This window comes from Coregonus lavaretus, assembly GCF_964263955.1.
Source record: "Coregonus lavaretus genome assembly, chromosome: 4".
Lineage (NCBI taxonomy): Eukaryota > Metazoa > Chordata > Actinopteri > Salmoniformes > Salmonidae > Coregonus > Coregonus lavaretus.
The window spans coordinates 65519270-65581877 of NC_139991.1; the positions used below are offsets into that span (position 1 = coordinate 65519270).

The following is a 62608-nucleotide window of genomic DNA, read 5'->3' on the forward strand; positions in this document are numbered from 1 at the left end:
TTGCACACAGAGTGAGTCCATGCAACTTATTATGTGACTTGTTAAGCAACTTATTACTCCTGAACTTATTTAGGCTTGCCATAACAAAGGGGTTTTGTTATGGGGTTTTGTATTGACTCCAGACATTTCAGCTTTACATTTTTTATTAATTTGAAAACATTTCTAAAAACATAATTCCACTTTGACATTATGGGGTATTGTGTGTAGGCCAGTAACACACAATCTCAATTTAATCAATTTTAAATTCAGGCTGTAACACAACAAAAGTTGGAAAAAGTCAAGGGGTGTGAATACTTTCTGAAAGCACTCAGATCTTTACAGCTCAGCAGGCTTCAATATAATCCAAACATAACTCACAGGGAATAGTTATCATAAATAAACAAATTCCTTCATGTCACCAGCATTTATGATGTGATGACATCTTACTTCATGCTAAAATTACAACTGGGACTCACTTAGTGTTTATGGGTAGAGTGTGTGTTCACCATGCAGGCAATGAAAAGGGATTATGGCATTGGATCACTGAAGTTACAGTATTTAAATGGTCAATGGTTTAGCTTACACTTCACACAACTTGTCATTCACTCTTTAAATGTTTCACTAAGCTCTCCTTGAGTACACATACTGCGACGGTTGAATTCTGGCCATAGTGTTACGTGCTTTCTGTCATTGAGTAGCTAAACCGTCATGGACTGTCATCGAGTATATGATCGTATGCAGTATTTTGGCAGTGGCATTATGGCAGAGAGGGACTTGATCGAGTAAGAATGATTTATGTTGCAAAGTAGTTTTACCACAACTGTCATCATGAGTGTGCCCAATGGACCTAATGTAATGGCTTTCATTTGTGTTTGGTGGTGGCATGATTCAAACTATTAACATGAACGTTTTATTTGGAATGTGAGATGTCATAGATTGACAGTGAATTTTGAATTTTAACTTTAAAAATAAATTCATATATTTGATTTACAAGTAAAACACATTACTTTAAATCAAAGTGCAGTGGATAACATGTAACATTGCTTGAATCAATGTAAAGTGCTCCTGTAGGTCCATGAATTAGACTAGTTATTAAGCAGCAGGGTTGGGCACTTAGTTTGGAAGCTGCTGTATTGGCTTGATCACTGGGGAGCAGCTGGTGCCTCTGTGGGACACTGTGGATACCAAGGCTTTCACTAAAGGAGTGAAGGTAACAGCCTCTAACAGGCTATTTAGATCTGCAATTCATCACAACAACAGACCCATAGAACTAAACCCTGAGGGACTGTAACATCTATCATAATAACACTGAGATCAGTAACGTTGTCACAGGCTGTGAAATTGTGCAGTTGCCGTTATCTAATAAGGTTGCCCTGCATTGCATTGGCCTGGTTCCTCTGCCTTGTAGTAGCTAGAATAATGTAGGACTGTTGTAAGAATGTAAGAATTGTTCAGTGCAAGTTCTCAATTCAAATTCTTATTTTTTCAGATCCTTCAACTGTCTTCCCATTTAGATTCCTGACACTTTGACAGCTGAATCAGAAGCTATGAAAATGTCAATGCTGAAGGATAAATCTTTTCAGGTTTTAGGATCCATTGAGTCCCCTACGTTTCCATGGAGTCCCCATGTGCCATGTTGTTTTGACTGTTACTAAATCTTTAGCCCTTTTTGCTCAGGATTCTGTTTATAGATGCCCCAATATGACTGAGGTCTTTACTATGTGTGTAGCATTGTGGAAATACTAGCAATATGTGGCAATATGTCTGCGTAATTATTTATTATGTGCTAACAAGTTCTATAACGTTTCAACTTCAAGCAACTGGTAAATGTGTGTAAGCATAACATTACTCAATAAAAAAATAAAAATAAATGTATTCTGAACCGTAAGCAAATTAATGATGTTGAACCTGTTGAATGTGTTTGACAAATTTCACATAACTGCAGCTGATTCGGTTACAGAAAAACTAAATCACACTTAATGACAAAAAATAGGATATACTGCAACACCCATGCCAATATATCCTCCAAACACCAGCTTCTCAGGCATTATCACTTAAATATTACAATTATAATGTGCCTTCAGAACAGTGTGGAGTCAGTGCTTGAATCTAATCTAACTGTTACATCACAGCTTTGGGATAGTACTGAATGTCTTTATAGGCCTACATTTCTAAGATGTTTCCTAGTTGTGTAATATGTTAATTGAACACTTTTTGTAAAGCCTACCTCGTGTATGGAGCTTTTCCCGGCATGTAATAGTAATGTTTTATGTGTACAGCATTGAATTCACAAAGTCACCAAGACTAATGTACAGATGTTTCTACGTTTCAATATGTTTTATTAAGGAGTATGCAACAGTGTAAACAAGTGCACAAAACAATTTGTGGGCTCCCCCTTTTACACACAAGACAACAACAACAACAACATGCATCAAAACAAAATGGACAACAAAACAACACAAAAAGCAAATGACAAGGGGGAAAAAAGCAGGAAAAAGCAGTGCCTTCACTGACCACCCAGCCCCTGGCCTGGTTTCTCTGCCTTGCAATAGCTAGAATAATGTAAGACTGTTGTAAGAATTGTTCAGTCCAAGTTCTCAATTTAAAATAAAAAAGTTTATTCTTCTTTAGCCTGTAAGAGAAAGTAAAAGATATTAATGAGTATATCCAGTTCTGGGGTCTAGATCGCCAAGAACTAAAGTTGTGGTTATATTAAAATGTACTTGGGATGAAATGCCTCTGATCTTTTAAAATGAAGATTAAAGGAACAACATTAAACATTAACCTTAAAATCGATTTATTCATGTTTTTTTTTTTAAAGAACATTGCTTAGAAACGCCTAGAATGGCTTAGTACCGCTTCTCCATGATCATAATCCAAAAAACATCAGTTGCAGGGACGTTAAGAAGTTTTGTACTGCTAATGTTTTAGCTGTTGTTGTCAACGTCTCAAATGATAACCAATCGTAATTCGGTAAATTGTACACAACAAAAGCCGGACCAGCTAGTCATAGTAAAAATGCTAATTAGCTGTAAAAGTGCTACGTGGCATTCTAAAAAGTATGTTTTGTGCTTGTGGATTTCTATTGTAATTGACAGGTGGAATTGTTATATGTAGTTCCTTTAACTGGGTCCAATAATAATTTTGGCCATGTTTATGCAGCCAAATTATTATTTGTTTTGAATTAGGTTTAATCTGAGTCTGTGAAAGCCTTTATTGATGATGATGACGAAGTCTTACTTGAACATAATTCAGGTGTAGGTTTAAAAGCCGATCTTTACCTTTCCGGAGTCACGGCTCTTGACTCTGAGCTTGTTGACCTGGGACTCTGCAATGTCAGCGCGTTCCTCAGCCTCCTCCAGCTCATGCTGAACCTTACGGAACTTAGACATGTGCTGATTGGCTTGTTCCTCCTGGGAGAAGGGACACAGATCAACATCAGTGGTTTATTCAGGATGGCATATTTGTTTCATGCATTGCTTGCTATGGGCAAGTTCACTACACAACTTAATACAGGCTAAGACCATTATACTTGCTACTAATTTTAGACCTAACTCACCGCTTCCTCAGCCTGCCTCTTGTATGCCTTCACTTTCAGCTGCAGCTTTTCTACCAGATCCTGAAGTCTGGTAACATTCTTATTATCCTCCTCAGTCTGTGGGAGAAAGTAGATGTATCAGTGTTCATCTGTTCATACACATACATCTGTCTGTATTACTGTGTGTTAAGGTGCTTTTCTTACCTGGTAAGTGAGCTCCTTGACTCTGCGCTCGTACTTGCGGACTCCCTTAACTGCGTCTACACCTCTTCTCTGCTCGTACTCCACCTCAGCCTCCAGCTCACGTACCTTCACGGATGAAATTGTCATGTTTTTTATGAGGTGGAATCAGTTTTAAATCATTGCAAATAAATAGAGGTAGATTCCTCCAGGCTAATGTAAAGAAATGGTGTTCACGAAAGTTAATACAGACTATCACATAGTCTTCTTCTCTTCCTTTGTCCTTTTTGTAAATTTCATAGGAGAGTTTATAATGATAATGACATCATCATTATCCACGTGGGTTATTGAAAGCAAATTGTTTACCCCATCTTCTAAATGCCTGAACAACACACCCTTGTCTCCAGTTTCTGGAGCTGCTTCTTGCCACCCTTCATGGCCAGATTCTCTGCCTCATCCAGACGGTGCTGCAGGTCCTTGATTGTGACCTCCAGGTTCTTCTTCATCCTCTCCAGGTGAGCGCTGGTGTCCTGCTCCTTCTTCAGCTCCTCAGCCATCATGGCCGCCTGAAATATCATTAAATAGGTTTAATGAAGGTGAGACCTTATGGCAACACAGACAGGCTTTCCTGTAATGATCTGATAACCACATTTCTTGACTTAGTTATTCTGTTGTTATTAACTGTTATACTCATAAAATCTTATGACAAAACTGATATAGCTAGGATTTGGTACAGATCAAACACTTTCATGTGGTTAGCCTGGAGGCCTTGTACTGTGTTTTGGCCAAACATACGGACTCACATCAGTGATAGCCTTCTTGGCCTTCTCTTCTGCGTTTCTGGCCTCCTGGACAATGTCGTCCACCTCACCCTGCACCTGCACCAGGTCAGCCTCCAGCTTCTTCTTAGTGTTCAGAAGGTTGGTGTTCTGGAGGAGGAAGTATAGATCAATCAAAGATTGGCTGAATTGCCTTATCGCAAGACAATATACCAGTCACACCATGGAAATTATAGAAATCAATCGCCACAACCTTCAATGTTAATATTGTTAAAAAATATGAAAAACTGGCTTTTAATCAAGTATTTAGGTAATTTATTTCCTTTTATGTACTTTATAAAGTATGCTATAGCATCTGAGATGGCATGAATGTATGTCTAGAATGAGCTAAAGTAGGATAAGACAAAGTAATAAAGGGGAGTATATATATTTTTAAAAAACATGGGGGATTGGAAGTGATGCAGACAATTACATTGATAGAAGATACAATCTATCTGCAATATTAAGCTGATCCATTCCCCCCCCCCCCCCCCCCAAAAAATAAAATAAATAAATACAAAGTTGGATAAGACAAAGATTTTGACATGAAAGGCACGTGGGAGACAACTTTTTTCTTTGGTTCCATTAAGTGGAAGTTCCATTTGGCTCCCCCAGTGCAGATATACTCCCTGAAAAAGCGTGAGATTAATGAAATCACTGTCTAGTCCCTCTTTACCTTATTAATGTTGTCACATACACTGGATAAGTGCTGTGAAATGTGTTGTTTTAAAGAGTCAGCCATAGTAGCACAGCTTTCTAGGCATACTCATCTCATATCATATCATCAGTATGAAAAATGAATGCACTCACTAACTGTAAGTCGCTCTGGATAAGAGCGTCTGCTAAATGACTAAAATGTAAATGAAAAAATGTAAAATCAAATCAAATCAAATTGTATTGGTCATATACACATGTTTAGCAGATGTTATTGCGGGTGTAGTGAAATGCTTGTGTTTCTAGCTCCAACAGTGCAGTAATATCAACAATTCACAACAATACACTGTGGCAGATCAGGGGGTTGGGTCAAGACGTGTACACAGATCAGAACGGACAGAGTATGATTAGCTCAGTTTCAAGGGTGTTTATTAATAGAATAATCAAAAGAAAAGGGTAGGTCTCCCCCATGAGACCCTCTCTAGTATACCATCTCCAACTACACAAAAGTTACCTTACTTCCCCAAGTCCTCTCCCATGTGCTGCCCTTCTGGCAGCTTTATGGGCCTTGCACAGCTGGTGAGCAATCCGCCCTTAATTACTCATCAGCTCCCAATCAGCCCCAATTAGTCCTGTCCGGGGAGCCCGTCGAGACCTGGCACGTCCAGCAGATGGAGCCACCGCCTCGTGCTGTATACTCCATCTGTTACCAGGCCTCGACGAGTCTCCCCCTGGTGTCTGACCTGCTGTACGCCACAACACATAATACCCACAATCTAAAAGTTGTCTGGTCAGTGACCAGACCCGTACCTGAGAGTGGAGCAGTCCCACACGCTCACTGGCGTCCACCAGCTCTTGCTCAGCAACTTTGCGGCCTCTCTCAGTCTGCTCCAGAGCAGCCCTCAGCTCCTCAATCTCTGCCATCATCAGACCGTTCCTGCGTTCCACCATGGCGGCCTGCTCCTTCATGTCTTCTGACGCACGGACAGCGTCATCAAGGTGCAATTGGGCATCCTGGAATTCAAAACAACAGAGTATTAGGATGTGTGAGTGTTGTCTTTATGAAGAATGGGACTGATGTACCTGCTTTTCTGCTTTATTACATCACTTGATTAGTCTTTGACCAAAACAAAATCAGTCACATTTTTTGGTGTTTAACTGGAAGTTTTGGCATCTTTTACCTTGAGTTGTCCCTGGATATTCCGCAGCTGTTTCGTGGCCTCAGCGGCCTGCCTATTGGCGTGGCTCAGCTGGATCTCCATCTCGTTCAGGTCTCCGTCCATCTTCTTCTTCACCCTCAGGGCGTCGTTCCTGCTGCGGACCTCAGAGTCCAGTGTGTTCTGCATAGATTCTATAATCCTCTGGCTGTTCCTCTTGATCTGCTCCATCTCCTCGTCCTTCTCTGCCAGCTTCCTGTCCACCTCACCCTTGATCTGGTTCAGCTCCAGCTGCACACGCAGAATCTTGGATTCCTCGTGCTCCAGTGTTCCCTGGAAGAATAAAAGTGATTTGTCACAGAATGCTTAACATAGGAGATCATCCCAGCAATTAGAACATTATAAGACTTGGAGACAGCTAAAAGTAACAATTGGCTCTCTCACTATTGTGTTTATAAGACCTAAGGCAGTTGTATAAATCGAAAAGTTCCCACTCTTCGCAATGGCGAATGTGCATAAAGATGGCAGAACACAGATATGACTTCATTGTTTTAACACTACAATCCTAGTTTTTAAACTATGGCACACAACATGGTTCAATGCGCCAATAAATCAACACATTCTACTTTTTTTAAATTTGTATATATGGCGGTGTCTGGGAGCTAGAATCGGGATCATGTATACTGTGCTAATGTTTCAAGTTTCAATGTCACATGCACAAGTACAGTGAAATTCCTTTCTTGCTAACTCAAAACCCAACAATGCAATAATCAATAACAATGTATTACTAGAAAAAACACGCGAGAAATAAGAATAGGAAATCTGAAATACACAATAAAGTAAATAAGTAAGTAAGCATACTAAATTATATACAGGAAATATTTAAAAAGTCAGTTTCATTACCATATTTACATGTGCAGGGATACTGGTGTGATGGAGGTAGATATGTATAGGGGTAAGGTGACTAGGCAACAAGATAAACAGAGTAGCAGCAGCTTGTATGTGAGTGGGTGTGCGGGTGTGTAGAGTCAGTATAAATGTATGTGCATATTATGTGTGAGTGAGCAGATGATGGAGTGAGTGTTTGTGTGTGTGTTGGAATGACAGTGTGTGAGAGTGTGTAGGGCCCTGTGAGTGTGCATAGAGACAGTGCAAAGATTGAAATAAAAGGTCAGTAAAGATACAAGGTTAACTCAGATAGTCCGTGTAGCTAAATTTGTTAGCTATTTATCAGTCGTATTGCTAATTTGGCATTTGTGGTAACTACATGGAGACCACCATCTTTATACACGTCCGCTATTCCAAGGAGTGCACCACCTAGTGAAGAACTGTAAGCTATATTACTGCAATAAGTACCAATACAGGAGTACTGAACAGCACTGTAGCTCTCATTCTGTTAAATGTATTCTACTACATAAGGATGTATTATATCTGCTCACTTCAGCCTCCTCCAGAGCGGTCTGGATCTCAGAATTCTCAGTCTCCACAGTCTTCTTGGACTTTTCCAGCTCATGGATACTCTTGCTAGTCTCTCCGATCTGTTCAGTCAGGTCAGAGATCTCTTCTGCACACACACAGAGAAATGGTTTAGAACAGGGAGATTTTCAGTGAATATTACCAAATATCATACAGCTTTGCATAAAAGCCTTTTACGACCATAGATGTTTCAAAAGAATACAGCTATAACTGATAACAATACAAAAAGTGATATTGAAAACTGTACACTCCAAATGTGCCAAATAAACAACTCCTGCTGTTTACTCACGTTGGAGGTTCTTGTTCTCTCTCTTCAGAGTCTCCAGCTGATCCAGAGCCTCCTCGTAGGAGTTCTTCATCTTGAAGAGCTCTGTGCTCATAGAGCGAGCCTCCTTCTGAGCTCCTTCCAGTTCAGCCTGACCCTCCTCATACTTCTGCTTCCACTCAGCCAGAACCTATGGGATTGTATGTGATTTAATGGTTTATTCTTGATGTGGCTTTTACTTCTAATCAGAAATAAGCCATAATACATTATGATCACTGGAGACACATACTGATAATGCCTATCAGAAAGAAAATAAAACGTGTTGTTGCTATTAATTTTGCCAGTCCATTTAATAGCACATTTCAAAAGTCAGTATAGTGTGTGAAGTGTTCTTTTTCACCTTGTCGAAGTTCCTCTGCTTCTTGTCAAGGTTGCCAGCCATAGCGTTGGCCCTCTCTACATCAATCATGATATCCTCCACCTCTCCCAGCAGCCTTTGCTTGGTCTTCTCCAGCGAAGCACACTTTGAGTTGGTTGCCTCAATCATTTCCTCAGCGTCCTGCAGACGCTGCGCCAGCTTCTTCCTGTTAGACAGGAAATAGTTAATCTTTTAATGCTTCCACTGGTACTGTATTCAGACAAACGTATCATATAAACATGGTGCCTCATAATGAAGTGAAATTAGGAAGGTGTGAAGATGCGCACATTTAGGATCATAGTTATAATGAGAGGTTTATTTTCAAGTGTAACTGCTTACTTGGCCTCCTCAAGCTCCTCTGTGCGCTGGATGGCATCCGTCTCATACTTGGTCCTCCACTGAGCCACCTCACTGTTGGCCTTAGACATGCAGCGTTGCAGTTCTGCCTTGGCCTCTTGCTCCAACTCAAACTGCTCCCTCAGAAGGTCACAGTCATGGCGGGCAGACTGGACACCATGGGCCAAGGCATTCTTAGCCTGAGTGAGAGATAGCAAAACCGGTTACAGTAATACATTTCTGAGGATGGTTTAGTTATGATAAACATGACAAGAGGCATTTGACTCTATACTCTGTGCTTGGTAGAGCATTTTGACTCCCTTACCTTGACCTCCTCCTCAATCTGCCTCTTTAGCTCCTCCACCTGTTGGGTGAAGGCCTGCTTGCCTCTGGTCAGCTGAAACACCAGAGCTTCCTTCTCTTCCAGCTGGCGTCCAAACTCACCTGCAAGGGATGAGAGTACACATTGTAAATTCTTCTGTAGCCTTGTACAATAGCCCCTAACACATGTTGTTGGGTACTGATTTAGATTATGTATGGTAAATGTGTTGGTCATTGTTGTGGGTACCGTTCTCAGTCAAGAGTCTGGCCCTCTGTCCATTGATGTCGTTGATCTGGCGAAGATTCTCGTCGTTCCCAGTCTTGAGCTCACTCAGCTGATCCTCAATAGTACGGCACATCTTCTCCAGATTGCCCTGTTAGTGAAATATAGATAGGTCATCTTTATTTAACATTCTTATGGTGTACAGCTTGTATACAGTCGTGGTCAAAAGTTTTGAGAATGACACAAATATTAATTTTCACAATATCTGCTGCCTCAGTTTTTATGATGGCAATTTGCATATACTCCAAAATGTTATGGAGAGTGATCAGATGAATTGCAATTAATTGCAAAGTCCCTCTTTGCCATAAAAATTAACTTAATCCCAAAATAACATTTTTACTGCATTTCAGCCCTGCCAGAAAAGGACCAGCTGACATCATGTCAGTGATTCTCTCGTTTACACAGGTGAGAGTGTTGACGAGGACAAGGCTGGATATCACTCTGTCATGCTGATTGAGTTAGAATAACAGACTGGAAGCTTTAAAAGGAGGGTGGTGCTTGAAATCATTGTTCTTCCTCTGTTAACCATGGTTACCTGCAAGGAAACACATGCCGTCATCATTGCTTTGCACAAAAAGTGCTTCACAGGCAACGATATTGCTGCTAGTAAGATTGCACCTAAATCAACCATTTATCGGATTATCAAGAACATCAAGGAGAGAGGTTCAATTGTTGTGAAGAAGGCTTCAGGGCACCCAAGAAGGTCCAGCAAGCACCAGGACCATCTCCTAAAGTTGATTCAGCTGCAGGATTGGGGCACCACCAGGGCAGAGCTTGCTCAGGAATGGCAGCAGGCAGGTGGGAGTGCATCTGCATGCACAGTGAGGCAAAGACTTTTGGAGGATGGCCTGGTGTCAAGAAGGGCAGCGAGGAAGCCACTTCTCTCCAGGAAAAACATCAGGGACAGATTGATATTCTGCAAAAGGTACAGGGATTGGACTGCTGAGGACTGGGGTAAAGTCATTTTCCCTGATGAATCCCCTTTCCGATTGTTTGGGGCATCCGGAAAAAAGCTTGTCCGGAGAAGACAAGGTGAGCGCTACCATCAGTCCTGTGTCATGCCAACAGTAAAGCATCCTGAGACCATTCATGTGTGGGGTTGCTTCTCAGCCAAGGGAGTGGGCTCACTCACAATTTTGCCGAAGAACACAGCCATGAATAAAGAATTGTACCAACACATCCTCCGAGAGCAACTTCTCCCAACCATCCAAGAACAGTTTGGTGACGACCAATGCCTTTTCCAGCATGATGGAGCACCTTGCCATAAGGCAAAAGTGATAACTAAGTGGCTCGGGGAACAAAACATCGACATTTAATCCCATTGAGAACTTGTGGTCAATCCTCAAGAGGCGGGTGGATAAACAAAAACCCACAAATTCTGACAAACTCCAAGCATTGATTATGCAAGAATGGGCTGCCATCAGTCAGGATGTGGCCCAGAAGTTAATTGACAGCATGCCAGGGCGGATTGTAGAGGTCTTGAAAAAGAAGGGTCAACACTGCAAATATTGCCTCTTTGCATAAACTTAATGTAATTGTCAATAAAAGCCTTTGACACTTATGGAATGCTTGTAATTATACTTCAGTATACCATAGTAACATCTGACTAAAATATCTAAAAACACTGAAGCAGCAAACTTTGTGAAGACCAATACTTGTGTCATTCTCAAAACCTTTGACCACGACTGTACATTGCTGTCTTGCAGTAGGGTTTTGTAGATAGTAATTTGACAGTGATGCTACTCCAGCCCTTCACCTTTGAGGTAATTGCATTACCCTCTATGTCTATAGGATTAACCCACTAAATTGAAGCTGTAGTACGCTTACAAATGTGTCCAACTTTAGAGCTGGACGCCATGCTGCTGTCTCGCAGCATTCCATTCATCCATTAATGTTGAGTATTTAGGGTTTGATTCAAATGCCCACCTTAGTCTTGGCGACAGCCTCCATGTTGCTGGAGAGGTCGTCAATCTCCATCTTGTACTCGCTCTTCTCCTTCTCCAGCTTCTGCTTGACACGCTGCAGGTTGTCAATCTGCTCTCCGAGCTCCGCCACACTGTCAGCCTGCTTCTTCCTCAGGACTGCGGCTGTGGCCTCGTGCTGCAGGGTCGACTCCTCAAGGTCGCGTCTCAGTTTCTGGAACTCAGCCTCGCGCTTCTTGTTCATCTCGATCTGAGTGGCAGTGGCACCTCCAGCTTCCTCCAGCCTATCACTGATCTCCTCAAGTTCCCTGGAGAGATCGGCCCTCTGCTTCTCAACCTTTGCCCTGGCAGAATGCTCAGCCTCAATATCCTCCTCCAGCTCCTCAATACGAGCCTAAAGCAAGGGAGGGGGGTTAGGATGGGGAAATTTAAACTGACCTTGCAAAAATAAATAGCCTGGATAGTTGTGTATTTATACTATGTTTTATAGTTCCTTTATTACAACTACAGAATGTTGCTAAATGAGTAAGACTGACATCTAGTATCTAGAACATGTAGTATCTAGAACATCTAGTATCTAGAACATCTAGTATTATATGGAATACTATACTGAAGCCGGGGTTAGATACTGTACTGTACCTGGAGTTCCTTGATTTTCTTCTGCAGCTGACCGCCCAGAGACTGCTCATCCTCAATCATGCTGAGGAGCTGGCTGGTCTCAAAATCCTTCCTATGGGAACATAAATGCATCAGTACTCAGCAGTCACTTTGTATTTAAAAGAGTCTTTCAAAGTCCTAACTACACAAAACTATTTTTTTAAATGTACTTTTTGATCTTTTCTTCAGACTGCTGCTTGTCATTCTCCAGGTCCATTATGGATTCCTGGGCCAGTCTCAGGTCTCCCTCCAGCTTTCTCTTGGCTCTCTCAAAGTCCATACGGAGCCTCTTCTCTTGCTCCAGAGAACCCTCAAGCTACATGTTAAGATACTTGTGTCAGTTAATTTTAAACAATCAATGATTATGCCATGGCCTAGCTAAATGTTTAATCTAACAATATATAAATCCATGACTCGATAAAGTCTGACTCCACTCACGTCATCAACTTGCTGTTCCAGCTTGGTCTTGGCCTTGGTCAGAGTGTTGACTTTGTCCTCCTCTGCCTGCAAGTCGTCCAGTGTCTGCTGGTGGGCCTCTTGGAGGGCTTTCTTCTCCTTGGTCAGCTTGGCAACGCTCTCATCTTGAGAGGCCATCTCCTCAGTCAGATTTTTGACCTGAACACAGCCACAACAACATTTGTATGTAAGTTGTGTGGTTAGTTTCAATCATTGTTTAGCTTTGGGTTGATTCTACTATTGTTCAGCTATGTCAACATTTTAGACCTTGTTTTCAGTGGCGTGTTTCTCCTTTTCCACTTTGGCCAGGGTGAGCTCCAGGTCATCAATGTCCTTCTTCAACTCCGAACACTCATCCTCCAGCTTCCTCTTCTTGGAGGTCAGCTCAGCATTCATTTCCTCCTCGTCCTCCAGCCTTTCGGTCGTCTCTTTGAGTTTGGCCTCCAGCTGGATCTTGCTCTTGATCAGCCCCTCGCACCTCTCCTCAGCATCGGTCAGATTCTCTGATTCCTGGTTTCACAATGATAGAAAAATAGGCAGACATTAATTTAGTCAGTGCACACCTCCTGTCCATCGTTTTCAATATAATATGGGTAATCAAGCCAGGCACTTGACAGATGCTCACAGATGCAACTTGGAGCGTCAGGTCATTCTTCTCCTGCAGAACAGTCACCATCTTCTCCTCAAGCTCCGTCTTGCGGGCCTCAGCCTTGGTCAGGGCGATTTTGCACTTCTCATTGTCCTCCTTCATGTTGGCTAGCTCCTTCTCAGTTTCAGCACTCTTCAGCAGTGGCTTGATCTTGTAATACACCTTCATCCATGGCCAGTGTTTAACATTCATGAATGAGCGAATGTTGTATTTGATGGTGAAGACGGCCTCTCTGAACAACAGGAAACAGGGATATTGGTGAGTGTTATGGCTAAATAATAGTAATATGTTATTTACAGGACAAAGTTACAGCTCCTCAGAAAAAATAAAGTGATATTCAATTAATGAATCAAAAAAAGTATAACATTTGTAAATTTAAGGTGAATATAACATGTTCAGTTTGATCCCTGGAGTCGTTGGAGATTAAATGGAAACCACTGCAACCCTGTTAGATGAATGTGGGTGAGCCTTGATCCTTGAGATATCTTCTATCCCTCACCTCCGCTCCATCATCTTCACAAACTCCTTCCTCATGACGAACCCACGACACAGAGACTGTATCATGCAGACCAGAGAGGCCAGCCTCTCATCTCGCATCTCTTCCAGGACACCCAGCAGGCCAGCTTTGAAGAACACCTGAGCGCATGTAACAGGAAGGTAAATGCCTGAGACACCGGTAAGAACTAAGAACACCTGAGAATAGGTCAACATTATCAATGGATGTCATCAGAAGTCAGAACGCATAGAACAGGGTTGAATTTAAATGAGGGATCAACACGACAATATTTATTGTAAAAAGGCTGTGAGTGGTTAGCATTTACATTGTTGTTTTACTTATGTTTTGTGTTTGCTTTTCCTGAGTGTATTTGACCCTGACCTTGGTGTGTCCAAATTTGTACTGCTCGTGCTCCACATCGATTGACCCAAGCAGCTTCTCAGAAGCCTTCTTGTTGTCCATGAATGTGCCTTCTGGGATAACACTGGGATTCAGTACTTTGTACCTGGATTAGGAGAGACAGGCAACTGTCAGTTTTTAAATTGTGAGCAAACAAGGATATTCTGTTGCTGTGTCATAGTTTATGAAATCTGCTGAACGATTTTAGCCATTCTTCTTCTTTTAAATTTTTCTAGCATAGGCCACTCGATGCCAAACGTTGTTTCGTCTGTATTTATAAGATCTCAGAATGTAATCTTTTAAGATTTCAGAATGTAATCTTTTAAGATTTCAGAATTTCATCTTTTAAGATCTCAGAATGTAAGAATTTCGGAGTTTCTTATTATTTGGTCAAATTCAGTTCTATTCTAAAGTAAACATGGAGCCATGTTAGATAGGTCACATCTCTAAAGGGTACCTCTGCTTGAAGTCACCGTAGGGGATTCTGCTGGGGAACCCCTTTCTACAGATCCTGATACCCTCCAGTACACCGTTACACCTTAGCTGGTGGATAACCAGGAAGTTCTCCATCAGACCTGGAAAAACACAATGTATCATTAAAGCCAATAAACACAAACATTTGAAGGGCTACAATTACATTGTGGTGATGTATGTGCCATTATTTCTCGGTAAATATATGGGAATAACTTATAATCAGCTATCTTGTACCACATGTAAGTAAAGGTAGTTACTTAGTGCTTATTTTGTTTTAGGATACTGAATGTCACTAGCTGATAACCATAGGGTTACAATTTAGTATTTCACTGGATGTTTCTTGTACCTGGAGTCTTTGACTCATTGGGGATCAGACAGCGCACAAAGTGAGGGTGAGTGCTCCTCAAGTTGGTCATCAGCTTGCCCAAGTTCTCCTGCAGGGCGGGGACACATCAAACAGCCGTCTCAGAAATTATTAATACAAATGAACGCACCTTAGGTTTTCACCTAAGGTACATTAAAAATGTTGACCAGATAGGTTTTAACCAGATAACTTTGAATACAAGTTTGAGAAGCTCACCCTGAACTGGGAGGACACCGTCTGCATGGAGCCTCCCTTCTTCTTGCCTCCCTTCTTGGACGCTCTGTCTGTAAAAATAGCTAAAATCATGAGTGATTGACATCTATGGTGAACACCCTATTTTATTTATGAGATAATATATTTGCAACTGCTACCAAATAGTTTGTGTAATGTTGATATCGGGAATATTGGCAAAAAATATTAAATAATGTTAAATGACCTTCAGCTGGAGCATCAACGTAGATAAGAACCAGCAGTTTCACTGAGGACTTCTGGTATAGCTGCACCACTGAGTCGTTCAGGGGGTCCTTGTTCTTGTCCAGCCAGCCACAGATGTTGTAATCCACAATACCAGCGTAGTGCACCAGGGAGAAGTGGGCCTCGGCCTTTCCCTTGACAGGCTTGGGCTTCTGGAAAGTGTTTTTCTTGCCCATATGCTGGTCATACAGCTTGTTCTTGAAGGAAGTGTCTGAAGCCTTGGGGAACATGCACTCCTCTTCAAGGATGGAGAAGATGCCCATTGGCTGATGAAAAATGTAACAGCAGGATTAGTAGCAGCCATCTTGTACCAAAATGGTAATAATTCACTCTCAACTCCAACATCTGTCCCTGTCAACTCTGCTGTTGTCGCCCATTCCACAGTACATTATTCTTAAGTAAAATGATTACAGTCTGCTTACCTTCTCAATAAGCTCAATGCAGGCTGCCAAGTCCATGCCGAAATCAATAAACTCCCAGATGATTCCCTCCTTCTTGTACTCCTCTTGCTCCAGGACAAACATGTGATGGTTGAAGAACTGTTGCAGTTTCTCATTTGTGAAGTTGATACACAGCTGCTCCATGGTGTTGAACTGTTAATGACGTTCAAAGAAGATTAGTTCAATCACCTTTTGTCATAAGGCCTCAAAGCCATAAACTGTTTATTCTGTAATGATCACATACTTACATCAAAGATCTCAAACCCAGCAATGTCGAGCACACCGATGTAGAAGTTCCTTTGTTGCTTGGTGTCCAACATCTGGTTGATACGGATGACCATCCACAAGAACATCCTCTCATAGATGGACTTGGCCAGAGCGCTCACAGAGTTATACACCTGTGCAAAAACAATACCTCCAGTTAATATGTGAGACATTGATCATGTCTTGCTGGTATTGAGCTTCAAAAAAATTAATCAAAACATAAAATCAATAGTGGTGTTGTAGCAATTATTGAATCTTGGATGTCTCACCTGAGGCACGGTCTGTCCCTTGGTAACAAACTCATTGCCAACCTTCACTCTGGGGTAGCACAGAACTTTCAGCATGTCAGCTGAGTTCAGACCCAGGAGGTAACCGATTTTATCAGCTACTGTAGATAGAAAGAACAGCAGACTCATATACAGGGACACAGGATGGCAAATGTAGTGTTACTGACAGAGAAACCAGTTTCATTCGGTCTATTCCTGTGTTTGGAGCGAGGACTCACCCTCTGTGCCGTCTGGCTCGGCCTGCTCTTCACGCTGCTTCTGCTTGAAGCGTAAATTGCCGTGGTGCATGACAGCGCCGGTCAGTTTGTAGATGCCCATCTTCTCATCATTAGTGAAGCCCAGGATGTCAATGGCGGCCTGAGTGACAGGAATTTCATAGTTAAACTTAGTGTACGCACACACAGCAGATATCACAAGTTCAGGGAGTTTCAAACTGGACAAAACTGTCATGGGGCTGCACCGCTTGGAGTTAAGTTATAACATGTACAGTAATTGTGCATTGCATTCAGTGGGGGATGGAGGTGTGACTCATCCTTGTATATAGTTTGTGAGACTCACGTCTGTGGCATCCAGCTCCTCTTTGTCATCGATAGAGGCCACTTTGATCTGCCCCTGGCTGATCATGGGGAAGTCGTAGGGGTTGGTGGTGATGAGCGTCATTTCTGTGGGAAAGGAGAACAGGACAGAGAGTCAGTTAAACCAGATGGAATTTGCTCTCCCCTACCTTTTCCTCTCTTGCATGAGATTAAGATTAAGATTAGAAAGTGCGGACATAAAGGATGTGCTGTATCTGCATTGGGAGCCAAATGCAACTCAAAATACACATGTAATGCAGTGAAAAATAGAGCAGTCAAATGAAACTATATGGATTTTTTAATTTCCCCTCCCTATTTCTCCTAGGAGACTATACCCCAGGAATACGAAGCAGACTTTATGACTCACAGGTACAACAAACTACAGGAAGAACCTTTATTGGTTCACGGGACACCAACCCACTGAGGCTGGAAGTGTCATCTTTCACAGTACCATTTAACTTGTCATCAAATGAGGGCAGCATTTGAGTGGTGAACTGTCACTTTGTCTTGGATTGCTTGATTGATATTACCCCTTAATTTCCACTGGAGTGCACTAGTTCTCCATGCAAGTAGCCTAGCAGTTAAACACATTGGGCCAACAACCGAAAGGTTGCTGGTTCGAATCCCTGAGCCAGCAAGGTGGAAGAATCTGCCGTTTTGTCCTTGAGCAAAGCAGTTAACCACCAACAACAACTGCTCCCCGGGCGCTGATGACGTCGATTAAGGTATCCCCCCACATCTCTCTGATTCAGAGGGGTTGGCTTAAATGTGGAAGACACATTTCTGATGAATGCATTTGGTTTTGCAACTGACTAGGTTTTCCCTTTCCCTGTTTATGGAACTCTAACTCAATTAGGCAATTATCTGATATTGAAATATTACAGTAGTCATGAGTAATACAACCCTGAGCTTTATAACTCACTGTAGCACTTCAACATTGAAATGAGAACACTGATATGTTGATTCAGGTGCAATGTCCCTGTCAACTAAATGAGAAGAATAGTCAAACCGCTTTCTACTTTGTCGTACCAATCAGCTCAGGCTTGTGGTTGGTCATCATCTGGTAGAATATGTGGTAGCTTCTCTCATCGGGCAGCTGGAAGGTCACTCTGGACTTCTCCAGCAGGTCTGAAAGAGAACAGGAGATAAAGTTCAGTGCTTGGTCTCCTTAAAACATAATCTCTGTGAATTTTGGACATTGTGCATTCATGACTAATAGTCCGACAAACAATCCAACCAACTTACAGGTCTCAATGTCAGCACTAGATAGTTTGCCATTACTGTGGAAGTGAATCCTGATGAATTTACCCTAAAGTAGAGCATGGGGGTTAGAAATGAGGGAATGAGTCAACAAAAGGAAACTGCCAAGGTGTCCATCTCAATACTCTGAAAATAAAGCTTTCCTTTCTTTCTAACCCTTCGTTTCCCATTAACATTTGGAAAGACTGGATAGGTCTCAATCTCTGTCCTTCTAGATCAATAAGGAATATTTAAGTACGGCAAGTGTGTCCCTCATACTTACAAAACGAGAAGAGTTGTCATTCCTCACTGTCTTGGCATTACCGTAAGCCTCCAGCAGAGGGTTGGCAGCAATAATCTGATCTTCAAGAGACCCCTGAGGGAGACAAACACAAGTAGGTCAGAAACAGCATGGCATACAGTACTGTAGAACACCCTTCTTCAACAGTGGTGGAACTGTCTTAAAATAAGCAGTTATATACGGTTGGCCTACAGATGTAGGATCATAATTTGAGCAAGTTTGCTACAGCAGCAAAATAATGCTGCAGGAAATGTGTATTCTGTGGATTATACACTGAACAAAAATATAAACGCAACATGTAAAGTGTTGGTCCCATGTTTCATGAGCTAAAATAAAAATTCCCAAAATTGTTCCATATACACAAAAAATGTGGCAGTACGTCCAAGAACTTGGCAGTACGTCCAACCAGTCTCACAAGCGCAGACCACGTTTATGGCATCGTGTGGGCGAGCGGTTTTTTGATGTCAACGTTGTGAACAGAGTGCCCCATGGTGGCGGTGGGGTTATGGTATTGGTAGGCATAAGCTACGGACAACCAACACAATTGAATTTAATCGATGGCAATTTGAATGCACAGAGAAACTGTGACGAGATCCTGAGGCCCATTGTCGTGCCATGTTTAGGATGCTCTGGATTGACGTGTACGACAGCTTGTTCCAGTTCCCGCCAATATCCAGCAACTTCGCACAACCATTGAAGAGGTGTGGGACAACATTCCACAGGCCACAATAAACAGCCTGATAGACTCTATGCAAAGGAGATGTGTCTTGCTGCATGAGGCAAATGGTGGTTACACCAGATACTGATTGGTTTTCTGATCCACGCCCCTACCTTTTTTTTAAGGTACAGTATCTGTAACCAACAGATGCATATCTGTATTCCCAGTCATGTGAAATCCATAGATTAGGGACTAATGAATTTATTTCAATTGACTGATTTCCTTATATGAACTGTAACTCAGTAAAATCTTTGAAATTGTTGCATGTTGCATTTATATTTTTGTTCAGTATAATTAATGGACGTTTTTGTAGGGGTTGATACATTTTCCCTAAGGGGAAATCAAGTCTGAAATGTGAAAGTGGAAATTACAAACTTCAGAAGCCTTTTTAAACCTAAAATACACTACAAGTTTTACATTTCCTGCATTGCATTGAAAGTTGTCCTGCAACAGGGTTATCAAATTAAGATCCTACACCTGTACCTGCATTTTGCCGGGTTCTGCCGCCCTCTTCCTTTCTCCTCCAGACACAGCGATAGTGGCAAAGTATTGGATGACACGCTTGGTGTTGACAGTCTTTCCTGCACCAGATTCTCCACTGGTTTATGTGACAGAGAATAAGAGGTTTTGGTGACATGTTTCAGTGTCAGACATCATTCAAAACATAATCATTTAAAAGTACACTTTGAGTTGTTTACTCATTTACTATAGTTCATGTATACGCTTAATAATTGTTATGATATCGAACTAACTATAATGTTAGATGTTAGTAGAGAACTTACGTAATCAGGATAGACTGGTTCTCCCTATCTGCAGGCAAAAAAACAACAACAAAGAATATGAATATAAACCAGTTTTGATTCATTATGGCATTTGCCAATTGTCTTAAAGTTGTGGATAGTGTTGCACACGCTTTTCACTAGTTCTAAATAAATAAAAAATGATTGCATGGATGTTTCCAGCTGTCTTGGCTGCCCATATCTGTTTGTGTGAGCTTCCCTCTATTTATCCGTCCATCCACATGTATAAGATCATACCCGTCAACATGAACTGATAGGCCCTGTCAGAGACAGAGAAGATATGGGGTGGAGCCTCCATTCGCTTCTTTCCTCTGTAAGCGTTAACAACCTCCTCGTCGTACACGGGGAGCCACTTGTAGGGGTTCACTGTGGCACAGAACAGCCCGGAGTAGGTCTGGATGAAGGGAAGTTAGGGGATTAGCAAAATCAGCTTTTCTGTTAACTGTATGGACCTGTGTGAGGATGTTTGAGGTCTGAGTTGCTATGGAACACTTACAAGTGTTTCTTGTATTCAGTTACATTATTTTTGCGTAGGTGTTTTTCAATTACAAACAGCATGTGCATTTTGGAGTTATGTTGGTGTCTTATATAGGCTATATAGGTGTCATATACGGTGGTGTCCTATGTTCACTTATGAGTGTGTATATGTACCTATAATTTATATGTACAATAGGTTTCTTACGTAGATCATCCATGCTGCATAACGCTCTTTGAGGTTATACAGGACAGTGGCTTCATTGAGGTAGGTCATCATGGCCATGTCCTCAATCATGTCAAACTTTGGGGGGTTCATTTCGAAGACATCAGCTTCTTTGAAGTCTTTAGTCTGAAAAGCAGTCGGTAATCTACATTACACTTGGATTAACTGGAAGAACTGTTACTGAATCTGTGTCGACACTGCTTTGATTTTGTAATCATCAAGTCAGTCATACATTTTACTGTTCATATGTAGGATCTTAATTTGAGCCAGTTTGCTACAGCAGTAAAATAATCCTGCAGCAACAGGACATTTTAATTATTATGTCTGAAATTATAAAATTCAGAAGCCCTTTTAAACCTCAAATACACTACAAGTTTTAAGTTATCCTGCAACAGGGTGATCAAAGAACCTACATCTGAAGTAATTTTTCTTTGAAAGATAATTGTGAATAAACAAACTTCAACTTTAAACTGAATTCTGTCCTATGTTGTAGGCTTACCTCGCCAGTGTCAAGGACTTTCACCTGGACCTTTCCCCCTTCTCTGCCAACAATGGTACCCTTGAGGTACAGCTCCTTAACATCAGTCACATAGCAGGCGTTCTTTGCATCGAAGGGCTTGCTTTGGGCCTCAATCCTCGCCTTCTCAGGTTTACGGAGGTATACACCGGCTTTGCCATAAGAGGCCATCTCTGCGTCGGTACTCATGGTGGCAACTCACTAAGAAACATATAAGGAGGATTTACCTAAATTGGTCGAGACCAGACGGACCACAAGAGTTAACCAATCCTGGGAGCGGGTTTGGTAGCTCATTCTTTTATACATTAGCAACAAAGTTAGGTAAGTAGTAAGCTTGTGTAGTTAATAAAACAGTGTCTCTCATAGAATACACTCCAATAGAAACAATTTGAGTGAAAGACTCAAACAATGTCTTACCTTGTCTTCCTCTTCCAGATGAAATTGTATGTTAGAGGGTTCTGTAAGACATTGAGGTGTCATGATTAAACACACATTACCGGCACTTAGTCTCATCCCACCTGAAGAGTTGTAAAAAACATTGAATGGCATCCCAAATCAATCCACTTAAAAACACATTCCATGCACAAAACACATTTCACATCCTGTCACAACAGATAAATGGCATTTAAAACAGATTGCAACTTGACAATGCAACTACATTATCAGGTGCCGAGATATTAGAATAAACAGTGTAAAAGTGTAAAGGGAGATAGTCTTACCACAGAGGTAGAAGCTGTCTGTCATTGATGCTGCTCTGAGGCTCTATTTATCTGGTTGACAGTTTCAAGTGCTAACCAAGCAGAAGTTAATTATGGCTCTCCTGATCAAGGATGTGGATTGGAGGAGAGAATTAGGGGTTGACTCCTATTGCCACTATGTATTTCTGTGATATTTGTCTCTGAATTGGATTTTGCTAACTTCATATAAAGGTAATGTGTTATAATAATGTACCTTATTAAATCATTGCTAATAGTTGTTCATCATTTATAAATCATTAGCCATACATTTGTAGATGTTACTGTAGTAAGCTAATTACTACCAAACACAACCACAAAAAGACAAATATAATAATGAGTTAAATATATGTATATTTTTTTATCTATCAACATTATGCCAAAGCCTTACTAACAACTGTTTGTTGTGATTGAGTAAGCTAGGTAAACCATCCATGCAGTATATTGAGCTATGTTGGCAGTGGAGCCTTGGGGAATAGCGTAGTAAATCTTGATCCATTACAGTAATGGATTATTGAAATTATATTGGGGTAGAAAAATTGTGTTATCATAACTGCCAGCATGAGTTTGTTGCCTCTCAGCATTTCATAATGACAATATTTACACCATTCGTGTCCCTGCAGTGAAAGTCTAACTTGGGATTTGAAACTCATAACACAGTCCTGGCACCCTTTGAGGGACCTGGGAGAGGCCCAATTATGTTCCTGACAACATATATGAGTCGCAAGTTTATTACAGTACTGATGTCAGTAGTGTGAAGGTAGGGACGACTAATATGGACAATTTACTATGCTTGCCAGCACCGGATCTCTGTGCTACATAGTAGATCATGGTGCTTCAGCAGTGTGGAGTACAGAAGACAGGTGTAGGACATTCACTTTAAATGGGCAATCTGCAGTTCAAACAATAACAAAGTGGCCACCGGTAAACAGCTGAGATATAGGCCTGGAGAAATCCAAAACGTTTTTTATATGTTGTCTTAACCAACAAATTCATAGACAGAACTATGGATGCAAGGACTGACCATCCATGATATTACAATTATAGTTTTATCCATGTTTTGAGGCTATACATTGTTTGTTTGCAATTGCATTGTTTACAAACAAAGCAGTAAAACAAGCTTATATTTTGGGTTTTGAAATAGTTAGACAGTTGAACTAAGCTCATGAGGCATTTATACTGTATGTTCTTCGAGAATCAATGGCTATATATTATGAACTTAAATGTCCAAAAATCACAGATAGCCCCTTTAACTAATAGAATACACCCCTTTTGGTTTAGAATAATATCTCTTACTTGTACCTTAATGTACCACTCTCTTACATTATCATAATTGAAAAACCTACTACTCCATGTTTTTGTTGTCATAGATCACTTTAGACAACAATTATGTATATATTAAAATAATGTTTTAAAATGTAATCTTCCTAATTCATTAGGCACTACAGATATACAGTATAATTGAATGCAAATTCTATTTGCATGTGAAAATAACCTGGGATGCATTTGTTTACATGTTATTGGTCCCAGTCTTTGATAGCCCACTATTTGATTGGTCATTTCTGTTTCAGCTAGTTTTACATCCCCCTTATCATCTAATTAAAAATATCAGTTTAACATTTGGACAAATAAATAAATTATTATTTTGGAACTCCAATGAGATGCCATCCCACTGGGCAAATACTTGTTGTTTCCATGTCATTTCAACCCCCAAAAAATATACTGTATGTGATGATGTTGAATCAATGTGGAAAACTGATTGGATTTGCAAAAAGTGATCAATGTAAGTGAATTTAGTCTTTTTTTCAACCAACTTTTAACCTGAATCCAATGACATGGTGAAATGTTTTGTTGAATTCACATTAGTTGACAGTTCAACCAAAATGTTTAACTAAACTAGATGTTGAACTGACGTTTGTGTCCAGTGGGATGCTAGTTGATGAAGTACAAGTTGTAAACAATAACAACATTATTTACAAGCCCAACAGCAACTTTCTGAATGGTCATGGAAGTATTGGGTGTCAGAAATACATATAGCCATCACAGCACTGGAGACTGGGGATTGCTTTAGGACCCGCCCTAATAGAGAAGAATATTGAATGTGATCAGCTGCCATTTGAGCTGTATGCCAGAGGATATGGCCTTATATGGACACAGGTTACCACAGGTTAACAGGTTTGATGTTGTTTGAGTAGCAGCTGCCCGGGTAACTGGGGTTGCAGAGGAGATTCCTCCAGTTCAGCCCTGAAAGGAATTGAATGCAAGTGATAGCACAGGAGCCCAAAATACTTTGAGAAACACAAAGGAGTCCAAAAGTTGTGAAACACATTGTAAACAAATATTTCTGAATGTGTGTTATGTAGATTATTTGATAGCAGTCTATTTATATGGGGAAAGATGGTCCTGTCTGTCCATGAATGAGTTAAGAATAAGAATAATAGGCCTGTTTGGATTTATATAGCACTTTTCCAGAGCTCAAAGCACTTTACATAGTAAAACTTGAGGTAGTCTCCTGAGTTTGGCAGCTGCTGTAGTAATAGTCTTGAAAACTGGGGAGCAGCTGTTTCCTCTGTTGGACTCAACGGCTTTCACACCACGGCTGTTTACATTTAAGTCATTTAGCAGACGCTCTTATCCAGAGCGACTTACAGTTAGTGAGTGCATACATCTTTATTTATTATATCTTGAGGGACTATGGCAATGGACATTGGACAGTCATAATAATGTTGTATGTAATATGATTGTGAAATTAAAGTGATGCTTCTTTGTTGTTTCCAAACAAGATGTGGCAGCATTCGCCTACTTTGGCCTGGTTTTTCTGTAACATGGCTGTCTCTTAGCTACATTGTATAGCAATTGTAATATCTCAGACGGAATAGAGGGTGCCATAAACGGCCACTTGAGCTCCCCATGACCCCAGACGCACCACGCAACAGCCATCTTAGTCCGGCTCTCTGAGGCCCATAAAAAGTGACCATCACCTGTCTCCCTGTCTCACATCAGTATGTAGTGAATTTACAGCCAGACACATTCTGGCTGTCACCTCCCACTCTGGGATTAAGGCGGGGATAAGGAGGCCAACGGATGCAGCGATGCAACCTCAAGTCAAAACCTGCAGTGGAGACAGCCTATAGTATGAACACATTTAAAAATAACCCCACTTCCCACTCCAATACCATCTGCTCAAACCGACTACGCCAAATGTAACCCAGTGATGCTAATCTGAGAGATATTGGCAATAAAGTTAAAATAGCAGTGGCCTGTGAGGTCCAGCAGTTGGTGCCACTGCTGACCCATGTATAGCAGGGGGGTCGATGTGGGTTTGAATCCGACCCACTGCCCTTGTGATTTGCATTCCTGTCTTTTCTCCACTGTCCTATCTGTTAAATAAAATGACAATTTCCATTCCTTTAAAAAAAAGGAATAGTACAAACCAAGTGGTAACTTTGTGGCTAACATTCCATCTAATTGAGCAGTTATCAATTAATCTTCTTTTAGATTCTTTAACAATCTTTTAATTCTTCAAATTTTTATTAACATTATAAACACTGGTAGCTGAATCTAAAACTATGAAACAGTACATTTCAAAAATACATTTAAATAACATTATTAGTATGTGACCAGCGTGTCTGCTTAACTAGTCTCCTCATCCTGTGTCACTACTTCTGGCTTTAGGATCACTTTAGAGAGAGTGTAATATAATGCTTGTTAGGAAGTCACAATGATTTCTCATTAGTTTGGACCACAAACTCCTCCACAGTCAATATCTTCGCTTCCTGCTTAACTCTGGCAACAAAGGATGGGTGGCCAATTGATTCGATTAATCAGGGGGGCCAGTATGAAAAATGTATGAACTCACTAATTGTAAGTCGCTCTGGATAAGAGCGTCTGCTAAATGACAAAAATGTCAATTGGACCACAAAAAAAAACAAAAAAAGTCAAATGAGCTAGTTCACTTATCTGACAGGGCTAAATAGATGGAAGCAATATGTTGGAAACGTTATCTCCAACATATGTATCAATAGTGCTGGCTTCACGTGCTACTGGGAAGTGGGAAGTCATAAATCTGACATGATCGCGTTCAAGCGCTATTAATGTCGGAACAATTCTTCAACCAATAGCCTAATATTTTAGCTAGCTCGATAAACTTGCTAAACTTGTTAATAATAAAGTTAACTAGCTTGCTTAACATTGACAATGGTCAGACTAGCTACATTATCCATAATGATACGTTTGTAATAGTCAAAAACGAACTTGCTGTCATCTTTTGGTTGAAAAGGTAAAAGGTCAGTGGTGAAACGTCACAACTAGACAACTTAGGTAAGACGATTTTCTCACTTTCCTACTTGTAATTCTCACTAAGAGGGTAATTCAAGTGACATTTCCCACTGGGAACTAGGAGCATCCGATAACTCCGATAGCATATAAACGCGGCACAGGTGACTGACTGCGTTGCACTAAGTAAACAAAGCAAAATATGTGCGCTCTCTTTAAGGAAGGCTGCGATTCCACCGGTCGTCAATAGTTACCACAGCCATAAAGTCATAAACCCCCACTATTCCTACAATTTATCTTCTTAAAATTTAATTTTAAACCTAACCCTAACCACACTACTAACATTATGACTAAGCCTAACTTCAAATTAAGATCAATAATCTCATTTGAGTTTTCATGAATTTTTACGATAGCCAATTCTGACTTTGTGGCTGTGGTAACTAGTGGACACAAATTCCACCGGTGTGATAGATCCAAGATGGACGCCGGAGTGAAAAACTGCACTGAGCTTTAAAAACTTCAGGAATAACGACAGGACAACGAGGAGACAATCTAGAGTAAACACACCTTCTTCGTTTTAACCAGAATAATCGAAAAACGGTTGAAAGGGCGAAGGCAAAATGATGAATCTTCCGGTAATGACACAGAAAATTGCTTGTTGACTGTAAATATAGACGTTGGCTAGCCGGCTAGTAGTATTAACTAAGCTAGTGTAACCTGTCTGCCCTCCGCTTTTCATGATATTCACGGATGATGCAAGATAGTGATGACTTGATAACAGGCAAGCTATTGATGTATCTGGTGAAATAATGTGTTTCAGGTCATGTCAGCAGAAAGCTGTGAAACTGCGTTAGCTAGCTAACGCTAGCTAGTTAATTTAAATCGATTAGCCTCATAGCTAGTGGTTAGGACTAGCTAGCTAACTAACGTTATCGAACTAGCCAGCTAACGCGTTACCTGACTAATTAGTTAGCTAGGCAACAACTGGGATATTAATTGCTAGCTAATTGAACCAATAGAGAGCAAATGTTAGCCATACGACCTCTAGTTATAACCTAGTATTACTATTAACCTATTGTTTTGATTAGGAATTCTTGGTCACCATGGATACTATCATAATTAGATGGCTAATAGTAAGCTTGTGTGGCCCTGTGTAGCTCAGTTGGTAGAGTATGGCGCTTGCAACGCCAGGGTTGTGGGTTCGATTCCCACGGGGGGGGGGGGGGGGGGGGGCAGTATGAAAATGTATGCACTCACTAACTGTAAGTCGCTCTGGATAAGAGCGTCTGCTAAATGACTAAAATGTAAGCTAGCTAGCTGATCATTAGTCATGATATAGTCCAAAGACCGGCAGATGGCGATATTGAGTCGTTTCATCATACCGTCCAAACACAGTATTCAGCTGGCAATGCACTTGTATCCCCCATGAACCGGTTCGTGCCTAAAACATTCTCCATTCAGGCTGCAAATGTGGTGATATCCTCCTTTACTAGTTTAATGGCGAGAAGGCGGGAATCAAAACAGGGAAAATATGCATACTTTATTCATGAAACACAATTTTCCACCACCATGCTAGAGTGGTTAATGCCTAGGAATGCTAGTCCCGGATGTTGCCGTTGTGGATCAACGTTGAAATCAATAGAACGGGGCAAATGTTTGGGGTATATGCGCTGTTAAAACTAACACTATTCAAAGGCCACACGGAATCTGAGAATAATGTTTACATCACCGGTTAGAAGATAATTGAGAATTGTTGAAGACAGTCATCTAAATTCTAGAATGGTGGATGGAGATTTTGGGAGACTGCCGAAACAGGGAAGGAAACAAATCAGTTGCTTTGTTATTTAACTTCAACAAAGCACGACCCGCCCTAGGATATCAACACTGACAAGGGTTGGCTGTAATTTAAGTGATAGTTTCTCTCAAATCGATGTATTAGTGTGTGGCCAGCGACTTTTATATAGAGTGCCTTGAATTGTTCATTCCATTTGAATTAGAAAATTACAGCAGAGTTCTAAGTCCTGCGATCCTCAGCTCGTACAACAACATTTATGATACAAAACCAAAGATATTGATCTGTTTTAAGCCATCAATTTTGTGTAATCGAGATGACTATAAACTTTTATAGTAGCATCACCAATCTGAGGTGAAAAGTATGTGTATTTTCTGTGTGTTGTGAAAACGTTAACCTGTCTACCATAGGGACATTTGCATAATATAAGATAATTCAAGACGTCAATATTTCGATTTATGGTAAATGAAGCATTCACGTTTTTATAACAATGACATACATTTCTTACTACTTTAAGCATGGAGACAAAAAAAATGCACCTAAGCACAATTTAACCAGGCGCTCTAGACTAGAGTGTCCATAGGGTCTGTGCAGCAGGCTGAACGTTTGATGTCCCTAGTAGTATGCATAGTAGTACAACTGATATGCACACAACAGTGGTGGAAAAAGTAAAGATACCTTAATAGAAAATGACTGAAGTGAAAGTCACCCAGTAAAATACTATACTGAACAAAAATAAACGCAACATGTAAAGTGTTGGTCCCATGTTTCATGAGCAGAAATAAAAGATCCCAGAAATTTTCCATACGCACAAAAAGCTTATTTCTCTAAAATGTTGTGCACAAATTTGTTTATATCCCTTTTAGTGAGCATTTCCATCCACCTGACAGGTGTGACATATCAATAAGTTAATTAAACAGCATGATATTACACAGGTGCACCTTGTGCTGGGGACAATAAAAGGCAAAAACAAATCCAGAATATCACATTGTAGGATTTTTTATGAATTTATTTGCAAATTATGGTGGAAAATAAGTATTTGGTCACCTACAAACAAGCAAGATTTCTGGCTCTCACAGACCTGTAACTTCTTCTTTAAGAGGCTCCTCTGTCCTCCACTCGTTACCTGTATTAATGGCACCTGTTTGAACTTGTTATCAGTATAAAAGACACCTGTCCACAACCTCAAACAGTCACACTCCAAACTCCACTATGGCCAAGACCAAAGAGCTGTCAAAGGACACCAGAAACAAAATTGTAGACCTGCACCAGGCTGGGAAGACTGAATCTGCAATAGGTAAGCAGCTTGGTTTGAAGAAATCAACTGTGGGAGCAATTATTAGGAAATGGAAGACATACAAGACCACTGATAATCTCCCTCGATCTGGGGCTCCCACGCAAGATCTCACCCCGTGGGGTCAAAATGATCACAAGAACGGTGAGCAAAAATCCCAGAACCACACGGGGGGACCTAGTGAATTACCTGCAGAGAGCTGGGACCAAAGTAACAAAGCCTACCATCAGTAACACACTACGCCGCCAGGGACTCAAATCCTGCAGTGCCAGACGTGTCCCCCTGCTTAAGCCAGTACATGTCCAGGCCCGTCTGAAGTTTGCTAGAGTGCATTTGGATGATCCAGAAGAGGATTGGGAGAATGTCATATGGTCAGATGAAACCAAAATAGAACTTTTTGGTAAAAACTCAACTCGTCGTGTTTGGAGGACAAAGAATGCTGAGTTGCATCCAAAGAACACCATACCTACTGTGAAGCATGGGGGTGGAAACATCATGCTTTGGGGCTGTTTTTCTGCAAAGGGACCAGGACGACTGATACGTGTAAAGGAAAGAATGAATGGGGCCATGTATCGTGAGATTTTGAGTGAAAACCTCCTTCCATCAGCAAGGGCATTGAAGATGAAACGTGGCTGGGTCTTTCAGCATGACAATGATCCCAAACACACCGCCCGGGCAACGAAGGAGTGGCTTCGTAAGAAGCATTTCAAGGTCCTGGAGTGGCCTAGCCAGTCTCCAGATCTCAACCCCATAGAAAATCTTTGGAGGGAGTTGAAAGTCTGTGTTGCCCAGCGACAGCCCCAAAACATCACTGCTCTAGTGGAGATCTGCATGGAGGAATGTGCCAAAATACCAGCAACAGTGTGTGTGAACCTTGTGAAGACTTACAGAAAACGTTTGACCTGTGTCATTGCCAACAAAGGGTATATAACAAAGTATTGAGAAACTTTTGTTATTGACCAAATACTTATTTTCCACCATAATTTGCAAATAAATTCATTAAAAATCCTACAATGTGATTTTCTGGATTTTTTTTTCTCATTTTGTCTGTCATAGTTGACGTGCACCTATGATGAAAATGACAGGCCTCTCTTATCTTTTTAAGTGGGAGAACTTGCACAATTGGTGGCTGACTAAATACTTTTTATATATACACATACATACAGTTGAAGTCGGAAGTTTACATACACCTTAGCCAAATACATTTAAACTAAGTTTTTCACAATTCCTGACATTTTAATCCTAGTAAAAATTCCCTGTTTTAGGTCAGTTAGGATCACCACTTTATTTTAAGAATGTGAAATGTCAGAATAATAGTAGAGCGAATGATTTCTTTCAGGTTTTATTTCTTTCATCACATTCCCAGTGGGTCAGAAGTTTACATACACTCAATTAGTATTTGGTAGCATTGCCTTTAAATTGTTTAACATGGGTCTAACGTGTCAGAAGTTTACATACACTCAATTAGTATTTGGTAGCATTGCCTTTAAATTGTTTAACATGGGTCTAACGTTTCGGGTAGCCTTCCACAAGCTTCCCACAATAAGTTGGGTGAATTTTGGCCCATTCCTCCTGACAGCTGGTGTAACTGAGTCAGGTTTGTAGGCCTCCTTGCTCGCACACACTATTTCAGTTCTGCCCACACATTTTCTATAGGATTGAGGTCAGGGCTTTGTGATGGCCACTCCAATACCTTGACTTTGTTATCCTTAAGCCATTTTGCCACAACTTTGGAAGTATGCTTGGGGTCATTGTCCATTTGGAAGACCCATTTGTGACCAAGCTTTAACTTCCTGACTGATGTCTTGAGATGTTGCTTCAATATATCCACATAATTTTCCTTCCACATGATGCCATCTATTTTGTGAAGTGCACCAGTCCCTCCTGCAGCAAAGCACCCCCACAGCATGATGCTGCCACCCCGCGCTTCACGGTTGGGATGGTGTTCTTCGGTTTGCAAGGGGCACCCTTTTTCCTCCAAACATAACGATGGTCATTATGGCCAAACAGTTATATTATTGTTTCATCAGACCAGAGGACATTTCTCCAAAAAGTAAGATCTTTGTCCCCATGTGCAGTTGTAAACCGTATTCTGGCTTTTTTATGGCAGTGGCTTCTTCCTTGCTGAGCAGCCTTTCAGGTTATGTCGATATAGGACTCGTTATACTGTGGATATAGATACTTTTGTACCTGTTTCCTCCAGCATCTTCACAAGGTCCTTTGCTGTTGTTCTGGGATTGATTTGCACTTTTCGCACCAAAGTGTGTTCATCTCTAGGAGACAGAACGCATCTCCTTCCTGAGCGGTATGACGGCTGCGTGGTCCCATGGTGTTTATACCTGCATACTATTGTTTGTACAGATGAACGTGGTACCTTCAGACGTTTGGAAATTGCTCCCAAGGATGAACCAGACTTTTTTTTTCTGAGGTCTTGGCTGATTTCTTTTGATTTTTCCCATGATGTCAAGCAAAGAGGCACTGAGTTTGAAGGTAGGCCTTGAAATACATCCACAGATACACCACCAATTGACTCAAATTATGTCAATTAGCCTATCAGAAGCTTCTAAAGCCATGACATAATTTTCTGGAATTTTCCAAGCTGTTTAAAGGCACAGTCAACTTAGTGTATGTAAACTTCTGACCCACTGGAATTGTGATACAGTGAAATAATCTGTCTGTAAACAATTGTTGGAAGAATTACTTGTGTCATGCACAAAGTAGATGTCCTAACTGACTTGCCAAAACTATAGTTTGTTAACAAGAAATTTGTGGAGTGGTTGAAAAACAACTTTTAATGACTCCAACCTAAGTGTATGTAAACTTCCGACTTCAACTGTATATATATATATAAGTGGATAGTGTCTTGGTCACGCAGTTGAATAAATGGTATAATGCAGGATTGGGACAGTGTCCTTTAATTTGTTGCTATGATTTCAACATTTGTATAAATCTGCAATGACTAGCTGGCTGTTTCCTCACATTAAGGGTTGCCCTAGTCATATTTCCACACCAAATAGTTGGTGCAATACTTATAAAGCACTGTAAAATTCCTTTATGTGTACTTAAACTGATGAGGCTGCTGTAAACTCGTGACAGACTTGTTTGTGACACCCAATGGGGTTATTATTTCCCTTGGTATCTTCCCTAATGGTAGATCTTTAATTAGATTTCTCCACAGACATGGAGAGCAGGGGTCAGAGTCTGAAGTACACAATAACACATAGCTGGAGAACGTTTGAGATGCTAACTGTTTGGTCAACGATTGATATGTTATTAATTCATCAACCTGTCTGGGGAGTGGGAATTGTGGATGAAGGCTTAGGTTTATACCTAACTACAACATTTTTACACTGACTTGGAAACTGAAATGCAAACCGAAACGTTGATTGAAATGCATTCGCCCAGTCCACCTAAGACTACTAGATAACAGATAACAATACTTTATGTTCTACTTCCAGGAGGCGAAGTTGTGAGTGGAGCCTCTCTCCCACCAACAGCCCAGCATGGACAGCTTCTTCAAGGCTGCTGTATGTGACCTGGATAAGCTTCTGGATGACTTTGAGCTCAATACAGGTTAGACGCCATTACTATGAAAAAACCCATTGAGTAGCATGTATTTCTTTTTCTTTTCTGTATGTGGGTTGGAAGGGTGAGGTGTGGGGCGACCCAACCAACTTCACATAGAACTGTGAGTTATAGATATGTCATTTCCATTAAAAGCAAGTCTAAGAAGCTGTAGATCAGTTCTATGTGCACTATTTCTATGCTTCCCGTTCTTAAGTTTAGTTTTTGCTTCTTTTACTTTCGGTTTTGTACACTTGCTTCAAACAGCTGAAAATATAATATATTTGGTTATTGAAAATATATTTCACAGCGGTTTAGATGGTATAATGATTCTCTACGCTAAACATTGCTTGTTTTGTCACATGAACTGAAATTAGGCGAACTATTCGAATTTTAACAACCTGGAAATGGCGGCGCAATTTCTGCATATTGCACCGTTTTAAGTGAAAAATGAATATATTTTTAAAACTAGCTGATACTTGCACATTGTATTTTGTAGTTGCTGACTTAACTTGTTGCTCACATGTTCTGCTGAGATATAAACGACAGAATTGATTAACGGATACTTCTCTCTTCCCCTCCCTACCAGATGAGCACAACTACAGATCAGTCTCTCTGTCGCCTCCCGTGTATCCCGGCCACTCTCTGAGCCCCCAGGGTTTCCTTCCGGAACCCTCCACAGTTCCAGTTCCACACTCTCTTCCTGACCTAAACTCCCTGCACTATGGCACTGCCCCCAGCTTCCCCGACCGTCCCAGCCCCAGTCCTGGGGAGCGCGAGGCCAAGGGACGGCCTCTCACAGGGGTTGACCTTCTCTCCTCCGTGGACGGCCGGGGGGCAGCTAAGAGCTGTGCGCCACCCTTCCCCAATCGGGCGCTGAAGCCTGTGTGTGACCTGGTCAGTGACACGGGCTCAGCCCACCTCCTCCTCCGGGCCAACAGCCACGACGCCTTCAGTGAGCTGGATGTGGCGGAGAGACGACTGGAGGAGGAGCTTCTGGTGGACTTCACCAGCCCCGTGGTGCCTCTGCCTGGGGAGACCTCAGCCGGCCTGGGTCCCGGCCATGGGAGGACTGAGGGGAGGGAGGCTCTTGCCGGGGGAGGGGAGGGGCTGCTGGGGCTGGACTCTGGTGGTTACTCTGCCTCTCTCAGTCTGCTGGATGTGATTCTTCCTGCTGCTGTGGAGAGGGCCTGTGAGCCCGCAGATGCCCCCTCACTGAGGAACTCTGAGTCTGGAGAGACAGAGAGAGACGGAGAGGGAGAGGAGGCAGAGGTGGCCTTCGTCAACCAACACCTGAAAAAAACAACAGGCCACCAGGACCAGGCTAGTGTCCTGCCTGTTGCCATAGACACCAAGAAAGAGGACACTCCCATGTGTGATATCGACACAGAGGCCAGGGAGGAGGGTGAGGGGTCTTTGGAGCCCTCTGAGCTGGCTGAAGCAGAGAGCTCTGGGAGATGCACTGGACAGGAACCTAACCCTGAGGACGGCAGTGGTGGTGTGGCAGAGAGCCCTTCAGCAGAGACGGAGCTTTCGCTGTCCTGCCTGCCCATGGGCGTGTCCATGTCTGGGGCCCTGGTGGCCTCCAAAAACCCTGAGGAGGCCATAAGAGGGGGGGCAGAGGAGGCTGGCCTAACTGAGACCTTAAAGACAGAGTCCCTGTCTGCTTTCGAGGTCCAGGAGGAAGTTACTCTCCCAGAGAACCCTGGGATTGTGGAGGACTGTACCAGCCCTGATGCTGCCCCTAAGAACCAACCTGTCCAGTCACCTAACACACAGAGCCCAGAGACAACCACCATGCCTTTCCACCTGGCAGTCTCGGCTCCCGCCGTCTCCCAGCGGCCACTGGAGGTCAGCTTCTCCCCAGTGGAAAAACAGCCAGCCCCAGGGGCTTCACAGCGCCCAGCCTCCCCTCCCTCAGAGCCCAGCCCCAGTCCAGTGGACCCACCTGAGTTTGGGTTCGAGTACCTGCCGGAGAGCGACCAGGCCGGACTGCTGGTGACGGATGAGGAGCTGGACGCCTTCCTCCGGGGAGAGACTCAGGGCCAGGAGGACCACAGGGTCCCTGACTGCGGGAGGCCCGGGGAGAACCTCCAGGACGAGGGCTTTTCCGAGCTCAACGGGAACCTGGAGGAGCGGCTGGTGGAGGAGGAGCTGTGGAGCTGCAGCCGGAGCCGAGGGGAGGGGCTGGAGAGGATAGAGAGGTTGGCCTCGCCGGAGAGCGACAGGACCTTGTCTGCAGAGGGGAATGCGAGTCCAGCCCTCTCCACTCCCTCCCAGGAACCCCCCAGCCCCTACCAGACAGACACCAGCCCCTGTAGTCCCAGGAACCTCCCACCACCCTACTACGGAGGGGCCCGACCCAAACAACTGCTCTGCCAAGCACCCAGAGTACCTCCAGCAGAAGGGGAGGACCAAGGGCCCAGTAGCCCCACAGACCGCACCGACACTGGGGAAGAGGTGGACCAGAGCCCATCTCCTCCCAGCCCCAACCCTGCAGAGGACCCCATTAACCAAGGTGTGCTCTGTCCAGGTTACTCCCCACCTGAGCGCTATGAGAGCAGTGTGGGGTACGACGAGCTGTCGGAGCCCCCGCCCTATTCTGGCGAGCCTGCTGGAGAGGGGAGCGGGTCCTCAGAGGGGAGGTTGGCAGAGGATGAGGATGGGCTGGGGTGCAAGCAGCCCCCCTGGGTACCGGATTCAGAGGCACCCAACTGTATGAACTGCTGGCAGAAGTTCACCTTCACCAGGAGGAGGCACCACTGCCGGGCCTGTGGGAAGGTACGTACCTAAATTTGTCCATGAAGGGACTTTCTTTACCCTCATTTCTAGGGTCATCTTTTGCCCTGTTCTTGATAACATATTTGGTGTTTTGAAGATATTCATTTTATTGACATTAGGTGTTAGTAGCTAAATATACTTTTACATAGTAACACATAATAAAGAGGTCTTAACATACACTGAACAAAAATATAAACGCAACATGCAGTTCCACACTCTCTCCCTGACCTAAACTCCCTGTACTATGGCACTGCCCCCAGCTGCCCCGACCGTCCCAGCCCCAGTCCTGGTCCCATGTTTCATATAAAAATAAAAGATCCCAGAAATGTTTTGTACACACAAAAAGCTTATTTCTCTCAAATGTTGTGCACAAATGTGTTTACATCCCTTTTAGTGAGCATTTCTCCTTTGCAAGATAATCCATCCACCTGACAGGCATGGCATATCAAGAAGCTGATTAAACAGCATGATCATTACACAGGTGCACCTTGTGCTGGGGACAATGAAAGGCCACTCTAAAATGTGCAGTTTTGTCAGAAAACACAATGCCACAGATGTGTCAAGTTTTGAGTTGGGTTTACGGCAGGGGCAGGCATAAGCTACGGACTTGAACACAATTGCATTTTATCAATGGCAATTTCAATGCACAGAGATACCGTGACAAGATCCTGAGGCCCATTGTCGTACCATTCTTCCGCCGCCATCACCTCATATTTCAGCATGATAATGCACAGCCCCATGTCGCAAGGATCTGTACACAATTCCTGGAAGCTGATAATGTCCCACCATGGCCTGCACCAGACATGTCACACATTGAGCATGTTTGGGATGCTCTGGATCGACGTGTACGACAGTGTGTTCCGGTTCCCGCCAATATCCAGCAACTTCGCACCGCGATTGAAGATTAGTGGGACAACGCGTTTCCACTGCTCCGGAGTCCAATGGCGGCGAGCTTTACACCACTCCAGCCGACGCTTGCCATTGCGCATGGTGATCTTAGGCTTGTGTGCGGCTGCTCGGCCATTGAAACCCATTTCATGAAGCTCCCGCGAACAGTTCTTGTGCTGACGTTGCTTCCAGAGGCAGTTTGGATCTCGGTAGTGAGTGTTGCAACCAAGGACAGACCATTTTTTATGCACTTCAGCACTCTGCGGTCCTGTTCAGTGAGCTTGTGTGGCCTACCACTTCGTGGCTGAGCCGTTGTTGCTCCTAGACGTTTCCACTTCACAAAAACAGCACTTACAGTTGACCAGGGCAGAAATTTGACGAACTGACTTGTTGGAAAGGTGGCATCCTATGACGGTGCCATGTTGAAAGTCACTGAGCTCTTCAGTAAGGCCATTCTACTGCCAATGTTTGTCTATGGAGAATACATGGCTGTGTGCTCGATGTAATATACCTGTCAGCAACGGGTGTGGCTGAAATAGCCAAATCCACTAATTTGAAGGGGTGTCCACATACCTTTGTATATATAGTATATATGTGACCAACAGATGCATATCTGTATTCACCATTATGTGAAATCCATAGTTTAGGGCCTAATTTATTTATTTCAATTGACTGATTTCCTTATATGAACTGTAACTCTATAAAATCTTAGAAATTGTTGCATGTTGTGTTTATTTTTGTTGAGTATAAATATGTGACCCAGTCACAAAGATCCTGAATATGAATGGAAACTGAAGAAAATAAATAATGGAAAGAGGGCAATCTCTTCCTCTCATAATTGCACATTCTGGGAACATTACCTGACTCCAAACCAATCAGTTAACTTCAATAAAGCAGCGGTACTGCCATTTCCAATTAAGCACATTTCTGTATTTACTGAGTCAGAGGTATTCAAGTGTAAATGTGGGTTACAATGTGGAGCAGTGACCTAGCTATGATTCAGTTCATCCAGACTGTCACCTGACTTTGACCTATCGTTCTCTTTGTAGACACAACACTCCTTTTTGTTCCTGTCTCCTGTTAACAAACAACACGGAGTCCCCTGCTCACATACGTCACACTTGATCACGCAGTATGGCACGATATAGCCTATATACCATACCCCCATCCTCTGCTACTATATAAATAGCTTGCTCAGAAAGAGGCATGAGTCAGTGATTCTTATTCCAGCTTCTCTATAGATCTCCTCTTCTCTGAGGTCTGAGAAGCCAGGGCTAAAGCCAGAGCTAAGGCCCTAACAGCCCAGTGACTAAAGCTAGAGCTAATTCCCTAACAACGCAAGCCTACCAGATGAGCGAAATGCCTTTTATGCTCGCTTCGAGGCAAGCAACACTGAAGCATGCATGAGAGCACCAGCTGTTCCGGACGACTGTGTGATCACGCTCTCCGTAGCCGATGTGAGCAAGACCTTTAAACAGTGTCATGACTGTCCACGAGAATCCAAATAGTAGATCAGGTTTGCAATGAATAAGTTCAATCAGACCCACTCTCACCCGTAGAGGGGGTTAACAGCTCACAACCTGTTGTAAATCAACAAAGAAGACCAGGCTCTCCCTTTGAAGATCCCCCAAGGGAATGTCTTTGTTTCAACAGACTTTTTCCCGCTTAAACTTTAACACGTTCAAAAGCGAATACTGGAATAATATTCCTAATGTAGAACGTGGGGAATGGTCAGAGGCGATCTATTGGACACTAATGTCATATTGTTTGTTATTTTGTGATGTCATAATTTTTGTATTAAAGGAAATACTGTAACTTGGAAAGGATACCCACTACATGTACAAAGTGTCCATCCTATGCATTGTGCATATAATATGAAAAAACGATGAAAGTGTTTTTGTTAAGAGAGGGATTTGATTTGAAGTTATATGAGAATTGTTTTTTTTTAACTTGGCACAATGAGTAGTCACCGCCCAAAGTGAGGTCAGAAAGCATGTCAGCCTGACGGAACCGCCCCCTTTCGAGCAGAGATTGGTAAAGAAATTAACATACCAGACCAGAAAAGCATGAGGTGGCAGCCACACGTTTAAAATGGTTGGAACTTTGAATCTCAACACGAAGTGGAGAGAGATCTCACCTCCCGGACAATCACTGGTACGGCTGATTAGCTGTCTTAAGTAAAGTATCTTCGAAAGCTAATTTAAGTAGGCCCATCCTATTACTCTGCTCAAGCCATCCTGTTACGCTACGTCCATCAACCCACTGGGAATCTTCATGAGCGAATGAAAGGAAAATCAACTCTGTAGTTCTGTTCAGGACTACACAACAAGTCATCGGAGACCGGACAACTACGAAGAAGAGAACAACAGAAGACTTGTTGGAACCTTTTTGGACAATCAGAGCCTTACTAGCGTGCCGCGAGAAGGCCCAACTCCCTTTCCAGGGCGGACCTGGAAGATACACTGGGTTTATCCTGTGTTCCCATTTAATTAGCTAGTAAATAAATAATGAAACCAAATTGTGTAGTACTGAATCATAAGTAAGGCTCGGGTTTTTGCAGATGCAAGGAAGTTACGACTGTCAGAATGATGATATGATACGAGGTTATGATTAATAAGTTGACTGTTTATAGATGTGATATGTAAAGACCTTTTAGAGTTTAATTCAGGAGATGGTAATTCTTTAAAGAACCACTCTCGTGGTGCCCCAGATACTAATGAGTTAATTGTTACATGATTAATTTAATTAGAGATAAAGTCACGCCACGACAACAGGTAAACATTCACAAGTCCGCGGGGCCAGACGGATTACCAGGACGTGTACTCAGAGCATGCGCGGACCAACTGGCAAGTGTCTTCACTGACATTTTAAATCTCTCCCTGATCGAGTCTGTAACACCTACATGTTTCAAGCAGACCACCATAGTCCCTGTGCCCAAGAAAGCGAAGGTAACCTGCCTAAATGACTACCGCCCCGTAGCACTCACGTCGGTAGCCATTAAGTGCTTTGAAAGGCTGGTCATGGCTCACATCAACACCATCATGCCGGAAACCCTAGAACCACTCCAATTCGCATACCACCCCAACAGATCCACAGATGACGCAATCTCAATCGCACTCCAATCCACACTGCCCTTTCCCACCTGAACAAAAGGAGCACTTACAGTGGGGAAAAAAAGTATTTAGTCAGCCACCAATTGTGCAAGTTCTCCCACTTAAAAAGATGAGAGGCCTGTAATTTTCATCATAGGTACACGTCAAATATGACAGACAAATTGAGAAGAAAAAAATCCAGAAAATCACATTGTAGGATTTTTTATGAATTTATTTGCAAATTATGGTGGAAAATAAGTATTTGGTCACCTACAAACAAGCAAGATTTCTGGCTCTCACAGACCTGTAACTTCTTCTTTAAGAGGCTCCTCTGTCCTCCACTTGTTACCTGTATTAATGGCACCTGTTGAACTTGTTATCAGTATAAAAGACCCCTGTCCACAACCTCAAACAGTCACACTCCAAACTCCACTATGGCCAAGACCAAAGAGCTGTCAAAGGACACCAGAAACAAAATTGTAGACCTGCACCAGGCTGGGAAGACTGAATCTGCAATAGGTAAGCAGCTTGGTTTGAAGAAATCAACTGTGGGAGCAATTATTAGGAAATGGAAGACATACAAGACCACTGATAATCTCCCTCGATCTGGGGCTCCACGCAAGATCTCACCCCGTGGGGTCAAAATGATCACAAGAACGGTGAGCAAAAATCCCAGAACTACACGGGGGGACCTAGTGAATGACCTGCAGAGAGCTGGGACCAAAGTAACAAAGCCTACCATCAGTAACACACTACGCCGCCAGGGACTCAAATCCTGCAGTGCAGACATGTCCCCCTGCTTAAGCCAGTACATGTCCAGGCCCGTCTGAAGTTTGCTAGAGTGCATTTGGATGATCCAGAAGAGGATTGGGAGAATGTCATATGGTCAGATGAAACCAAAATATAACTTTTTGGTAAAAACTCAACTCGTCGTGTTTGGAGGACAAAGAATGCTGAGTTGCATCCAAAGAACACCATACCTACTGTGAAGCATGGGGGTGGAAACATCATGCTTTGGGGCTGTTTTTCTGCAAAGGGACCAGGACGACTGATCCATGTAAAGGAAAGAATGAATGGGGCCATGTATTGTGAGATTTTGAGTGAAAACCTCCTTCCATCAGCAAGGGCATTGAATATGAAACGTAGCTGGGTCTTTCAGCATGACAATGATCCCAAACACACCGCCCGGGCAACAAAGGAGTGGCTTCGTAAGAAGCATTTCAAGGTCCTGGAGTGGCCTAGCCAGTCTCCAGATCTCAACCCCATAGAAAATCTTTGGAGGGAGTTGAAAGTCCGTGTTGCCCAGCGACAGCCCCAAAACATCACTGCTCTAGAGGAGATCTGCATGGAGGAATGGGCCAAAATACCAGCAACAGTGTGTGAAAACCTTGTGAAGACTTACAGAAAACGTTTGACCTGTGTCATTGCCAACAAAAGGTATATAACAAAGTATTGAGAAACTTTTGTTATTGACCAAATACTTATTTTCCACCATAATTTGCAAATAAATTCATAAAAAATCCTACAATGTGATTTTCTGGATTATTTTTTCTCATTTTGTCTGTCATAGTTGACATGTACCTATGATGAAAATTACAGGCCTCTCTCATCTTTTTAAGTGGGAGAACTTGCACAATTGGTGGCTGACTAAATACTTTTTTTCCCCACTGTATGTGAGAATGCTGTTTATTGATTACAGCTCAGCGTTCAACACCATAGTGTCCACAAAGATCATCACTAAGCTAAGGACCCTGGGACTAAACACCTCCCTCTGCAACTGGATCCTGGACTTCCTGACGGGCCGCCCCCAGGTGATAAAGGGAAGTAACAACACATCTGCCACGCTGATCCTCAACACGGGGGCCCCTCAGGGGTGCGTGCTTAGTCCCTTCCTGTACTCCCTGTTCACCCACGACTGTGTGGCCAAGCACAACTCCAACACCATCATTAAGTTTGCTGACGACACAACAGTGGTAGGCCTGATCACCAACAACAATGAGACAGCCTAGAGGGAGGAGGTCAGAGACCTGGCAGTGTGGTGCCAGGACAACAACCTCTTCCTCAATGTGAGCAAGACAAAGGAGATGATCGTGGACTACAGGAAAAGGAGAGCCGAACAGGCCCACGTTAACATCGACAGGGCTGTAGTGGAGCGGGTCGAGAGTTTCAATTTCCTTGGTGTCCACATCACCAACAAACGATCATGGTCCAAACACACCAAAACAGTCGTGAAGAGGGCACGACAACACCTTTTCCCCCTCAGGAGACTGAAAAGATTTGGCATGGGTCCCCAGATCCTCAAAAAGTTATACAGCTGCACCATCGAGAGCATCCTGACCGGTTGCATCACCGCCTTGTATGACAACTGCTCGGCCTCTGACCGTAAGGCGCTTGAGAGGGTAGTGCATACGTCCCAGTACATCACTGGGGCCAAGCTTTCTGCCATCCAGGACCTATATACTAGGTGGTGTCAGAGGAAGGCCCAACATCTTTTCAAAGTCAGTCACCCAAGTCATAGACTGCTCTCCATGCTACCACACGGCAAGCGGTACCGGAGTGCCAAGTCTAGGTCAAAAAGACTGCTGAACAATCAAATGGCCACCCGGACTATTTACATTGACACCTTTGTTTTTACACTGCTGCTACTCGCTGTTTATTATCTATGCATAGTCACTTTACCCCTACCTACATGTACAAATTACCTCGACTAACCTGTACCCCCGCACATTGACTCGGTACCGGTACCCCCTGTATATAGCCTCATTATTATTATGTTATTTTATTGTGTTACTTTTTATTTTATTTTTTACTTTAGTTTATTTAGTAAATATTTCCTTAACTCTATTACTTGAACTGCATTGTTGGTTAAGGGCTTGTAAGTAAGCATTTCATGGTAAGGTCTACAGCTGTTCTATTTGGCACATGTGACAAATCATTTGATTTGATTTGAACAGCCCAAGTGATTAAAGCCAGAGCTAAGGCCATAACAGCCCAGTGATTTAAAGCAGCATTACACAGGAGTCCCATGGGCTTTAACTCTATAGGCTACTTACTGCAGTCCAACAGGATATGTAAGAGTTAATCAGCGAGGGGCTATGTGTTCTGTGGAAAATAATGAACGACGCGGAGTTGCATTCTTTTCCAGAGAACGCATAGAGCCCCAAGTTGATTATCCCTTTTATAACATGGCTATAATTTAACACATTTGCCGCTAGAAATGTGTTCATTTGTGAGTAGAAATGTGTTCAACATCCACTGAAGTAGCTAACAAGTTTACTAGATAGCTACAGTAGTTGCCTTGTTAACCAAACAAACTGACTTGCTAGTTTAGCTAACCAAACCATCACTCCTAGCTTGCTATTATCAAAATCAAATTCAACAATGCCAATAATGTTTTCAGTTCGACTTTTGCTTTCAAAAGCAGCTCAAACATAGAACATGTATGAATTAACTCTAGCCATTGAATTTTACTGTGCGGATATACCGTGTGTTATAGGGAAATAATGCACGCTCTAGAATGCCCTTCAAGCCAATCAGATGAGTATTCAACAATACCATGGCACTGTATAAAGAGGACTAGTCTAATTTACTTTACAACCTCCTTTGACTTCTCTTCTTAATTGCTGCACAATCGATTGTATCAGTTATTCCTGTAATTTACTGCTCTTCTTTATGCTAGTGCAAGATGTGGGTCACACTTAACATGGCATGAATAACTTCATGTAGATTGTCGTCGTAGCGTGTACGTATAGTGTGGTGTTGCAGTAGTGTTTGTTTTTCTCCTGCCTGACGGTTGTCCTCCCACCCGTGGCACAGGTGTACTGTGCCATCTGCTGCAACAGGAGATGGAAGCTCAAGTACCTGGACAAGGAGGCCCGGGTGTGTGTCATCTGCTTCGAGACCGTACACAGAAGTAAGACCCAAGGTGTGTGTGTGTTTTTGTCTATAAGTTCATGCACAGGTGTAATAATGTTTGTATTGTGTGTGTGCGCGTGCGTACATCCATTTTCTTCTATGAGTGTTTTCTTCCAAGATACCAATCACAGACCACCATCCGATTCGTGCAAGTCAGCTGACTGCTCTGAATGACTTAACTGTCAGGCTCCTGTTCTCAGAACAACATGAACGAAGACTGATGTCTGAAGAACACAGAGTATTCACAGCCTGGTGTCTGTAGTGTAGTTAGTAGGCCTCAGCTCTGCTCTGCCCTGGGGGCTTATGGGAGCTCTGTGAAAGGAACCCAGTTTATGTTGACTCTCTGTGACTTTCATTAGTCATTAAACTGTTTCAACTTGGAGTCTTCATTAAAGCAAAGTAATATGCATTAAAATAACAACTCTGAAGAACAAGCCAAACAGACGGGACATGGTCTGTTAGAAGAGAGTTGCTGTCTAGGTTTTATAAAGGTTAAATATATCTAGAACAACACATGACTGATGAATAGCCCTTTTTTAGTTGGAAGTTGTTGTGCTTGTTTGTGGCTTGGTCACGGTGTAGCAAACGTCACTAGCCGTGAAATGCTTGCTTCCTCCGTCCTTGTTTCCTCAATTTCTCTCAAAGCTCATTGGAGGAGAGGACCCAATGTCCCTCCCTTGGACCTCATCTAATTGGCTTTCCGAGGAGTTGAGGAAACAAGGACTTAACAGCCAGTGAAGTTTTCAGACACAGCCTAAGAATGGCCAGGGATCTTAGGTTAAGTTAGATGTGCAGTGTAGTCTCGAGGCTAAAACGGCTATCTTGCATCAGAGAGCCTAGTGCCTAAAGTGCTTTCTAACACAGCCTGCGTGAAAGTGTTTCCTTTGTTTGAGTGTGCGTGGGACTGCGTAAAAACCTAAGACCAGGTTGTGTAAGAGTGTGTGTGTGTGTGCACCTGTCTCTCTGTGCGTCTGCTTTTCCCCAAGCTCCTGTCGTGTCCCGCCCTCCTGCACTCCTGAACAACAACGTCTCTAGCCTTCCCTGGTATACTGAGCTGCTATAGAAACAAAAGGGCTAGAACATCCATCCTCATTGAAAATGCTTTTTTTATGTGCTCGCAGATCACTACTAACCAGTGATTTATGTTGCTCTATGCTGTTATTGGTGAGTGGTGGTAAATAATGTGGAATAGAAAAGCGTTTCTGTTCTATGCATTCCGTCTCTATGGTTCTGCTTCCCCGGTCGGGTGATGAAGGACTTTCTCATCTCCAGAGACAGAGCTGAGGTTAGTCAGGACGAAATGACTGGTGCAGAGAGAGTGGGGGAGAGGAGAGGGAGGTAGTTATGGCTGAGAGGAGTCAGGACGTTGGTGTGTGTCCTTGACTGTGAGTGTGGGACAGGAGCCACCTGACGCAGTGAGAGTGTGACGCTCACAGACACACACACACACACACACACACACACACAGCACCTTGACTCCCTTTCTGGCACCTACACACATACTCTGAGCATCTCTGCGGTCCAGGGACAGGCTGGTGTGACTATTCTATTCTCGGCTCCTTGTCTGCTGTGTGAGTGTGGTAGAGATAGCGTGTGTGTGTGTGTGAGATAGAGAGAGAGAGGTCTACTTTGCTTGGGCCTGTGAGGGCTGGAGCAGAGTGATGCGATGTTCCATTCTTCCCTCCCTCCCTCTCTCCATCGCTCTCATCAGTATGGGGAGCAGCCTGTGAGGCTCTCAGTACACCCCCCTGCCTGCCTGGAGTCTGCGGCTAACGCAGCTAACAGCCAAGTGGGGCTAACAGAGCTAGCTTCAGCTAATACAGACAATTTACATTCAGCTAACTGGGGCTAGCGTCAGTAAGGCTAAGTAGGTTAGCGTGACCAAGGGGACTGTCTTAGCTGGGAGTTTGGAGGAGTGAAGACGAGGAAAAGGTAAGATGGGAACGGACTTTCAATTTGTAAAAGAGAAGGAAAAGATTGGTGCTGCAGCTCATACTGGTTTATCTGTTACCATCTCATTCTCTGTTTGTTGTTGTGGTGCGCAACGTGGAAAACCTGCTACGTGATGTCACGCACACACACACACAGCATGCATGCTGCTTACATACACACACGCATAAACATAAACACACACGCTGAATGTATTTCAGGCATCTGTTTATCTGTATGGGCATGTTGAGTCTGCTACCAGCTTAATGAAGGACACTGACTGCTGGGCTTGTTATGCCGTGTCATTCTGTCTGTCTGAGATCAAGGTGAAACTCTTCAACTCTCCTCTGTTTCTCTCTCTTTGTTGTGCTATTGATCTGTTGTTGTGAGTAGTGCTCTTTATAGTGTGTGTGTGTGTTCCAGTGCGTGTGTGTGTTCCAGTTTAGTGACTTCGTGTTCCAGTGTTTGTGCGTCTGTGTGTGTACCTGTGTGTCCCTGTGTGCGTCTGTGTGTGTACCTGTGTGTCCCTGTGTGCGTTTGTGTGTACAGGTAGCCTGACAGACTGTGTTAGCTTGGGCCAGTCCAACCAGGTCGATAAAGATCATATGACGTTACATCAATATAATGCAGTCCAGAGCCCAGTCAGCACTTCTCTCTCCCCTCCCCCCCATTAGGTCATCGTTCGCTTTCCTTCAATCATTTTTTTTTATCGCTCTCCATATCTCACCCTCTCTCTCTCCATATCTCACCCTCTCTCTCTCCATATCTCACCCTCTCTCTCTCCATATCTCACCCTCTCTCTCTCCATATCTCACCCTCTCTCTCTCCATATCTCACCCTCTCTCTCTCTCTCCATATCTCACCCTCTCTCTCTCTCCATATCTCACCCTCTCTCTCTCCATATCTCACCCTCTCTCTCTCTCCATATCTCACCCTCTCTCTCTCTCCATATCTCACCCTCTCTCTCTCTCCATATCTCACCCTCTCTCTCTCTCCATATCTCACCCTCTCTCTCTCTCCATATCTCACCCTCTCTCTCTCCATATCTCACCCCCTCTCTCTCCATATCTCACCCCCTCTCTCTGTCTCCATATCGCACCCTCTCTCTCTCTCCATATTGCACCCTCTCTCTCTCCATATCTCACTCTCTCCATTCTCTTGTTTTCTCCATCATTGCAAACTCACTCTTGCCTGATTCACACAATAGGACCGACCTGGACCTTACTGTGCTGGCTCTGACATAGTCTTTTCCAGCATGGTTCCAGCAACTGGATGCGTAACCAGGCCAGCCCAGTACAACTTGGCTTGGTTCAGCTCTGTTTGGCTCAGTAGTGTAAAAAGGATAGCTGTCTCAATGTGATGCTTGGCCTCCATCTGTCCACAGTAGATTGCTGTATGGATATTGGAGTGTCTGGCCAGGAGAGGTGGTGGAACGGTTGTTTTTATTACAGTTCACCATTTACTTTTACAGAGGCCATATTCAAGAATAGCTTCTATGACATGCCAAACATTCCATACAACAATGTTTATTAGCTATAGCACAGAACATGCATCTCTGTGTAGTTACAAACATGTCCAGATCTCTGTACATATACAAATTGTGTACTCGGTCTTGCCCCCTGACCTCTGTCTGTGTTCGTGTCCCATGTTTGTATGCTAACGCTCTTTCCTCTCTTTCTACCTCTACCTACCTGTCTCTACCTCTCTCTCGTCCCCTCTCGTCCCCCCTTCCCCCCTTCCCCCTCCCTCTCCCCTCTAGCCCAGGCGCTGGAGCGTATGATGAGTCCGACAGGTCCGAGCCCCAACCCCAACATCCCGTCAGAGTACTGCAGCACCATCCCCCCCCTGCAGCAGGCCCGGGCTGCAGGCACCCTCAACTCCCCCCCGCCCACTGTCATGGTGCCTGTCTCCGTGCTCAAAAACCCTGGCAGCGACGGTACGTACGCACCCCTACATGGGCCATTGTAGTCGCTAGTTGTGTAACAGTGGTCCCAAAAGCGATAAACATCCTGTTGCTCTCCATAGAATAGCTTATTCAGCCACAGTTTGGCTATGATGAAAGATTTAAACAAAAACGTATTCATTTATTTTGCTGATTTTGGATTTCTTGTATTATTTTCCCATTTGTTTCGCATTTATATTAATTTTTGCGCTCTAATCTAAACAACAGTTGAAATGAAAGGGGAAGTGACAGAAGTCCCTGTCCCTGTGTGGTGCATGTGTCAGGTTGTCCTCGTGAGCAGAAGCGTGTGTGGTTTGCAGATGGCATACTGCCCAATGGAGAGGTGGCCGACACCACCAGGCTCTCTGTGACCAGCAGGAGGGGCTCCCAGGAGTCCAGCCCTGTCACACCTGACCCACCTACGGTAAGAGGCATGACTTACACACACACACAATCACACACACACACACTGAGAGACACACATATGCAGTTAGACCCCACACACAAACACACATAAAGACCACATACACATGGACCCTAGACCAGGGGTGTCAAACTCATTTTAGCTCAGGGGCCACATGGAGGAAAATCTATTCCCAAGTGGGCCGGACCGGAAAAATCATGGTATATATAACTTAAAAACAACAACTTCAGATTGTTTTCTTTGTTTTAATACGATCAACATACAACATAAAGCTGGAGCCTGAGGACAGTGTGTCCAAAATAGTACAAGCACAACATCACTATTAATCATAAAACACCTCAAGTTATTTGAAAGTTCTGAGGACAAAGAACACACAAACACACAATGCCTCAGTGATTCACAGAAGTATATCACAGATCACAGAACTATATCAGGGTGTCATTTCTCAGGCAGAAATGTAGATAAAAATAATGAAATCCTGTTCCCCAAACAAGTGCAAGAACCACAGAGTCAAGAATAGGTTAAATATACAAATAAAATAAAATCAATTAAAATCAATAGCACATCAACATAAAAACATATAAACATAAATCTGAAAGCGTTGCTCAAACTCCCGTAACAGTCCCGTTATTTTATCTTTGAACCGCTTCATGTCTGCCACATGTTGGGTCGCGCACACATTTTTCAGACAGGGGAAGTGAGCTGCATCACCACTGGCAAGTTGCGTCTCCCACAATGACAGCTTCAACTTGAAAGAACGTATGCTGTCATAATACTGCGTGACAACTTTGTTGCGCCCTTGCAGCTGTTTGTTCAAGTTATTCAGGTGCTCTGTAACATCCACCATAAATGCAAGGTCCTGCATCCATTCTGCGGAATGAAATTCTAACACTGGTTTGCCCTTTTCTTCCATGAACTGTTCAATTTCTTCTCGTAAATCAAAGAAACGCCTCAGCACAGCACCTCGGCTTAACCATCTTACCTCAGTATGGTATGGCAGGCCATAGATGTGGTCTTTCTCTCTGAGAAGGCTGTCAAACTGACGGTGATTCAGGCTTCTGGATCGGATGAAATTAACAGTTTGGATGACCACCTTCATGACGTTATCCATCTTTAATGACTTGCAACACAAAGCCTCCTGGTGCAAAATACAGTGAAAAGTCAAAAAATCACGTCCTCCATTTGCAGATTGCACTTTCTCTCTGAACTTTGTCACAACGCCTGCTTTTTTCCCGATCATTGAGGGCGCACCATCTGTAGCCAGGCTGACAGCGCGGGACCAGTCCACTCCGACCCTGTCCAGCGCGCCGACGAGTGCGGTAAAAATATCAGCTGCTGTCGTTGTATCTGTCATCGGCACCAACTCCACGAACTCCTCGGTGACGGTCAATGTGTCATCAACTCCGCGGATGAAAATGGCCAGTTGTGCAACATCTGTAATGTCCGTGCTTTCATCAATTGCAACCGAAAACGCAATAAATGACTTTACTTTTTGCTTCAACTGGCTGTCCAAATCCACTGAAAGATCGGAAATCCTGTCTGCAACTGTGTTTCTTGTCAGGCTGATATTTGCAAAAGCCTGCCGCTTTTCAGGGCACACAATCTCCGCTGCCTTCATCGTGCATGTTTTTACAAATTCACCCTCACTAAATGGTTTTGAAGCCACTGCGATTTCATTAGCAATGAGGTAGCTAGCTTTCACTGCAGCGTCACTGATGTCTCGGCCGTGAGTAAACACAGACTGCTGTTTCTTCAGACCCGCCAACAGTTCATTCACCTTCTCTCATCTCCGCTGTCCTTGAAAGTTGTCATATTTGTCGGCATGAAGACTCACATAGTGGCGACGAAGGTTATATTCTTTCAGCACTGCAACATGCTCTGAACACACCAAACATACAGCTTTCCCATTCAATTCCGTGAATAAATAGGATGACCATTTTTCTTGGAACACTCTGCACTCTGTGTCCACTTTTCTCTTTTTTGACAGAGACATATTGGGGCAATGAGGGTGCCAAAGCACATAATGTTAAAAGTAGAAGCCGTAATAAATATCGCGGGCAAAACAAAGTAGCTCATTGGCTGCACGTGCTTGACCTACTTGCTCTGCCCCGGTATAAACCGTTTGCTTGCTTAACACAATTGCTATTGCGCCATCCAGTGGACGCAATTGTAACAGCAGTTTATTTTATTGAAAAATTGCAGCGCATTTTTATACTTTACAAAATTATTATTATTATTATTATTATTATTATTTTTATTTATTTTTTAATCATCTTGCGGGCCGGATTAAACCCGTTTGCGGGCCTGATCCGGCCCGCGGGCCGGACGTTTGACACCCCTGCCCTAGACACATAAATGTATCTGTCTTTCTGTCAGTTAATAGGTCTATTCATCAATCTCTTATCCGTCTGTGTCCTCCAGGCTGGTAGCAGAGTGTCCCCTGGCTCTGCAGCGGTGTCGGAGGGTGGTGTGTCGGCCCCGGAGGCCCAAGCAGAGGTGGAGGTGGTGCGCCCCCCAGTGTCAGGACCTTGGGACTACAGCCTGCTGTGTGGGGTGGGGGGTTATGTAGAGAGGAGCCCCAGTCTGCTGCCAGAGGATGAGGAGGGCCTGCCACCTCTACTCATCACCACCGGAGAGGAGGAGGGAGGAGGAGGAGATCTATTGGTGGAGGAGCGCCCCGCCCCCTGCCAGATCCTGCTCCTATTGGAGGAGGGAGGGCCGCGACCTTTGACCTTTGTCCTCAACGCCAACCTGCTGGTCAACGTCAAACTGGTCACCTGTGAGTAGAACACCCATCTCTACCCTTCTATTCTTCCTGGGGTACATCTCAATAATGTAAACTGGCTTTCTCTCCTTGTCTTGTTTCCTTCATCTGCACTGAACTTTAAAGACGGGACAAGTGAAGTAATGTAGCCTAGCCGATGCCTACTGGGGGATAGCTTTCACCTGTCCAATTCTTGTAGATCAGTTCTTATTAAAAGAAAGGTGACAAGGAGAGAGTTGAGATGCACCCCTAGGCTCATTCTAAAAATGAATGTGTGTCTCTGTTATTCCTATCAGATTGTGGTCGTAGGTGTTTTGCAGGCAATGTGTGTGTCTGTGTGTCCTCACTGTGTGTATGTCTACTGTGCTGTAGACTGCAGTAGGAAGTGCTGGTGTTTGGGCTCCAGTGGTCTACAGACTGTGGGACAGAGGGAGATAGTGTTCATCCTGGAGTGTCTGCCTGTGGAGAGGGCTCTGCCCAAAGACCTGTTCACACTCTACCTCTCCATCTACCAGGATGCACAGAGAGGTAGGACCACACACACTGCCACGCCTCTCCATCTACCAGACAGAGCCACACACACCCTGACCAGTATGTCTCTCACCCTCCTCTCCTCCAGGGAAGTATGTGGAGGAGCTGGGCAACGTGGCGTTTACAGGTAGTTTCCTGGGCAGTAAGGAGCACGGCGGTGTGCTGTTCTACTCCCCTACCTTCCAGCCCCTGGAGGGTCTCTGTCTGCCCCCACAGCCCTTCCTCTGTGGTCTGCTCATCCAGAGGTTGGAGGTACCCTGGGCCAAGGTGTTCCCCCTCAGACTGCTGTTACGGCTGGGAGCAGAACACAGCGGTGAGCCCCCAACAGTTACTAGCCCAGTCTAGATTCAGTGGTAATAAATACACTGAGTGTACAAAACATTAAGGACATCTGCTCTTTCCATGACATAGACTGACCAGGTGAATCCAGGTGAAAGCTATGATTGATGTCACTTGGTAAATCCACTTCAGTCAGTGTAGATGAAGGGAAGGAGACAGGTTAAAGAAGGATTTTTAAGCCTTGAGTTAATTGAGACATGGATTGTGTATGTGTGACTTTCAGAGGGTGAATGGACAAGACAAAAGATTGATGTGCCTTTGAACGGGGTATGGTTGTAGGTGCCAGGCACACGGGTTTGTGTCAAGGACTGCAACGCTGCTGGGTTTTTCACGGTCAACAGTTTCCTGTGTGTATCAAGAATGGTCCACCACCCAAAGGACAACTAGCCAACTTGACACAACTGTGGGAAGCATTTGAGTCAACATGGGCCAGCATCCCTGTGGAAAGCTTTCAACACCTTGTAGAGTCCATGCCCAGACAAGTTGAATCTGTTCTGAGGGCAAAAGGGGGAGGGGGTTCAATTAAATATTAGGAAGGTGTCCTTAATTTATTTTTACCCTCATTGTACACTATATATACAAAGGTATGTGGACACCCCTTCAAATTAGTGGATTTGGCTATTTCAGCCACACCTGTTGCTGACAGGTGTCTAACATCGAGCACACAACCAGGCAATCTCCATAGACAAACATTGGCAGTAGAATGGCCTTACTGAAGAGCTTAGTGTCTTTGAACATGGCACCGTCATAGGATGCCACCTTTCCAACAAGTCAGTTCGTCAAATTTCTGCCCTGCTAGAGCTTCCCTAGTCAACTGTAAGTGCTGTTATTGTCAAGTGGAAACGTCTAGTAGCAACAACGACTCAGCCGCGAAGTGGTAGGCCACACAAGCTCACAGAATGGGACCGCCGAGTGCTGAAGCCCGTAGCGTGTAGAAATCGTCTGTCCTTGGTTGCAACACTCACTACTGAGTTCCAAACTGCCTCTGGAAGAATCGTCAGCACAAGAACTGTTCGTCGGGAGCTTCATGAAATGGGTTTCCATGGCCGAGCAGCCGCACACAAGCCTAAGATCACCATGCGCCAAGTGTCGGCTGTAGTGGTGTAAAGCTCTCCGCCATTGGACTCTGAAGCAGTGGAAACGCGTTCTCTGGAGTGATGAATAATGCTTCACCATCTGGCAGTCCGACGGACGAATCTGGGTTTAGCAGATGCCAGAAGAACGCTACCTGTCCGAATGCATAGTGCCAACACTAAAGTTTGGTGGGGGAGGAATAATGTTCTGGGGCTGTTTTTCATGGTTCGGGCTAGGCTCCTTAGTTCCAGTGAAGGGAAATCTTAATGCTACAGCATACAATTACATTCTAGACGATTCTGTGCTTTCAACTTTGTGGCAACAGTTTGGGGAAGGCCCTTTCCTGTTTCAGCATGACAATGCCCCTGTGCACAAAGCGAGGTCCATACAGAAATGGTTTGTCGAGATCGGTGTGGAAGAACTTGACTGGCCTGCACAGAGCCCTGATGTCAACAACATCGAACACCTTTGGGATGAATTGCCCAACATCAGTGCCCGATCTCACTAATGCTCTTGTGGCTGAATGGAAGCAAGTCCCCACAGCAATGTTCCAACATCTAGTGGAAAGCCTTCCCAGAAGAGCGGAGGCTGTTATAGCAGAAAAGGGGGACCATCTCCATATTAATGCCCATGATTTTGGAATGCAAAGTTCGACAAGCAGGTGTCCACATACTTTTGGTCATGTAGTGTTCATGGTAATTCATTTTAGAAGGCTATTCACTTTGACTTTTCAAAGTAATTTTTTTATTTGTATATAGCTATTTCAAACTTTTGAACTTGACCAAGTCCTAGATATCTGCTGTAGACTGTACTGTCCTACCAAGCAAAAAGGCAGTAACTGCTCATAGCGTGGAACAGAGAAAAATGGCTTTTATTTACCTTGGTTTCACAGTAACCTTATGCAGTTACTGCAAAACACAATACAATAGAGGCAGGATACTTGTCCACATGATTAAGCATGTATTTAATGTAGCAAAAATGACATTAACTCATTTTTGACCAAATGAGCAGTTACTGTCTTTTTGCTTGGTAGGGCAGTATAGGCTATTGAGATCACCTTTACTTTCACTTTACACACGTGACCATAACTTACTGTAATGACATGGTGAAATAATAATAATAACTGTTTAGATGGATGTGGAGCCTGAATCTAATGACCTTTGTGTTTTTTTGCAGTGTATCCCAGCACGCTGGTCAGCGTCCGCTTCAGAGAAACTGTGTTCAGAGAGACAGGACACACCATCATGAACCTGTTGGCTGTAAGTACTGAAAATACACACACACAGTTATAAAGAATAGCTGGAGTTTTTTATTGTAAATCTCAAGTATTTCAGAGTATTTATTTATGCAATTTGATCAATCTAAAACTTTGATAAAAAGCATTGGCATCAAACCGAAGCTATGTAGTAAACGTAGGTCTCCAGCCCTGATTTAAAGCAGAGTTAAGACATATCTCCCTGATTTAAAGCAGAGTTAAGACATATCTCCCTGATTTAAAGCAGAGTTAAGACATATCTCCCTGATTTAAAGCAGAGTTAAGACATATCTCCCTGATTTAAAGCAGAGTTAAGACATATCTCCCTGATTTAAAGCAGAGTTAAGACATATCTCCCTGATTTAAAGCAGAGTTAAGACATATCTCCCTGATTTAAAGCAGAGTTAAGACATATCTCCCTGATTTAAAGCAGAGTTAAGACATATCTCCCTGATTTAAAGCAGAGTTAAGACATATCTCCCTGATTTAAAGCAGAGTTAAGACATATCTCCCTGATTTAAAGCAGAGATAAGACATATCTCCCTGATTTAAAGCAGAGTTAAGACATATCTCCCTGATTTAAAGCAGAGTTAAGACATATCTCCCTGATTTAAAGCAGAGTCAAGACATATCTCCCTGATCCTCTGTGATGATCACTGAGCCGTATGCTGTGCAGTGTGTTCTCCCACAGGAGGCCAGCCTCAGAGACAGGGGACAGAAATGACACACAGAGATAAATCAGGTGTCCTATGGGAGAACACACCGCAGTAGTTAGGTTCCCTGCCAGCTGTTCTCTGCTGAGAGTAGCCTGTAGTGGTCTGGGGTGGTCCAGCAGTTACGTTTGCTGCATTCAGAACACATGAACACATGAACTAATCTCTCTATCTCTCTCTCCTCTCTCTCCTCTCTCTCCTCTCTCTCTCTCTGTCTCTGTCTCTCTCTCGGTCTGTCTAATAAATACTCATCTTCTCTGTGAGAAGGAGTGTAGGCCACATACTATTAATGTCCCCAAAACAAACCTGTGACGTGTGTGTTGTGATCATCCACAGGACCTGAGGAACTACCAGTACAGTCTACCTGCTGTGGAGGGTCTGAGGATCCACATGGAGATGGGCCACAGCTACATCGACATTCCCAAGAGCAGCTTCACTGAGGTAAGACCGACGTGTGTGTGTGTGTGTGTCAGGGTTCCCAATAACTGGTAATTGCCGGCTTTTGGCCCCCCAAAAATAATGGAAAGCTGATTTTAAAAAATAAAATTCTCCAGACAATTGCCGCTTGTGTATTTCCGTTAGTCGTCATGTATCTTATTTATCACACTTGCACAGCATACAGAGAAAGCTTGAGCGAATATCACTGTCAAACAGCGCAACAGTTGCCCCTGAACAGCTCTTTGCTGCTGGAGTGGAACGTGCTTTTACATCTGAGAGAGCCACTCACATGGCTCTCTCAGATATCTCAATTCTAATTAGCCAATGCCCGTCACGTGATCGGGTCCTTCTCAAAGGCCTCGCAGCTCCCAAGATCAAGTGAAGATAGACAGGTCAGAGATGCAATGGCACGCGTCATTGTTATCGAATTCCGAGGGGCACATTGAAGATGTTAGAAGAACTGTCCACATTTACTTTCCTCAGCTAACAAGATGAGTAACGAACAGCAAAATCACTAGCCTATGTCAATCTACTATCCCCCCATAGTAGAAAAGTTTACCTATTCTATTGGTCAGTTTGTCGTTCTGTGCGAGAATAAATATTCGGAACAGAGTCTGGAACAGTTGTGGGATGATAGATCCAAGCACTGAACATTTATTTTTTCTTGTAAAAAACAATGAGACTGATGCAACAGATCAGAATGTTTAGTTTAAAATGTAGATAAACAATTATTTCTTCAAATTATAAGCGCAGCAATGCGCACACGACAGAAGGTTATACACGCGAATGTTCCAAAATGCAATTAGCGGGAAAACACAGTTCTCAAAAGCACACTGCAAATGCAACATTTTCATGGGACAGAGATGAAAATATTCTTTAAAAAGAGGGAAGATGCATGAACTAGCATGGGTTGCTAATATGACTAGGATTGTGTCTTTGGATGCTGGAGAAAGTCGATTTTGAAAACCAATAGAACATGAGAGAAATACTGTTTTCAATGGCATATTAGGAAGTGTTTATAAAATAATTCCCTCAACATTCCTATGGTCGGAATTTGGCTAGGCTACTTTGAAACAAAAAAACTCCAGGTTTTAAACAATTACGTTTATGTATAAATAGTTTCAAAATGCTGACTGCCTCCACTCAGATTGCCAGGTGGGTGATGTTGCGGTGCACAACAGGCACTGGCCTTTCTCTCGGGTCTGAACCAACAGTGCCTCGAGTATGTAAGAATCAAGCCTTTAGACGTTTATTAATTATCCTACATTATATTTGTGCAAGATGACTGGCGTTTAGCCTATATGTAATTCTCATTCAAGTTTGGCCACATTTCCTGGCGCCTCCCTCATGTCAGCATCGGTGTGGACATGAGGCTGTAGCCAATAGGCATAGTCTACGTGTAGGCCAATTATTTATGTACATTTTACATACACATGTTTTTCTTAATAGAATAGATAACGTTTTTCGGTTTTCAAATCCATTTAATTGGCTATTTTGGTTAATGGCCTTGGTGCCCTGGCAGATGGCCTTGGTACCCTGGCAGATTGCCTAATAGGTGGGCCGGACCTGTCTGTCATTCTGAGCACCGTTAAGCACCCAATGCAAATGTGTCCAGTAATTTTATCTTGCGTCCGGTAATTGTAAATCTTGCCTGTCATTTGTCCGCCGACAAATTTTCTAAACCCTGGGGTGTGTGTGTGCATGTGTTTTTGTGTGTGCATTACTGTCTAACTATATGTGTGTGTTTTCTAGATGCTGAAGGTTGTGAATGCGTCTAACGAGCATGTGATCAGTGTGGGTGCCGGGTTCAGCTCAGAGGCTGACTCCCACCTGGTCTGTTTCCAGAACGACGAGGGCAACTACCAGACCCAGGCCAACAGCCAGCCTGGCAAGACACGCACAGGTCAGTAACAACCTAGATTGCCCACTAGAGGTCAGAAGAAACTGGTTTTGTTTCAGAAAATGTAGCAAAACGTTTTGCAACAGAAAACGATAAAGAACATTTCTTATTGGACAACTACAGGTAGCCCACCCCTGTTTCAGTCAGTTTTTTTCTCCATTTGGTGGATAATGAATACGACCCAGATATGAAGCAGGTGTTTCCTGTGGTGTTGTGGTCTTGACTAGTTAAAACATTAAGTAGTCCTTGCTTGTCTTTCTGTTTGTTAAAACATATTATTTGTAATTAAATGAAAGAATATACTTGATTTTTTCCCTTGTGTCCTGTCCTTTTCTTTTATCAGTACCAAACCAGACTCCAACCTAAATCGGTAAATCTGCTGGGATTTTATCTATGATATTCTGTTATTCTAACCAGTGTATCATTGTGTTATTCTATAGTGACGGGGGCCAGCTTTGTGGTGTTCAACGGCGCTCTGAAGGCCTCGTCAGGCTTCATCGCAAAGTCGAGTATCGTGGAGGACGGCCTGATGGTGCAGATCCCCCCAGAGACCATGGAGGCCCTGCGTGCCGCCCTGAGGGGGCAGACTGACTTCCACATCCCCTGTGGCAAGGCTGACGGAGGGGAGCTCCAGGACAATGTCACCGTCCGCTGGATTGACTGGAGCGCCCCCGTCAACGCTGGGTAAGGGTTATTATACACACACACTGGTGATCTTCTCCCTGGTGCATAATTGATCAATCCATTACTGTGTGTGTGTCCCTGTAGTGTGACCAGTGGTGTGGACAGGAAACCTCTGGAAGGGGTCCACAGTGTGCGGATGCAGCAGGACACAGAGTTTGAGTCAGACGGACGCACCATCAGGTGTACTGAGGTAGGACACACACAGGTCATACTTACAGACATGGTGTTCTGTTCACCTTCTGCGTCACAACTCTCTGAAACACACACTTGTAAACAAACACATTGTCACTCAAACCTGTCTGTCTGTACCTGTCTTACGCCATCTTTCTGTCTTTCTGACTCTACCTGTCTGTCTGTCTCTTCCTCCAGGTGTTCTACTGGCTGAAGACTCCAGACGTGTCCCTATCTGTGGTGCTGCCGTCCTGCAGTGTGTTCCAGAAGGAGATGGCTGTGGCCAGCTGTAGTGCTCTGACCCCTCACCTCTCGGTCCTCTCAGCCAGCGGCATCAACTCCCTCGCCCTCAGAGTCTCCACACACACTGACATGGTTACTAATGCACTAACACACTGTAATGTTATGAAAAGGTGTCACTTGGTGACAAATGTATCTGTGAACAGCGCTATGAAAACATTTGATTGATTTGTTTACTATTATAGCAACGACACCCACTGGAGTCAAATGAAACTGTAAGGATATTAAGGATTTTAACTGAAGTTAATGGTTTGTGTGTGTGTGTGTGTCTGTGTGTGGTGTGTCAGGTGGAGTACCAGGCTGGTTCGGGAGGCAGGCTCCTACCCCAGCGCTATATGAACGAGCTAGACAGCGCTCTGATCCCCGTCATCCACGGAGGCTCAGCCAGAGTACCACAGACAGCCATGGACATGGAGTTCATCTTTTACATCACACACACTGTCTAACACACACACACACCTGTACGCACACACAGTTAGTCTCGCACATGGAAACACAGTACGTGCAAGCACACACACACACACAGCCTGGATGTCTTTGCACAGAGAAAGAGGCTGGAGCTCTGAGGACCTTGGACAAACTGACAGGACGTGAGGACACAAACTGCCAATAAGACACGGCTTGTGATGAGGACACAAACAGCCAATCAGGCGTGGCTAACAACTGAACTAAAGACACAGGCCGTCAATGGCAGGACATTCCCACAGAGTCTCTCTCTGAAGGCCTTGGAAGGACAGAGGTGTAGGCCTATGTTCCGGGACAGACAGACAGAGAAACTGGAACAGTGACGTGGCTTTAAGTCTGAGAAACATCTCGAATGCTGCTTTAACCCACGAGGCCAAACACTTAACACAAATAACAATAACAACAACCAAAAAAATAACTAACTCTCCTGAAACTGAAATTTCTCTTCTCATCTCTTCCTGCTCTGCCTTCTTGGCTTCTTGCTGGGATCTGTCTGTCAGCCAGCCAAGGAGCATCTTGATGAATGTTTCCAACAGACACTCTGTCAACAAACTGCTTTCTTTTCTCTACTCTTCTTTTAATGTATTTACTGTATGTTTAGAATGACCAGATGGTAAAACAATGATGAATTATATTAAAGTTACTTGATTGACAACTGGATACCAGGCTTGAGAAGAGCAGCACGACATGAGACAGTGAAGTGCTACTTAGAAGTTTCTCGATGTAAGCTGTTATTTGAGGATGTGAACGCTATTTTAGAATGAGGAAATAGCCTGTGGCAGTTTGACGTAGCTTCCTGTAAGCCTGCGATTCTAGAATGGCGTTTTGAACTTCCTCTCCATCGGCAGAGTGCAGAGTCTTGTTTGACAGACAAGTGGTCTCTCCAGTTGTGTGTTATATGTGGGGAGTTCTCTGACAACTCTCACTGTCCGTCTTGTCCAAATCTATAGAAATTATATCAAGCTTTTTTTTAAGCTTAAAGTACTATTTTTTGGAACCGTTACGTAAATGGAATCGATGTTCATATTTTTGATAGGACGTTAGCTAGCTGAGTCACTTTTGCATGTGTAGTGCAGATAAGGCCTGAGGAGCACTGAGAGAAAAAACAACGGACTAGAGTTTCCCCTGATGTTCCCTTTGATGTCAACTGAAATGTTAAATACCAGTGGAATTAGGCCATGTTGAACCAAATACTGCTGCAAAACATGAACATCTGTATAGAAAGTAATTGATGACGTATGGAGAGGAACACTGTAAAGGTATTAAAACTTCCCTTCACATTTTGTCTGACCTGAGTTATTTGCTGCCGTAGAAGGCCTTGAACCAGCCAGACACATTCTCCAACAATATCACCGATACTGACTGAGGTTATTGATATGGTCCAATCTTATCTTGAAGGTGAGTGTTAATGTTACATTAATCTATGTAAATTCCTATTGATACAGTAGAGGAATTAATGCATATGATTGACGTTTATTGACCATATCTTCATTTCTCATGTGTTGTGGTGCTCTTAAAACCTCCCAGAGTCGACATAATAAGTAACATTTAAAAAATCCCCATCAAAATCGGTTAGTTTAAGCGAGAGATATGTTTTCTTTGCATTTCACCGCATCCGCCTATGGCGGCCTTCCGCAGTTGGGGTGAAAGATGGCCGAGCTACATCGTGTTTGTCAGACCATGAGACATCCGAAAATCGGTCCTCTCACGAAAACGTCTGTAACGTCTGAACGGTTTCGCCACTCTATGGAAAGGAGAGACTTACAAACATGACTATGTTCTCCGTTTTGCTCTACGGGACTCGTCTGAAGGTAACAAGTACCGGTTTAAAAAAATGAATGGAAGTATGGAGTTAGTTTTGTGCCTCACAGGTCCTCAACTGGCAGCTTCATTAAATAGTACCCGCAAAACACCAGTCTCAATGTCAACAGTGAAGAGGCGACTCCGGGATGCTGACCTTCTAGGCAGAGTTGCAAAGAAAAAGACATATCTCAGACTGGCCAATAAAAATAAAAGATGGGCAGTCTGAGATATGGCTTTTTCTTTGCAACTCTGCCTAGAAGGTCAGCATCCCGGAGTCGCCTTTTCACTGTTGATGTTGAGACTGGTGTTTTGAGGGTACTATTTAATGAAGCTGCCAGTTGAGGACCTGTGAGGCATCTGTTTCTCAAACTAGATGCTCTAATGTATTTGTCCTCTTGCTCAGTTGTGCACCGGGGCCTCCCACTCCTTTTTCTATTCTGGTTAGAGCCAGTTTGCGCTGTTCTGTGAAGGGAGTAGTACACAGCGTTGTATGAGATCTTCAGTTTCTTGGCAATTTTTCGCATGGAATAGCCTTCATTTCTCAGAACAAGAATAGACTGATGAGTTTCAGAAGAAAGTTATTTGTTTCTGGCCATTTTGAGCCTGTAATCGAACCCACAATTGCTGATGCTCCAGATACTCAACTAGTCTCAAGAAGGCCAGTTTTATTGCTTATTTAATCAGCACAACAGTTTTCAGCTGTGCTAACATAACTGCAAAATGGTTTTCTAATGATCAATTAGCCTTTTAAAATTATACACTTGGATTAGCAAACACAACGTGCCATTGGAACACAGGACTGATGGTTGCTGAAAATGGGCCTCTGTACGCCTATGTAGATATTCCATAAAAAATCAGCCGTTTCCAGCTACAATAGCCATTTACAACATTAACAATGTCTACACTGTATTTCTGATCAATTTGATGTTATTTTAATGGACAAATAAAATGCTTTTCTTTCAAAAACAAGGACATTTCTAAGTGACCCCAAACATTTGAACGGTAGTGTATACAGTTGAAGTCGGAAGTTTACATACACTTAGGTTGGAGTCATTAAAACTTGTTTTTCAACCACTCCACAAATTTCTTGTTAACAAACTATAGTTTTGGCAAGTCGGTTAGGACATCTACTTTGTGCATGACACAAGTAATTTTTCCAACAATTGTTTACAGACCGATTATTTCACTTATAATTCACTGTATCACAATTCCAGTGAGTCAGAAGTTTACATACACTAAGTTGACTGTGCCTTTAAACAGCTAGGAAAATTCCAGAAAATGATGTCATGGCTTTAGAAGCTTCTGATAGGCTAATTGACATAATTTGAGTCAATTGGAGGTTTACCTGTGGATGTATTTCAAGGCCTACCTTCAAACTCAGTGCCTCTTTGCTTTACATCATGGGAAAATCAAAAGAAATCAGCCAAGACCTCAGAAAAAAAATTGTAGACCTCCACAAGTCTGGTTCATCATTGGGAGCAATTTCCAAACGTCTGAAGGTACCATGTTCATCTGTACAAACAATAGTATGCAAGTATAAACACCATTGGACCACGCAGCCGTCATACCGCTCAGGAAGGAGACGCGTTCTGTCTCCTAGAGATGAACGTACTTTGGTGCAAAAAGTGCAAATCAATCCCAGCACAACAGCAAAGGACCTTGTGAAGATGCTTGAGGAAACAGGTACAAAAGTATCTTTATCCACAGTAAAATGAGTCCTATATCGACATAACCTGAAAGGCCGCTCAGCAAGGAAGAAGCCACTGCTCCAAAACCACCATAAAAAAGCCAGACTACGGTTTGCAACTGCACATGGGGACAAAGATCGTACTTTTTGGAGAAATGTCCTCTGGTCTGATGGAACAAAAACAGAACTGTTTGGCCATAATGACCATCATTATGTTTGGAGGAAAAAGGTGAATGCTTGCAAGCCGAAGAACACCATCCCAATCGTGAAGCACGGGGGTGGCAGCATCATGCTGTGGGGGTGCTTTGCTGCAGAAGCACTATTGACTTGAAGTGAAAATGACACATTTTGCTTTTAATGCTGAGATTTTATCTAATTGACAGATACCTGTTGTAATCCCTTTTGACGTTTGTTGTTTGTTACAATTGACTAGATGCTTTAAAATAATTATAACTGTATGATTATATAACAAAAACACTGTGTAATTTGCAATCGTTGAATATATATTTTTTCCATTCTATTACAGTTCTTATCACCTTAGAACCTGGAACAGCACATTATTCTTCTATTATGGAAAGCAAAAGAGGTACGAAAAAAGTAAAGGAAATAGGAATGAAGGAATCTAAGGAAAAACAGATTCAAAATGTATCCCTGTGTCCTGGGAAAACAGCAAATATCAACAAAGAAATCTTACTTT

General features: G+C 43.2%; 2 protein-coding genes across 4 annotated transcripts; one reads left to right on the top strand and one right to left on the bottom strand.

Moving 5' to 3' along the window:
* Nucleotides 1–2596: 2596 nt before the first annotated feature.
* On the bottom strand, nucleotides 2597–21346 carry LOC311127514 (myosin heavy chain, fast skeletal muscle-like; the record flags this gene model as incomplete). The annotated part of the gene is made up of 39 exons (XM_084159336.1): nucleotides 2597–2611; nucleotides 3261–3392; nucleotides 3539–3634; nucleotides 3722–3826; nucleotides 4093–4263; nucleotides 4501–4626; nucleotides 5980–6183; nucleotides 6351–6659; nucleotides 7766–7890; nucleotides 8092–8257; nucleotides 8468–8651; nucleotides 8825–9021; nucleotides 9147–9265; nucleotides 9390–9516; nucleotides 11352–11741; nucleotides 11987–12077; nucleotides 12175–12320; nucleotides 12443–12619; nucleotides 12728–12970; nucleotides 13086–13341; nucleotides 13609–13745; nucleotides 13987–14110; nucleotides 14462–14579; nucleotides 14825–14912; nucleotides 15059–15126; nucleotides 15279–15582; nucleotides 15739–15909; nucleotides 16005–16154; nucleotides 16290–16408; nucleotides 16526–16664; nucleotides 16866–16969; nucleotides 17912–18010; nucleotides 18128–18191; nucleotides 18405–18497; nucleotides 19624–19738; nucleotides 19923–19950; nucleotides 20178–20334; nucleotides 20623–20766; nucleotides 21140–21346. The coding sequence occupies 39 exons, from the start codon at nucleotides 21344–21346 to the stop codon at nucleotides 2597–2599; spliced, it is 5808 nt and encodes a 1935-aa protein (XP_084015462.1).
* A 5284-nt stretch (nucleotides 21347–26630) lies between these two features.
* On the top strand, nucleotides 26631–59699 carry LOC311127191 (zinc finger FYVE domain-containing protein 16-like). 3 transcript variants are annotated; one of them, XM_084158979.1, is made up of 16 exons: nucleotides 26631–26801; nucleotides 32711–32825; nucleotides 33406–35597; nucleotides 43394–43490; nucleotides 47181–47357; nucleotides 47648–47787; nucleotides 50209–50566; nucleotides 50924–51079; nucleotides 51171–51395; nucleotides 53672–53754; nucleotides 54800–54904; nucleotides 56654–56804; nucleotides 57242–57485; nucleotides 57570–57675; nucleotides 57855–58031; nucleotides 58244–59699. In XM_084158979.1, exons 2-16 carry the CDS (start codon nucleotides 32756–32758, stop codon nucleotides 58400–58402), a joined length of 4440 nt encoding a protein of 1479 aa, XP_084015105.1. In that variant the 5' UTR covers nucleotides 26631–26801; nucleotides 32711–32755; the 3' UTR covers nucleotides 58403–59699. The 3 variants fall into 3 exon arrangements, with proteins under 3 accessions (XP_084015105.1, XP_084015104.1, XP_084015106.1); XM_084158978.1 differs by having other exon boundaries at nucleotides 26716–26801; nucleotides 43394–43502; XM_084158980.1 differs by having other exon boundaries at nucleotides 26716–26801; nucleotides 43394–43502; nucleotides 47684–47787.
* The last annotated feature ends 2909 nt before the right edge of the window (nucleotides 59700–62608 follow it).

What these genes read in the sequence shown, in the direction of transcription:
- LOC311127191 (XM_084158978.1), top strand. Translation starts at nt 32,756, where the DNA reads ATGGACAGCTTCTTCAAGGCTGCTGTATGTGACCTGGATAAGCTTCTG. An exon ending in CTACCAGGATGCACAGAGAG is followed by an intron (nt 51,080 to 51,170) that starts GTAGGACCACAC and finishes CCTCTCCTCCAG; the next exon opens with GGAAGTATGTGGAGGAGCTG. An exon ending in CCAAGAGCAGCTTCACTGAG is followed by an intron (nt 54,905 to 56,653) that starts GTAAGACCGACG and finishes TGTGTTTTCTAG; the next exon opens with ATGCTGAAGGTTGTGAATGC.